Source organism: Charadrius vociferus, unplaced genomic scaffold, assembly GCF_000708025.1.
Source record: "Charadrius vociferus isolate BGI_N301 unplaced genomic scaffold, ASM70802v2 scaffold23, whole genome shotgun sequence".
Taxonomy (NCBI): Eukaryota; Metazoa; Chordata; class Aves; order Charadriiformes; family Charadriidae; genus Charadrius; species Charadrius vociferus.
In genome coordinates, this window is record NW_009647676.1 from 710,764 (window position 1) to 782,852 (window position 72,089).

General features: G+C 40.2%; 2 protein-coding genes across 2 annotated transcripts in view; one reads left to right on the forward strand and one right to left on the reverse strand.

The window, feature by feature from the left end:
- Positions 1–10,101, forward strand: part of MAPRE2 (microtubule-associated protein, RP/EB family, member 2) — a 74,034-nt gene extending 63,933 nt beyond the window's left edge. Inside the window, exons 6-7 of the mRNA XM_009881117.1 lie at positions 3,109–3,267; positions 9,045–10,101. Of these exons, the coding sequence (XP_009879419.1) occupies positions 3,109–3,267; positions 9,045–9,116 (231 nt within the window). The 3' untranslated portion in view covers positions 9,117–10,101. The remainder of the gene's footprint in view (positions 1–3,108; positions 3,268–9,044) is intronic.
- A 5,500-nt stretch (positions 10,102–15,601) lies between these two features.
- LOC104282979 (ethanolaminephosphotransferase 1-like) lies at positions 15,602–55,802 on the reverse strand. Its single transcript, XM_009881118.1, has 9 exons — positions 55,740–55,802; positions 48,823–48,931; positions 46,652–46,726; positions 42,694–42,962; positions 34,424–34,532; positions 23,529–23,577; positions 20,882–21,062; positions 16,830–17,012; positions 15,602–15,667 (listed from the first exon to the last, which is right to left on the reverse strand). The coding sequence occupies exons 1-9, from the start codon at positions 55,767–55,769 to the stop codon at positions 15,602–15,604; spliced, it is 1,071 nt and encodes a 356-aa protein (XP_009879420.1). The 5' UTR covers positions 55,770–55,802.
- Positions 55,803–72,089: the final 16,287 nt, after the last annotated feature.

Consider the following 72,089-nt stretch of genomic DNA (forward strand, 5'->3'; position numbering starts at 1 on the left):
CCTTATATACAAATAACTCTGAGGGAAAACAGATGATTTCCCCGCATCGTGGAACAGGAGAAGAAATTTTTAGGATTTGGAAAGTTGGTGTTTTAATAGCTAGTTTTTTAGAGACTTCTTCTAGCTAGAATGGTCTGGAAGCATTGGCTGAGGTTTTTTTTTTTAATGCTGGCAGCGTTTGGTATTTCATTTCCCACTAATGGTTACTTGTGCACACTGGGCATATAACACAAGCCAAAAAAGCTATGCTGCAAGCAGCTCTGAGCCAGGATTTTCTGACCCCGAGTCTGAACATGCTGGAAGAGCCAAATTGCCCATTTTTTTACCACTCTCCAGCAACCAGGGAGATGAGGGCAGCAGCCACTTTTTACCCCTTTGCTCTCTTGATTATAATTAAGAAAAGTTGAATGGCGTCTGTGGATATCGAATTCCTATGTGACTGTAGCAGATTATTTTTTTTCAGCCTGTTCATGAATAGCAGCTAAGGGAGATTGAGACATCTGAACTTCCATGCAATTTGTAGTGGAAAAATTTTAGTGGGACTGCGCATACACTATATTTTACCACAGCGTTGCTTAATGAGCTATTTGCAATAATCACAAGCCATCTGTAACATTTGCTATATGAATGGCTCCCAACAATCTTAAAGCTTCTCTTGAAATGGTCTTAGTTATTGCCTCGGTCTGTGCTAATAAATTGAACGCTTCCAAGGAATGTCACTGTGCACTGGAACTTGATTACCCATAGCATTAAAATGCTAGAGTGGACTCTGCCGTGTTTATGGTCTGTCTCCCAAAGAGTTTGAGTGCAGTTAAGGAGACAACACAAACCAGGAACCATAAGATATGGAGAATGGTCCCAGGAACTGTTAACTGTATGTTAGCACACATAGTTTCTGAAAACAGCACCATCGTGGCTGCTTGTCTACAATGTATGCTTAATCTTCACCCTGCTTCTGCAGTCCTGTGAGTTTTCATGCTACCAGTAAGTGCCATCAGAGAAAAGATGAGTTAGTAAGAACTGTTGCCTTTGCACCTGTTAACTGGATTGCAAAGGGTTGCTTCTGGTCCAGAGACAGAGCATGGGAGTTAACGCGCACCGTTGCTCAAACAGGATTAGCCTTTTGGCACGTTCATAGCAGGAAAAAGTAGCACATGGATGTGATAATTGCCTGAAGAAAAACAAATTAATGTGTCACAGGCAAGTAGCTGATATGTTACTGAAGAAAAGCATATCTGGTTTGGTTATAACAGTGTTTACTGTATACTGTAGTTAATTAACTGTGCATATATGCATAGTTTAATGATTCTGTTTCTTAAAAAGGAGTGAATGTATAGAATGAAAACAGGAGAATGCCTTCACAGGAAATAGGTCAGAAGGGGAAACAGTCTGAGCTATTAGCTCCCAATGTTTCAGCTGAAGTTTGTTGTCTTCCCAAGCTCTAGCAAGCACAGAGCAAGAGATCTGGAAGCAGTTATGTTCTTGTTCTGTCTGGATGCAGGTATTCCTCTCAAGGAATGTGCTGCTGCACATCCAGAAGACGCGTCTCAAGTGTAAGGTCTTTGCCTTTAGACCAAAATATCATAAACTCCTGTTGCATTTTGCTATTCCTACTTTCATGAATAAATAGTTAATTTTAAGGTGACTGGTCATTGTATCAATCATAAATTCAAACTGTCAAGGGAAGACATGGGTGTTAAACTCAGGCTGCTGGTCAGAAACAGGTTAGTACGTGAACGAGATGCTCTGAGATCTGGCCCTGGTAACAGGTCAGTTCTGCTGTCTGACACCTCTGAGAGTGCAATCAAAGGTCAGAAAAAGGCTTCGCTGGCTCAGCAGTTACGGAAAAATGAACTGATAGGATTTAGTACGCTGTCAAAGCATTGTTTGAACCCTGCTGGTATCTTTACGAGTGGAAGGAATAAATCAAATTGCAGTAGAACTGGCAACACAGAACTTCATTAAATTGTAGCAGTTCCCTGAAATGTAGTCTGCATTTTAATTTATTTAACATATTTTATTTAGAAAATAATTTGTATAATTGCAGACCTTAAAAGATGGATGCTAATTTGGCTGTAATTTGGACATGATTGGGGTCTGTGTTTACTGCAAGCAGCTTCATCCATCATTATTTCTGTTGGTTGTTACACTGCTGTCTTCCGAATTTGGGAGCTGCTTACATGTTATCCTGATTGTGTATACCCCATTGGACAGTAGTTTATGCTCGCACAAAATTATTCTTTTTAAAATATGTATGCATGTGTGTATATCTATGTATGTATGTATAAGAAAATATATTGCAACATCTGTCGTGATTTATATGACGCCTAATCATTAACAGCTATGTTGCCCATAAATGATTTGCAGCAGTCCTGGTGGTGAAATTGAGACTGACAGTATAGTTTGAAGACTCCTGTCAACAAGGTTGCAAAGAGAAAGACGCTTGGCATTTGAGAGAATTTGTTGATAGGAACAGCACATCAATCGGAGCAGAAAGTCCATGGTGCAGCCAGTCACGGCATCAGGGTGCCAAAAGGCAGGTCTCTAACAGTATGGCAAGTGGGGAGGCAGTAAAGAGGAGAGGTGAAAAAACAACACAGCAGTACTCACATTTGCAACTAGAGGACCTTTTAATTTCTTAACCATACCATTTCCCCTTGTGAGCTTTTCTGCTAGATCTACGTGGTTTTAGGCAAGGAGATATTGTAGGTTTCCCAACACATTAATCCAGGCAAAACAATGCAAATACTCAGCTGAAAGATTTATTAATTACTATTACGTGACACTTCTGGCAGCTTTGTTAGAAGCCAAGTCTTAATTAGCCCTGGTTCCTGCACTTTGGTTTTGATATAAAAGAGCACTGAGGAAAATTGACCTTTAAGGATCAAGGTTAGGATGTATCCAAGAGGTGTAATGGGGGACTGTGATTTACTGCTGTTACAGCAGTGTAAGGTTCAATTTAGCACTTCAAAAGAAAAAGGGGACTTCATTTTAAGCTATAAAATTGAATATATATTTAAGATTTTTTAGCATGCGTAATCTTAGACTGAGTTGTTTTGACTGTAGTGCACCTCACAACTGATGCATCACATCTTGGTTTATATGCAGGTACATTCATTAAAACTTGCACTTGAAGGCGTGGAGAAGGAAAGGGATTTCTACTTTGGCAAATTAAGGGAGATTGAACTTCTCTGCCAAGAACACGGGGGAGAGAATAATGACCTTGTCAATCGGCTAATGGAAGTCCTTTATGCTTCAGAAGAACACGTAAGTTGAAGCTTAATTTCTTTTATTTAGACAAAACAGCTTAATTTCATAAAAAATTATTGGCACAGTATTGGATCATGTCCTGTATTTAGGTCAGCAGAACTTGTAGCAGCTAGGATTTCCATCTCTCCTCCCCAAAAAGGGAAGTTTGCATTTGCAAACAACAGATTATTCAGACTGGGGAAGGGATTGAAGAGGCCAGTTGCATTTGCTGCTTTTAGTGTAGGTTTTGTACTCTAAGTTTGCTGAAGTTGATCTGAAAAGGGAGTGTGTCACAATTTTAAATTGATTTCATATGGTTCTGAGCCTTAGTTTTGGTTTTTTCCTCTTCCGCCTTTCTGCATAAAGTCTTTTACTCATGTTCTTTAACATGTTGAGAATCACAGAAATTCTGACAGAGGTGCTGTTCAATGCCTACAGCTGTGCATATTCTCTGGCCCATGTGGCAGCATTGTAATATGTACACAGGTTGCCAAATACATAATTATATCTGGAGAGATAATGCTCTTTAGCATTTTTTTTTTTATCCTGTTGCTATAGGCAATTCTTCCTTGTGCAAACCAAATAATCTTCTGTTACCAAATTTCAGAAATGTATTGTCTGCAAGATTAAGCAAGAATCTCATTGCATGTTAGACTTAGTGCTGAAGACAACAAAGCAAGAAGCTGCAAAGGGTGCTGGTTAAATTCCTCAGATACATTCAGGGATAATGATTCAGTGGAGATTTAGCTGAACTACTCCCATTCATGTCAACTAAATCCCTGTATGCACTGTACTGACGATTGACCCTTCAGTCTCCAGCGGATGATGACTTTGGCTCCAGAGTGTATAAGCGTCAACTTAATCTCTCGGCAGCACTGTGGTTCCGTAGGCTGTCTTAAATCTGTTCCCAGAAGGCTGTTGCGGCACTAGTCAGCTGACTCAAAATTGTCTATCAAAAGTAGTACCGAAGCAACTACTAACTCACATGCTTTTCTAAAAAAGACTAGTAGAGCATAAATGAAGGTTAGGTGCAAGAGGGACACGAGCTTGCCGCTGACAGGGGCTGCTGCTCAGACGAGAAGTGAAAGTGACAGGGGAAAGAGGATTTGTTCAACAGTGCGGAGTGAGTGCTAGAGAGGAAAAGGACGAGGAAACCATTATTTTCACAGGAATAAACAATAAGACAAATTTGCCAGGCACGTGATAACAGGCTAAAAGAATTACATACATATAGTGGTCAAAAAATGTTTTCTGGATTCAAGAACAGTGATTTATTTATAAAGCGAAGCCAGAAAAATCCCTCGTCTTCCCATACCCCTACCACATCTGTCTGTTGGCTTAAATAGCAAGTGATTCCCCGCCAAGGAATGCATTTGTTGCTTTTCTTCCTGCAGTCTTCCTTACTGGCAGAACACATGACGAAATGTTCTACTGCAGTTGGCATCCCAGTGTTTTATCTGCTTCCTCCCTCCAAGCCTTTCTCTGTTGAAAGCATCATACGTGCCTGTGTAGGAACTACATACAATGACCTGCCTTTATTTAAATCGGGTTTGCAGTTGGAGCCTGGGAAAAGCAGGAGAGCACTGCTTCCCCAGAGAAGAATAAAAGCCATTCCCCACGCAGGTTTTTTGGTACCTTTTAGGGTACCAAATTTGATCTTCTGGGGTGCGCTTCCTCCTTATCTTAGCAGATGGACTGTAATTTGCTGAGGAAAGACCCAAATGCATTAGCACCAAACCAAAAACTGCGGTTCCCTTGGTGATGCAGACCTTGCCTGCTTTTTGTCTTTGGACTTTGCTGTCTCATTGCCCTGCTTTGCCTGTCATTTCTGTTTTTTTCTCTCTCTGTAATGAATTTGTCCCAAGTTAAATTCTGTATCTTGCAGCATTTTTCAGGTTAATCCCTTGGTAACAGCAGTTTGGCTTTCCCAATCCCCAGATGGGAAATAGCCCAAATTCCCAAACCACAGGCAACTCCAGCATTCCTAGTTTCTTGCTAATGAGTGCATTGTAAATCCAGCTTAGATTTTTTTTTTTTTTTAGTATCTGTTTCAGAGTGTCTCAAATATACAGAGGCAAAGTGGAAAAAAAGGATTGCGTTAATTTTCAGGATTTATGGCATTTATGAATGATACTGTGGCCATGAGGCTTTTATTCAGGAAGGGGATGGGCAGTGATGCAACTCACACATACTGCACCTGACCAAAGGCTTGTGCTTGAATATCATGACAAACTTGAATTTATTTTCAATTCATACTTCCAAGAACTGTTTTATAGCAATCTTAAACTTTTCCTTCCTAGCTGTAATTTGACAGGCTTCTACTATATTTGACATGGCATAGAGATCACGTCCTACTTTTCATATCAACTGTTCTTATTCAGAAGGGACAAGTCTCCCTTTTACTTAATTTTCTGTTACACTTAGTTTAATCCTCCTAAAAGAAAAAATAAGAAAAAAAAAAAATCTGAACAGCACTTTATTCATTACATATCCCCATAGCTCTTAGGTACCCTTTGAGCATTGTAGGCTGTCAGGTGAATTCTGTGTAGAACGATTCACAATGCAAGTATAGAGTTTAATCCCTATAAAAAGCATTCTCCAGAGGTTTGATTATTGTAGTATTGCATTGAAGAGATTTTTACCAGGTTCATGTCATGGAGGGTGTGTGTGTTTATTTTTTTCAGAATTCCAAGTCATAGCGTAGTTTCAACCATGTTACTTCATATGCTTCTATTTTGTTTAATTCAATAAAGACTGCATTTTTAAGACTGATTTTTTTCATTACTGTTTTATTGGCCTTAATTTTGATGAGTTTGAGTCTTACAGCACAAATATCAATCCATTTGGGTTCCTTGTTATTAGAGATTCTCTTTTCTCTTCCCTTTTATGGTTCTGTTTTAACCCTCATCATTATGTCTCTGCTTAGGCAAGAGGGATGTTGTATCTGCTAGTGTCATTTAAAGTTCGGCCGGTCAGTCTGTAATACTTTGTAATTTTTAATTACAAATTGCTCATTTGTAATCTTACTTCTTCATCAAAAACATCAAAGTTGACAGAAAACAGTGTTAAAGGATACATTTGTGTGGTGGGGAGAAGTGGCCCCTAGCACTCATGCTTTGACTGCTGTAGACAGCATTGAGACCTCGGATAGTGTGTAAAGCTTTTGGTCTTACAGTAGGAGAGTGTCAGACTGATGGACCAGAAGAGGCTATGAGTCTAGTTGTGAAACCTGGAGCCGTGTAGGTCTTGGCATAAAGCAAAAACGTAGGAGAGCTTTTACTGTCCTACATAGGCTGTCCTGGTTCAGTTCATGCAGAAGTTGGGTGGATTGCTGCCGTTTCATCTATCAGTAGCTCAACTCAAGTTTCCAAGGCAATTGCTTGAAATGCAGTTGGTTTTGTATCTTTCTGCTCTAGCAGCTACTACATCTGCTGCTGCTTTTGGAAAAATGCACACACACACACACACACCCAGCAGCTGGTTTTTGTAAAGTAGCTCTTCAGTCTACAGCCACACCTGAATAGTTTGAGGCAGATGGATTGAAGGGAGCACTGTTCCTTGTGGGAGACACAGATGACCATGGTCGTGTGATCCAAGCCAGAAATAAATAGATCTTTCACTACTTTCCTTATTAGGGGATGCTATTCAAGGAGATTCCACAGTCCCAAGGTAACTGGGCATAGTGACTCTTGTCTTTCCCATTTAATGTATTTATACAAGCTGTACATACCGAGAAGCACATGTCCAAATCTCAGAACAACTTCTGAGGTCGTTGCATAAGATTTAACATCTCTATCAAAGGTAAGCCTGGCAAGAGAGGAGCTACCACTCTTCTTCAGAGCTGCAGAGTAGGTTCCCAAGCCACTCCCTGTGGTTAGAGGCTATTCCTATTACATGCGTGAAAGGACAGCATGTATGTGACCTATAAAATCAGCATGAGTGGGCTTTCTAATAGGTGTCTCTCACATACTCTGCATACATAGAGCCTATGGAACAGGTGCATTCCAGAGCAGGTCACCGCAACGCATAAGGAGGGTCGGAATAGACGGGGTTAAGGGAACATGGCTCACAGCAGCTAAACAAGCTCCAGTTTTCTCACCCTGTAAGGCAGGGTCACGTTAGCGCAGCTGTCAGCTTCTTTCTGTGAAAATCCTGTTCTCTGCAAGTCTTGCACTCTTGCAGCCCATCACAGAAGTTGTGATTTTTAGATACTACGCAAAAATGTGCTTTGATGTGATGTACCTACTGTATGTAATAAGGGCATCGTTCCCCTCAAGGGGCCATAAGGTGCTAAACTGCGGTTATCCTGACTGACATGAGTGGCTTCTACCTGAAAATAGCACCTGAGTGATAGAAAGCTTGCTTTCCATTGGAATTTGTCAGTTTCTGTACGTGGTAAATAGCTGGATATTTCCATTTTATCAGCAAATGTTAGGAATCTTATTCTCTTGTTCTTGCCCTTTAGAAATATGAATGTTTTATTGCCGGAAGGGAATTTTCTTATGGCATAAGCTGCTCTGCGGTATTCTGAGAAAACTCAAATTATAGCCTTCCTTTCCTATTAATTTTTGCCTCAAATTTGAAAAGTTAGCAGTATCAAATTGTTAAAGTTTGTTGTTCAAGCCACCTGCTTCGAAGAAAAATTGCCAGGAGCCAGGCAACTTCTGCAGAGGTACCGCATCAACGATGCTCCGTTTTGAATGGCAGCTCAGCGTCTTGGAAAAGCGTTTTCCTCCAGAGCTGCCAACAGCGGAGCACTGCTAACACAGGGCAGCGAGTAGATGTGGGGGATCTTTTCGGTGAACTATGCTCCGGAATGATGGAAGCCACTCGAGAGAAAAGCTGTAAATGCAGCTGTGCTTCATGGGAACACAGAAGTAATGCCCTAAGAGTCAGCCAGCCTTTTTTGAGCTCTGATATATCCAGGCCAACGCAAGATACCAGGTCTGTTGTCTTGAAATTGGAAATTGTTTAAACTGCATGGTATCACCTGCAGTGAGGATCTAGCCTTCCTTTCGGTCAGGGATTCTGCTCGCAATGGCAATGTATATTCAGAGAGACAGCTCTGGAAAATACCGTGCATAATAAGCGTTTGCCAAAGGGAAGCGTTTATTAGCGATCAGTGCTTTTAACAGTAGCTCTATAAATCAGTGAATACTAGACTTTTTTTTTTTTTTTTTTCTCCAAAGAAAACGTGTTTGCAAGTCTTTGGTTGTATTTTGTGGATGCTGCTAAAAATCACTGTTTTGGTAACCTTTCAACTGTGGTCTAGCATGGGTATATTATTTTGGGAAAGTAGTATGCCAGACCTCAAAAAGGAGGCAGAGTTGAATTTTTAAAGCAGGTGGTAGCAAAAGTGTCTTGTCCGGTTAGTGATATACACCTAGAGTGAAGATTGTGTGAAAACTATAGCAGACAGGTTCAGAAATCCTTGGACAAACTGAAAATGAGAAGACATCAGGATGCTATGGTACAGCATCTAACTGCTGAGCATCTTGCTGTCTATCTATTCAAAATGTTCATTTATTGGAACAGTTAACACTCAGTGATGTTGAAAACTGTCGCTTTTTCTGGGAAAGTATCAGTGCTGCATATGCTTTGATTAAAAGCAGAGTAAATACATTTTATTGTATTATTACAAGATGCCGCTTTTCTCAAGTAACAGCTCATTTTGTACTTACATGCATGAAAATTAGAAGTTAAGTTTTAGGCTATGGTGAGTGCTGTGGGGCAGCAAGGTTACATGAGGAATGATTTCTGCTGAAGAATGTTTTGGGATCTCTTTCTCCCTGCAGGAGAGCCACACAGAAGAGCATGAAGGTGAAGAGCAAGTCCATGAACAGCCCCAGCAGCAGGAGGAGTACTGACTCACCCAGCGTCTCTGACAATTTTCGTTTTGTGTGAGAACTTTCTTCTGGAGAATGGAACATGTGTGGCCTCAAACTTGAAATCAGTTCACTCCCAGTCTGCCATTAACGTTTATGTACCATAGTGAGTGCCAGCCAACCACCGCATTCTGTACCCATACTTTGCCAAGATGCATTTGCAGACGTCTTCTTTCAGTGTATCTTCCCAAGAGGTTGTAGGGCTACGTCACCTACTGTACATCACTGCAACTTCACCACTTGGCTGCTTGAGATTTGTTCTGCTCTTTAAAAAAATATATATATTTATTTTTTTTTTCTTTTTAGTCTTAAGTATGATACACTTGTAACTTGTTCTAACATATTTATATTGGCATTTTGTGTGGCAAGAAGTACCGTACCACTAGCTGTGTCTCTCACTTTGTGGTGCTTTCGCGTTTTCTAGTACATCTGCATTGGAGCATAAATTCGGACAAACAATTGGAATAAAGGGATACAGTGGAAGTCATACTCAAGCCATAACGATGAGGTGTGTTGTGGAGGAAAATACTCGTGTTGCTCATGTTTATTCCTTTCCTGCCTTCACAAAATGGAAGGCAGAGCATCTGTTTCACTAGGAGAGATTTAAACCCCTGTGTTAGAAAGCTTGTTAGAAAGCTGCATGGTATGTTTTTTGGCTTATTTCGGGAGGAACAGACATCCACTTAAGTTTTTTGAAAAACCTCCCAGTTTTCTGACTAGTCAATAGACATTTCCCAGCTTTTCTTCCTTCCTGAGGAATCTGGTCCCAGCCTCCAGCTGCAGCTCTGCCTCCGCAGAGCTCAGTGCTGATGGAGGAGAGAAATCTCCTTGACACAAGCATAGCTGCAGGACATGACCTCTGCTGTCATTCTTGGCTTCCCACCCCTCAGAAGAGGACAAAGTAGGCCAGCCATTTCTTTTGCTATCCTTCTCCCCTTGTGCTGCCCAGCCATACAAGTATGGAAGACAGAAAATTTCCTCACTAGTGCAAGGCATGGGGAAAAACCAGCAACAGCAGTAGCCCGGAACCCCCTCAAGCTCCCCTTGAGTGGGCAGTGGACACCTCATGGATGTTGAGGCCACTTCTGAAGTGCGGAGAGGTAGTGAGGAGTCCTTCTGGAGACAGAGCACACATCAGAGGGGCACCAGGTGACTGAGGGGCACAGAGCTGGTTCTGCACTTGGCTGACCTTCCTCTGGCGAGGCTGCCACGGTGCAGAACCACGTCTGCCCTGGAGATGTCTGCAGTGAGAGCGTTCCCTTCCAGTGCAGTCCCATTGCCCTGTTCTAAATGACGGTATTTTATAAACAGAGATATCTTGACATGTATAAAGCATTCCTTATTTTTCTCATAAAACTGCGCATTGTATTCTCTCTGGATAGTTAATGCTTGGTATTCTTGGTCTCTCACTTGATTTTCTTAATTCTGGATTGTTATGCTGATTTAGCAGGTACATGGAAGTCCCATCCCAATCGGCAGACACTGAAAAACTCCAAAGCCTATTGAACAGCTAAATCATCGTAGACCTTCATGTGCTCCTAAAGCATAAGTTCCCAGCTTGCACACACACACGCACGCGCAGTTTTCTGTATTAAATCAATCTTTTGCAGCTAAGTGGCTCTTAATTAAACGTGAGATCCCTGCTGTTGTGTTGCACCAGAGACAATATATAAAATACTCTTAAGCACTAGAACAGGTATCTCCAGTTCCTTGATCACTTCTCCTGCTCGGCAGAAGAGTTTCTGGACCCTGTGGGCTGAAGTTTTCCCAGCCCTGTCCCAGCCCTGCCTCCAGCATTGACCTCACGTCCTACTTCGTGATGAAGTGAAAGTATTGCAACCTGTGGCCCAGTGCTTTCCTTTCCCATTTCAATTGGTTATGAATAAGGTCTTGTTATAAAAGCGTGTATATTCCAAAATGAGTATTTCCAAGAATCACCACAAATAGGGGAATTGTCATTTTTGTTGTATTTGTGTTTATTAGAACATATGTACTTATTACAATTGTCATTGTAATAAACGGTAGTTCTTCATAATACTGTTGAACCGAAGAGCAGTTACTAATTTTTTCCAGTCTCCAGAATGTCCTTTAACCTGTATGGGATTTCTGATGGGGCAAGGAGTTTTGGGATCCAGGCTATAAGCTTAATTTCATCAGCACCAGGCTCTGCTTTCTGCAGTTCGTCCTTCTGCTAATACTTGAGCAGATGCACGGAGAGCACTTCAAGAGAAAATGTTTTTCTAAAGGTGTGCAAATGGTTGGGTTGTGGAGCTCCCCAGAGGGCTCATAGCCAGGCTGTTGTGCCTCTCTACTTTTCTCTCTTTGAAGCACATTTAAAAAAAAAAAAAAAATTAAAAAAAACTGAACTTCATTTCCTGAAAATTCCTTATATCCTATTTCTGGTCTGAGGACCACAGCCCTCTCGCTGCTTGTGTCAAGGGGGAAGTGATTGATGTAGGGAGCCGGGGCAGTAAGGTACCTCTTGGGCACTAGAGCTTTGGCTGTGCTGAGGGGAGAGCGATGCTCTGAAAGGGAAAAAGGAAAGAGTTGTCCTTCTTCCCCCACCCCCTGTGAGTAATCCATTCTTCCGTTATGGTTTTAATATGCATTTGTAATTACCTTTACTAAATAGCACACCATAAAGCTTTGGTTATATATTAAATGTAAACTGAAAGGAATGTAAACATATGTATTGTTAATTATAAATAGATAAGTAATGGCATAATAGATACAAAAAGTCTTATTCAGATGTATCAGTCATTTTACATTATCCACAAATTGTCGCATGGTAGAGTAGATTTTTGTCTGAATATGTGAATAACTTGACTTGCGTTTATCTTTTTACATATTTAATAAAAAAATATATGTTAAAATCTGTCTAGCTCTAGAGACTATTCAAAACATTCTAAAATGATAGTTTTCTGGTTTAAATACATATTTTTGTTTCATTAGTGACTGCATATGGGAGCAGGAAGGAGGCAGCAGCTACTTTAAAAAAAGAAGTTCACTTACTCTGTAGGAGTAGGTAGTATCTGTTTCCCCAAGAGCTCAGCAACTTGTATCAACTTCTACAAATCAAAAAGAAAATGCATGTATGTATCTGCATGTAAACAGATCATTCTTCTTTATGGTAAATGCTTTCCAATTTCAGAGTATTAAATCTCTTGTTGTATCTCAGTTTTGATAACAGCGAGAGTGAAACTCGCAGCAGCCAGGTGAAGAGAGCACTGAAGCTCCCAGTAGCCTTTTCTTGCAATGGCCAAGTACGCAGGGATGAATCTTCAGCACAGTACCTGAAAGCCACCTACACTTTAGATTAAAATACTAGTTTTTTGGAAGAAAAGGGGGAAACTTCATTGTAATTCTCATAGCTCTGATCTTTTGCAGCATGAGCAGTGTTGCTGCAGTAGTTGCTGCTAAATCTCCAGGGCTTCGAGCTGTGCCTGAGGGCTTCTGTCTGCCATGGGTTGAAGCTACCTGGTTGTGTCCCACCACTGAGAGGTCACCACGAGCTTCCACGTATCCCTGGAGCTGAGGCTGAACCACTGCCCAGCCCCACATAGGGAAAGTTTCTGGTAGAGGGAAGGAGGATGAAGCAGGGACCAGAGGAGCCCATTTCCAACCCAGGCACTCAAACCAGGGAGAGCAGTGCTAGTTTAGTTGCTTTTCGTAAGATTAAGGGGAAGGCATGTCTTTGGGCTAGTGCGAATGCTCAACAGCATAAAAACATGGTAATGTATTTTCCAGTTCAAATAGTTGAAAACTTTCCTACTACAATGTTGTGACAAAAAAAAAATAAAAATTGTTAGACAACTCATCTTCATACCACTATCTGACTTGACAAATAAATCTGTGATCATACCGCTCTATGAACAAAAGCATTTTTATTCCCATTCATTGAACCAGTTACCATCTAAGATGGCTAACAATTCAATATATACACTGTGCAACGCATGATCTGTTTTTCTGCTTGCCTTTATAGAGATTGTAGTGACAAGTTGCTTTGAAAAGGGAAAAGAAAGTTATTTGCCATGTCTTCATATAGAATGTGAAAAAGCTGGCCAGAGCTTACTTTCCTTTAAAAGTGACGCTGTATTTCTCTTTAGAAAGGTACAAGTGCAGGCAGATTATGGTAGTTCAAGTTTTATAACTTCATTTAATGAAATATTTCAAAATACTCCATTACAGTGCATCAAATTGTGTCGCTTCTGTGACCCTTGTTTCCAACTGTTTCATAAATAAGTGCAAGACAGAGGAAAAAGGGAAGCCTGTCCACAGAGTTTCTCCAGTACAACCACATTCAATCCATTTTATTCTAATTCTCTTCTTGTTGGGACTCCCTCCAGATACTTTTGATGGATGGGTTAAATACAAGCTGTTGCAATAGGTGAGAGTTCTGTGGCAGTGTATCTCGTATTGGATGTAATATTTAACTTCATCAAACAGTGAGGTTGCTGGGTGCATGCCTACATCAAACTCTCCGTTCCCCTTCAAACACAGGCAAGAATGCTTTTTTTAAATAAACAGCCATCACAGAGTCCCTGGGTGGTTAGGGAGCACCTCCATGGAGACCCCATGCTCCTTGGGCGTCAGGCAGGGCAGGGGCATAGCCACCCCGCCAGCAGGGAGGAAGGCTGGAAGACCCTTCTCATCGCTCCAGCTGCTGCCCTGGAGCTGGACCGCAGCGGTGCCAGAGGGTGCAGGAGACTCTCTTCCCTGCAGGGCTCTCGGCAAAATCTCCAAACCAGCATTGACAGGATGGCCTGTGTCCTCTGCCTAATTCAGGCCTCAAGCTGCTTGAACTGTGACTGCAGCGTCATGTTCATTTGAGGGGGTGGGACCTTTGGCGTGCTTGTTGGGTAAGTGGAACGCGTGTACTTTGAAACCATGAGATACTTTACGAGTTGGTGTGGTACTTCTGCTTTGTGAAGAGGGGAAGCAGATGTGCAGGCTTGTCCCCTGGTACCTACAGTAAGGGCTGCCGGGGGAAATCTGCCCTATTGATGTTGTGGTAGGTCAACTACTGTGACAGGCTCTACAAACTTAAACTGAAGCTGTTCACAATGATATGACTAAGCCGATGCACAGCTGAAAATATTAATAGGAGTTGCTGATGTAAGGGTATGTTAACTGGGGAAAAAAATGATCAGACCAGTGTTAAAGCCAGAGAAATGGTCTAAGAACTGAAAAGGGTGAACTTAAGGCTCAGCAGCTCAACAACGACGCTTCTGCCCTGCTTCTGGCAAGTGAGATGATAGTTAACTAGTTAATAAACATGCCAGTCAGTCCATCACATCCCTCTGTGCAAGAAATGTAATATAAAGCTTATCTTGGGGAGAGCGGACAGATTGTTTCATTAGTGCTTCAAGGCCACAAAGTCCCTCTGGCTAGGGCAGCGTATGAAAAGAGACGAAACTCAAATTCCTACTCCTCCCTCCAAGGCACGCAGAAAACCTACATATATTATAGATGAAGTGAGCAGTTTACATCTGCATGCAAACTTGTAATGTCTAGAAAAAGCTTTTCTTGTCTCAATTCTTTTTCTTTTTTTGGTCATTATCTAAAACCACAAGAATTTGTTTCAAGCACACAGGAAAATACTGATTTGCTTAGCATTTTGCGCTCATAGATGAGGTTTGACTAGTTTTGCACTGAAATATGACAATCTTCAAAGGTTTGTTGGCCAAATTAATTCTCAGCTGGTTACCTTTGTAGGGTATATTGCTTGTTGCTACTGAAATATCAACAATGCACTTGTCACTGCCTAGAAAATAAGTGTAAAGGCCAGTTGCTGCTGTATGGGCCCTGCGTTTCTGAGAGATACAGGTCAGCTGAGACTCATCTTAATGCTGGGGGAAAAAAAAAAATCATAGGTTTTGAAAACACTTCGCTGTGCCCATAGCTTTCTGAGCTCATTCTCTTTTCTTCACACATTCAGTTGAGGTGAGGAAAAGACTGCATGTGCGTAAGCCCTTCAGGAGGTTGCATGGAAGAAATGAGTTGTCAGAAAATAAATATGGAAAATGAAGCAGGCCCAGCTGTCTGAGGGGGAAGGATACGCAGGGAGGGTTTGCATTGCCGGGGTCCCACTGGTGGCTAGGCTGGGTGAAACCAGTACTGATTATAAACCGTCAAGGATGTCATGTAACCCAGCATGGATTTATCCAGGACTTTGGACACAGTGGTGAGGAGGAGGAAGACAAAAGCCTCAGAGAGGCTGGTAACATGGCATTAATGAAGAGAATAAATATTAGCAGCAGAACAACTCAGGAAACACTTCTCTGCTGGACAGGAATCTTCATCTGAGATGAAGCATCTTGCTGCATAGCTCATTGTCGCAGTGGTTCGGCTATCTGGGCTATTCTATTCTTTGGTTATTTAAATCAGATTAATTCCAACTATTTATCACATCAGAAGAGTTGCGAATCTCCATGTCAAGTATAACAGTCTGATCATAGGGCAGATGTTCACTCCTGGACGCGTTTCTTCAGGGAAAAGATGTAAATGTTCAAGTGCTCACTCAACTGCCTCCCCTAAAGAGAAATCACGGAGATTAGGAAACCAGTTTTGTACGTGCTTCACAATTCACCGTCTCTCTTCTCCTGCTCAGAAGGGGAAGGACGCAACCACAGTCCTCATGTACTTGGAGACCTACTAGTACATGGGCACCTACAAGTATTCAAGCAAGAGAGCTGTGGTCCTGCAGCACACTGATGGGAAGTTAAGTTGCTGTATACCACATTCACAGATGACATAAACCGTGATGGAGCTGTGCCCCCTCGGTCAACTGTGAATTTTGACCACATACTTCCATTCTGACCTCCCCTGTCTGGCCCATATTGGCGCTGGGGTAAAATCTACTACAACACCAATGTCTGCTGGCAAAAAGCCTCTTTCAAAGGCAGGAAGAAATATCCTTACATCCCAACGGTGTATCTTAAATAAAAGAATGCTGGCCAATTCCCTGTGAAACGAGATCTTAGCCATGTGAGGTGTTTTGTCTGAAAGCAAATGCCCATTAAGACACTTTCCTGAGGATTGTTTGACAATGCTCTTTAGAAAAGAGGGCATTAACTGAGATAAAATTAATTTAAGCAGTAATTCAGATGACAATAAATGACAAAACTGGTATCTAGCAGACACAAAAATGTGCTGGTAAGACTGAATGAACTGGAAAACCATTTGTGTCTCCAGCTTGAGAAATGTTAATAGAGGGCCAAGACAAGATTAGAAACTGGAACAGCTATTTTGCTTGCAGATTGAAAGCAAAGTTAATCTTATTTTACGAATTCTATTCATTTTACCTTTCTATTTTTTCAGTCAAGTAACCTCAGGAAGAAGAAAGGGAAAAGGGGTTGGAGAATTCATGCCACGTGGATTGACTGCTACATAAAACCAGTCCAAATATACTCTGATTGTGATGGGTTTAAAGCCAGTACCGCTCGGATGCATTGGAATAATTCAAGTCACTGGAGTTGCTGCATGTGCAAAAAGGCATTGCCTGCGATAAACTTTTTTTTTTTTTTTAATTTAGTAAATAAAACAATACACAGAAAAAACCTGCCATAACTAAACAGTCAGCCTCCCAGACACTGCCCCAACTAGATAGCATAGAAACCGTTCCCAGACCCCATCCTTCTCCCTGCCCCAGTGCAGCTTTCCCCTCCCATAGCCGCTTTGGAAGCACTCACTCACCACGCAGACCCCAAAATGCACGTGGGCAGCCGTGACCAGGGCGGTAAGCACGGCGAGAACCGCTTCTTCCGTCCAGCCCAGCAGCCCGGAGATGGCTGCGTAGACCACCAGCGCCAGCGGGAAGAGGAACCAGTGGAAAAGCTCCGGCCGGGTGCTGCTCATCTGGCAGATGATCACCTTGCACTGTCGGAGCAAAAGGTGCCAGGTGAGAAGCGCTGGGTCAGCCCGGGGGTCTAAGCAAAAGTACGTCCATTTTGTCGCGCAAGATGCTTTCAATGAGGGGAAAACAAGGCTGGAGTTCAAAATGAGGCTTGTTTCTGGTGAGAAGGCTGCTACAGATACACCTTTCTGCCTTATTGTCTGTAAGTCTTAAAGGACTTTATTACAAGTAATTTAGATTACACACTTCTTTTCTAGAGACGGTGTTTTGACACCCTCCACTTTATGAGCTGAAGCACATCTTCGCAAAAGGGGAGTGTGTTTGACACTTCATGCTTTCACAACGGCTTGTAAAGTTGTGATCCCAAATCAAATGTGCCACCACTTAATCACTGGGAGAGCGTACTGGTATTTTAATCACATGGTGTGACAGAAATATATTCTGGTTCATTGTATAGAAGTCAAGGAAGGTGCTGTACACCACTTTTAAATCCTGTTTTTCTTTTCTACCACTCCTTTATGTACTAAACCACCATTTTCCTGGCTCGATTATGGCAGTGGACTCCCTGGAGATGTAGCTGGGGGCCCAGGGAAAGGGATCCCACACAGAATGGCAGAAAAAATGAATATATGGTGCATTGTTTAACTGAAAGCAATTAGCTTAATTTTCCTGAGTTCTTGAAATGTAATGAGTTGAAGTTCAGATTTTTAAAACCAGTTAAGTGCACCTAAGTGTTTTACCTTGTTTATATTCCTTAAGAAATGTCTCATATACAGTATTCTCTTTATAAGAAAAGGAATTTAGGCACAGCTGAAATATTTTCTCAATTTAAGTTTCTATCAAAATTTAAATGTGGTTAAAAATAGATTTTATGTATCCTGAGAACAGTAGAAGCATGAAAACTTCATTCCCTGTGCAGTGCCTGAAATCCTATGACAGCAGCAGTAAGAGTCTGACCATAGGGAAAAAATACTGGCTTTACTGCCTGGTATGGAAGCTGAAGAATGCAAAAATAAACCATGAAAAAATAATTAACTTTCAATAATGCAAGAAGTAAGCATTTGTACCTACTGTAAATATTTTTGCTTACAATGCATTATCAGTATTGATTATGAATTTTTTGAGTAACACTAGTTTTATGAGTCCTTTGGGAATCATTCCAGAGGGTATCAGAAATTGCTAAAGCAATCTATATGCTATAATTTTTCTGGCTGAATAATTGCACCTGTCCAGAGGTTGGCTTTCACATTGTTTTAAACCATTATTATACCATGTTAAGTACGGTACTTGATTTTTCATAAAGATTGCTTATTAATGTCTGGAGCAATTCACCTCCAGTGTATCACAGGACTGCAAAATAGACTATGCTCTGCGCTCCTCCCTCAATTCTTCATTCCCCCTGGTCCTGAAGCACTGACTCACACTATAAGCAAGTCAAAAACAGCATTAGGAGATGAAAGCGCTGGAGTATGGAGAGGCAGAGTGGAAAGAAAAGGGGTTATGCCCTGTGCTTTTCCATCCCCCTCGCCCACACCTTGCAATGCAACTCTGGCCCTCCTGAATTTAAACCTCTAGCAGCTGTGGTTTGTCCCCCAGGACAGGTCCTTAGTGTCTTCTCTCTTACAATCTCCCCTGGGAAGTTCCTCATGAAGCATCTCCTGAGTCTGAGCTGCCCCTGCTCGTCAGCCGGCCACCATGTCAGACACTGCGATCCCACAACGGTGATGGATGAAGGTCCCCTCTGCCAGACCTGCACTCTCCACTCAAACACGTGCCTCTGAGGGCTTTCTAAGCGGGACCTGTGATGGTTGTGCTCCGTGGTGATTTGCACAGAACTGGGTATTTCTGAGAGTTACCCTACAAGCAAGGTAACTACCCAGAAAGCAAGGTCTGAGCCTCTTGGCAAGACGGGTGGTCAACCCATAGGCAGTCTTGTTGCTGGCTGTGGGGGCTGGGGAAAGAAGCCCTCTCTCACAGCTAAGCAGCTTTTCTTTTTTAGGCCTTAGAGGCCTTTTTTACTTAGTTTAGCCAAAAATGCTGGAAATGGCCTGTCTTTCTGCCCAGTCCCAGGAGGCCATCGCCTTCCCTACTCATTCTGTCATTGCACAGCCACGAGGCCAGGTTTGAGACCTGGCAGCTAGCCCAAGGGATCTGCTGGGCAACTAAATGTGTTGTCAAAGGCATGAGAAGTTCAAGATACTGGCAGGTAGAGAAATGTGGGCTGCAGTTTGTGGTTTACAGAACAGATAATGAAAATCCAGCATGTCAGACTATCACGGAGAAAAAAGCATTGCCCTGAGAAGCCTTACCCTGATGCTGGAGGAAAATGCGTGTGTGTAAGGCACCAGAGAAGGTGAAGGGAAATACAGGCTTGTTTTTCACTTTTAAAATGTTATAAATTCCAACTAACACCCATACATTTTTAATGCTTGCTTTTAAAATGTTAAAAATTTCAACTAATGTGCATACATTTTTAATTCATGTGGGTATCTAACTCTGCAGTAGATGTTTGGTAAAAGAACAAACAAGGCCTGAAGAATACGCATTGCACTCCATGCCTGATAAACTGCAGTCTAGAAAGAAACTTCTGGTTTGCCATACTATTTTTCTTCTGCAAGCATCCTGCCACAATTACTCTCAGTTGGTTAAGACGTATGTGCAGAACCTGCCATCTGCCAAACTCTGAAAGCAACTTTCCCCACTGGTATGAAATAATTGTATTTCTCATTTAGGAATCTATATCGTTCTCTTAAGAATAAGGGGTAGATTAGCCAATGAAAAAAGCACACAACGAAAATTATACATCTGAAAAGAACATAACTTTTGTGAAATTAAGTCCTTACAGTGGAACTGTTTGACTTGTGACCCTCAGAAACATACATTGATAGGATTCATCTAACAAACACCACAATTACGATTTCTTTTCCATTCCTGAATCCAAATTTCTAGCAGGGTTATGCTTTCTCTTTTAAAATCCTGCATTTTCCAAGATCTCTCTCATAATGCAAGGCACTTCAATACTTCCACTTTTTAAACTGGTTGGACCGTTGCTCAGTGACACAATTTTAGATGGTGTTGGAGACTATCTTCCTAGAATGACACTAGTCGCTATCTTTTAGGGTATTTTAGCATTAACTGGAGGAATGCCTCTCTACTTGGCTGCAGTTCCCCTGCCTCTCTCCTGGCAAAAAGAGAGGCAGAGGGCCTCCTCCAGAGAAGAAAGGCCTGGGTTAGTTGCAGTGCTCAGCGTTACTGTCTGGCTGCCCTTGTTATTACTTCATAGAGGTTTATGTTGCCTCACAGGCATTAAAAGGGGCAAATTCATCATAATGATGTGGTAGAGGAGAAGCTAATCTGTGGGTAGAGAGCCATCACAAGGCCCCTGCTTCTCTTTATGTCTTTTCCTAAGAAATGCTTCTTCTGAACAGGGATGGGAAAATGCGGGATCAGCTGAGATGTAGGATACAGGAATGCATGTACCACGCTAATGGGCACAACAGCAGGTGAAGGCTACAACCCTCCTACTCTTGCTGGTAAATCAATGCTTGTGTTGAGCTTTCTTTTATTTTAGACAAGTCCCCAGTCCTGCCTATGTTTTGGGGAATATCTGTTATCTTTCTAGAAGTAAGGCCTCCCCAGGGCTGTCATAAACTCCCCAGAAAAAAAAAAAAAGAAGCCTCACAAAAATGTGATGCTGTAGTAGAGTAGGTATTGTGGTACTGTAAGCGTCCAGACAAGTGCTGTGGTGTATTTCTATACACAAAAGGGTAACACAGAGGTAGAGGAGCAGTGTGATTCTGCTTTTTTAACTACAGTTTCTGTTCCCTTCTGTTTATTCACATAAAAACAGAAAGCTATCGCTAAATAATACCACCACCGCAAACATACTTACAATAACGTTTGAGAAAGCAACCCCAACCATCCATAAAAACAATCTTGGTTGCTTTGCTAATATGTTGCCTGGAGATAAAACCACCCAGACTGTAAGAAGAATGAACAGCAACAGAGGTGACACAAGAGGTAGAAGTCCTTCATACAAAGAATCATTCTTCAGTGTTTTCTTTAAATGTGCTCTGTAAATAAATACAATAATTTTATGGAGTAAGAAATTTTATTCATTCTATATCTAACTTCAAACTCCAGCCTAAACACAGCACAAGAATTCATCTTGCAACACAACTACCTGTGCAAATGTGCTAGACACCCAGACATTTTATGAGCAATTGTAAGATACCCAAGTAACATTTATTTCTGGGATAAAATTACATAGTTTTATTCACATAGCTTCTGGTCAACTTCACCAGCTCGTCATTACACACAAAGCGAGCTGCAGTAGCTCTGTTGTTGTAGTTCTCATCCAAATGCACACCATGCAGGCTTGTGGTGAATTCAAAATATATATTTTTTAGAGGATGAGACTTCTGGCATGAGGCATGAAATTACTTCAGCCAGTACAGCCCACGTTTTCAGTGGCAACACATGGTTGGCAGGCATTGCTGTTGGTTAGGTCTAGAGGTGATGCTGCTAGACAGTCCTGCACTGTTTCCAAAGCACAGCCTAACGGGGGGGCTTTTTGTGCTAATTAGAGAACAGGAAAATTAATGATGTATTGTGTTTTCTTGGATATTTTAAGCTGTCTTTTAAAGGTAGTACTATTAAAGGTAGTAAATGACTATTTTCTGTCAGCTAGGAAAAACGTAACTGTAAGATCAAGAGTTCTTGCATCTATCTTGCATCTTTCTTACTCGGGCAAAGCTCATTGACAGATTATAAAAGGAGTGGGAGGTTTAATTTACTACGTTCACTATCATTAAACCATTTCTTCATATCAATAGTTCAGAAGAGCAATTCTATGTTTGAAGTGGAATGGGAAATGTCTCTGAACATTTATTTTTATAGAAACAGCTAGACAAAAATCCAATAAATACCTTTCTCATTCAAAAAAATAATATTCTTCTGATAAAATAACAACTGAGAACAGGCAGCAGGATGAAGAAAGAGAGGAGATGATTGGAAAATTCAAATTCCTTATCACCGAATAGCTTGTGTGTGCATCCTTCAAGCAACCCTGACGGGATGTTTAGAATTACTGTGTTCTTCTGTTCAGAGGAATGATAAACCCACCGGAAGGCTTGAGAGAAACTATGTCAAATGGTGACTTGAAAAGGAAAACACTAAACAGAAGTCCTAACATGAGAGAAAAGAAAGCAAAAATATAAACATTCATCGGGGCAAATGATGCTATTGCCAGGGACTGATGTGCCCAAGATGCTGTCCTCCTTCTCCCAGTCTTCCCCCAACCAGAGTCCCTTGCACCACTGGTCCCCAGCCCTCTCCTGCTGCTGCTCCCTGCCCCAAAGCCCAGCCTTTCTACGGGTCTGCTTTTCCAGAGTACATGAATTGTAATAAGGAAATGTTCATTTCTTTGCAAGAAGTGATAGAACAAGAGGAAATAGCCTCAAGCTGCGCCAGGGAAGGTTTAGGGAGGATATTAGGAAAATTTTCTTCACTGAAAGGGTTGTCAAGCATTGGAAAAGGCTGTATGGGGAAGTGGTGGAGTCACCATCCCTGGAGGTATTTGAAAGACAGGTAGATGTAGTGCTGAGGGACATGGTTTAGTGGTGGATGTGGTAGTGTTAGGTTTACAGTTGGACTCAATGATCATAAAGGTCTTTTCCAACCTAAATTATTCATGATTCTGTGATTCCTCAGCCTTTCCTGCCCCACACTTCCTGCCCCTCCGCTCCGCTCTGCCTGCCCCAAACTCAGGGCTATTCATGCTTTTATTAACTATATTGAGTACTGTGGTATGAAAAGGGCTGTGCAGGAGCGATCAGTTATTGTCTTATAGTATCTCCAAAAGTTAAATGTTAATACTGATTTCCACTAATTGCTGAAGACAGGCAGTGACAATCCCTCCTCCAGGACACTTAGTATCTGAGAGACCTGATGTGACAGAAGAGTGAAATGAGCTAGGAAATAGTAGGGGAAGGCAGGCAGCATTTATAAAAATAGGCCATTGGAGTATAAACTAACCATGTATAAAATTCCTAGGTGGAGTAAGCCAACTCTTAGATGTAATCACAGCTTGCCACCTGCCTAGCCTGATCTGCAGACTTCATACAGAGGAGAGTTTTACAGAAGGATCTGGAAGAAATGAAGTACTTCATGGCATGCGGGATGATCAGCTACAGAATTTTACCTCGTGCAGGTAGAAGTTACAAATCACATTTGACTGCAAATAAAATGCGGTGTTTATAACTACAGAGCTTTCATTAATTTGCTATGCAGGACCAGTGTGAGACTGCCTGGAGAATGGCAAGTGAAAGGAAAAGGAGAGGAGTTGTAACCATGGAAAAGGAATCAGTCAGATTCTCAAAACTGACCAGGAAAACCTTTTACTACATTATCAGGACAGCATCTGGCTGAAAGAAGCTAGGCTACTTCAAGCATTACATTTATATCTCAAGTGAGGAAACAGTTAAATATACACAATTAAATGGGAGGTGATAGAATTTATTCAATGTTAATTAACTTACCTGTGAATGTTGTACAGTGTTTGTGGAAATGAAAGAAATAAACTGAAGCCTGGAAGAGAAAAAGATTCATATGTAATGATTTACAGTCCTGCTACACTGATGACGTCAGAGTTTTCTCATATAACAGAGCTAGTGTGCTATTTTAAAAATGACTTGATATTCCTGTACTCATTACAGGATATGAATGGAGTCTGGAGGTTTTAGGCAATAATAAAACCTTCCTTATTCTTCCAAATGTTAGCTGCTAGAAATAGTTGCTGTTACAGACTTTCTTGTGCAATGAGTGAGAAGACCAGGAAGATTTTTAAAAAGGATAATGTAGTTAGTAGGTAGGATGTGTTATTTGTCATACAGGTTCCTCTGCTGGACACAGGAAAGATCACAGCCCCGTTTTGCATGAGCTGCTCTCTGCTCATGTAGAAAAAACCCAAGTCTGACACCAAAAGCTTTGCAATGGAATATATAAAGTCAATTAACCTCAAACAGCGCTGCCCCCGTTACCAGGTAAATAACAGGTTTATAGTTCAAAATACTAAGGTCCAACTAATGATCTGCTTTGCTGATACAACAGCTGAAATGAATTCATTTTCATGCTATGGCCCTCATTTGAATGAGTGAGGGTTTTACTGTTGGGTTTTTTTTTAAATACAGCTGTGATCTTTCTGGAGCTCAGCTTTAACCCACGAAGGACAAGGAATTCGCCTTTGCTAACACTGTGTCTGTCTGCATTGCTGCTGGCATCACCAGCTGCCTGAAGACCCAGTTGTACCCCATCTAACACCCACATCCCAAATACATTGGCCCACCCAAGGGTCAAAGAAGACCTCGAGCAAGAAGTGGAAGTTCAAGGTTTAAGCAAAAAAGCAACAGTATTAGTGAGCCTAACTGGTGAAAATCCTTTTCTAATCTATGACACCCATTTGCCATGCATTTCCCTGCAGAGCTTTTTGGGGTTGGTTTGGGTTTTTCCCTGCTTTCTGTGCATCAAGGGGTTTTTTTTCCCTGGTCTGTTTGCTGCTTGCACATTGCTCTGGGTAGAATATTTCTGCTCAGCTTTTATATTATAAGGCATGAGGATTAGTTTTGATGCACTAAATTAATACATAATTCCTCTTTTGTTATGGGAAAGAAAAGTACTTTGATGTTGTAAACCTTCTGTTTTTACCTTCAAAAAAAATCTCCTTTACAAAACACGGTGTACAGTTTGTACAGAAGAGTAGCAAACTTTAATCTCATTATTAGAAATGAGGAAAAATAAGAACGAGCAGAGGAAAAAAACTTATTTCAGATGACTTTGTACTGGGACTAATATGGCATAGCAGACTCTTAAGAAATTTCAGTGTTTACCCTTCAGTTCTCATCAAAGACATACCCAAGTGTTTAGCATGCTCTGGCCAGAGTGGCAACTCAAAAGAATGAAAACTAAAAAAGCAGAAATAGCGGAGATCAGGATTGTTAGAAAACAGAAGGAAAAAGGAATGCAGTGGATAATCTATTTCTCCAGTCTTTCTGATTATCTTTTAAAGAGGAGGAAACAAAGAACTGGGAAAAAAGAATATTCAGCTTGCAAATAATTTCAGGTATTGCATTTTTACATGTTTACTCCTTGGTTTTGCTTTCTAAAACAAACAAGATAAAGGGCTCTGCTTCTTTACCGTAGCAGAAAATGTGTACCAAACAGCAGAAGGATGTCCAATTGAAGTAATAGCCCAACTATTCTGTAAATATATTTCTAAAATTCGCAAGCTTAGTGCCTTCAGAATGATCTGTGTTTAATGTGTGCTCCGGTTAGCTATGTTTTCTATTAGGCAGGGAGGGCTAGTTCAATAAAATCTTGAGTTACGTACAGCAGTTCCAACATCTGTATCACATTAGAGCAGACATGAGACAAAACATTGACTCTTGAGGTTAAATCTAAATTTCCTGCTGCAATCCTGAAGGTTGATTTGTTAGGAGAAAAGCAACCGAGAGGAACAGAAATAGAGACTAGAACTAGAAATAGAATTCAAAGAGCAATGGTTGCCAACAATTTGTTATTTTTATGAAGTGCCATTTTAGTTAGAAATAACACACTGACCACAAACAATCCCCCAGCTAGCTAAAAGCCACTTTCCGAATGGGGCAGTTACACCAGTGACTCCTCTGTATCTTTATACAGCTTTTTATACAGCTTTAGCAGAGCGAGAGCTGAGGATGCGGTAGGGAAGGCAAAGGGTGTTCCCCTCTTTCTTCTGGGATTTTCAAAATTCCATCATTTCCTACAACATGTTGCTTTCCCATCTTTTTTTAGCTAAGGAGGCCTGGATTAGGGGCTGCTTTTGGTACTCATTAAGTCTGCTTTTTAATTGGCATCAAGAATCCCTTTGTGCCCAGGAGCTAAACTGCTGCTTCCGCATTGCTGCCATTCCCTGCTGGTCCAGGGAACAAAAGGTGCAGCCTGGAAAGCAAAGCCACTGCTGCCTCTCCTCTCTGGTGCTCAGCCACACAGGCACTGCCCAAGTGATGATGATGGAGCTTTTATTTATTTATTTATTTATTTATTTATGTATGTCATAAAAGCACAGATTTTATCTTAAAATCATTAAGAAAACAAGTTTAGTGTACCAGACATTTTTAACACATTGCAGAAAATAGAACTCATCAAGTGTTTTTTAGAAGTATGACTGCTGTTCCAGTGGGTTTTAATTCCTCCTTTAATATTTTCCCCCATTTTCCAGCTCATTTGCATTCTGAGACCCAACTGTAAGAACACAGGCCAGTATTAAAGGCAGAAATACTAAAGCACAGATGGGTGGCACAGATACACACAGGGAATTCTTGTGTCACGCTAGGCTGAAGGTATCAAGCCCAAATCCTCGGATTTAGGTACAATCCTATGGTCAGTCCTCTGCCTTGCACTATCCTGACTCCCTTTTCAGAGAAATAAGCATTTGCAAAGCTCTTTATCAGGAATTATTTTGTCCATATTAAAAAACAAACAACCAAACAAAACCTAATGCATTCAAGAATTCAGGATTAAAGACATGTCAGAAATGAAGGTACACCTTCTTTTCCAAATAGATATATACACACATATATAAACACACAGATACATACACACACAGGCATACATATTTTTACATATACATGTGTGTAAAAGGGATTGAAAAGATAATTCCTATCACTTCGAGTGACAACTTTAGATTTCATTTGGTGCTTTCAAATTCAGCTCCAAAACACTAAGATGTTACTTGTGTCATATTGCTGAATGAATTTAAAAAAAAAAAAAAAAGCTAGCAAGTGATGGATACCACAGTAGATTTGTCCCCTATGTCAGTCTAGACTAACAGCGATGTATTTAGGTTTGTTTACATGAGGGCATTGTAAACTGTGCCCTAGAGACTACTGAAGACCTGCAGACAGCCAGGTTATGTTTCTGTGACACACTGCAGTTACTTATTGTGGCTGCTGTACCTGAGTTAATTTAGGCATTTCTGCAAAATGCAGACTTGCTTGTTGTAGAGAAAGAGAGGTTACAGCCAGAAACGAACTGCTGATGCTACTGTCAGTTCTGGAAAATGCTATTTCAGTAACCAACAGAAGAGCCCCACACTGGTGTGCAGACAGAGTGAAAAAGCCTATCGCAGGTAGCCAGTTTCCTCTATACACCAAACTTCACAGACTGTAAACACCGCTAAATAAAGAAGCAACTCCAGGTAGGTAGCTAAGACACCTAAACCACTATTTTTTAATGAATTATACTGCTTCAGAGGAAGAACAATGTTTATCTTGGCTGTTTAACTTCTCCCCACCTTTGCTATCATAAATCACATTTGTTGGTAAGTTCCCAACAAGTGCACTGTCCTAAGAAAAGCATTGAAATATTACTTGTTAAGAATAAACTCTTCCTGACAGTTAAAAGTTTAAAAATAAGACAGTGCAATACTGCAATACTGAAAGGGATTCAGTTTTAGGTGAATGCTGCACTGGAAACTGTAAGAATATGATCAGGAGAGTATCCTTCCATCTCCCCATGCTTCCCCCCAAACAAGACTCCCCGGGAGCAGTGAAACATCCTCCCACTTGGGAGGCAGTGAGGGAGGTCTGTGCAGACCTTCTCCTGGGCATATGGCAGAAGACGAGCTCTGTAAAAATCAACTCTCTAACAGTAGGCAGTTGTAGTTGCATTTCAGCCTACAAACAAAATATGATCACCCTCCTCTCATTCTTCAATTGCCCACACCGCCACATGGCCTTCTTCAGTGTACTGCTTGGCCTTTTTAGCTCTAGCTTAATAATTCATCATAGTCAATGCTTGCTTTAAAGAAATGGGATGTCAAATACATCATTTACCTTTCTTTGCCACTAGGCGAGAAAACTAGGATTAAAAATATTTAGGCCTCAATATTAGCTTGAAAAAATCTTTAAATACTTTCTCCATGTTGGTTTTTTTTTTTCAAATTTATTCCACATTTAGAGCAGCTAGATACATGAAAATATCTTAATGCAGTGAATGTTTAGCACACCGATCAATGCCTGAAAGCAGGCTTCATCTAAAGGAGAACATGCAGAAGCACTTGTAACTGGAACAGCAGCTTTTTATGGAAGAGTGTGATTTTCTCAGGCATGCCTTGAGAAGACAACTCTTTTAATTGGTTGCGCAAACAGATAATTGCCTACTGAGATGTCCACTAACTATAAATTATGTTTTATTATTACATAAAATGGCAAATTTAGGACCACTTAGTAATGAAAAAAACTTTAGAAAATTAGTATATAATTTTCAGACTTAGTCGAGCCTGTAAAGTCTGAATACATTAAGCAATTTAAGGATGGATGAAAAATACACCCAAACAGATCTACACAGTATGAAACAGGGATTAAGAGCACAATGTAAACATGAGCACTGTCTTCACACACAAAGTTGATGTATGTTTTGGGTGTTCAGCATCTAAGATACTTCTTGAGTACAAAGATGGTAAAGGGATGCATTTATCAGGCTTGTTGATTTTACAGCTTATTTTCAGTGTCTAAGGAAGTACACACTGCATTTATCTCTCTTGAACTGAGCTGTAAGCTAACAATCAGCATTTGGCGGGATTTATTGTAGACTGGGAAATTAGTTTATGGATGTAGATGCTTCTTTCATGTAGTCCTGTTCACACAGCATGTCCTCATCATTCTCTTTTTCTGGGCACGCAAGAATCGAGCACCAGAGAAAAGGTGCCTTTATTTGACTAGCCCAGGCTGGCTCCCAGAAGGACCCTGCCAGGTGAGCTCCCTTGTTCAACTATCTTCTGGGGCTCCCACTACCCATGAAATGACTCCTCACTGCTAACACCACCGAACCCACTCCCACTTGTAATTAGCATCCCATGACACTGCTCTGCCTCTGGCCTTCAGTGCTCTGGTTTTCTGGGTTATTGTTCTGACTGGTTCAGATGAGTTACTCCAAACATGAACTCATCTGCCTCTTATATATATATCTAGTGACAGGTGAGTATTTCACACCCTTTACTTCAACGAAGTCTCGTACAATCTGTCACAACATTGCTCTAATAAATGTTCAATGGGTGACAGACACGTAGAAGCCAACTCACGTTACCCACCCTTTTCAAACAAAGCTAGTCAAGGCCTGTCGGAGTGATAACATTTTGAAAACACATCACTTAACATTTCATCATTCCACTGCCCATCAGCAAGGCAGAACCATCAGCCACTTTGCAATGGGAACTGTAGGAAAGCACCACAGAATTACTTATGAGGCAGAAACAATTTATAAGTAATATATGAAAAATTCCTTCCACTGTCAGAAATGTACTTGAGTTGACTTTGTGATCGCTGTGCTGCTTTGCTTTGCTTTAAAAAGACCCTGTGATCTTGCTACGGAGGCTTACAGGATCACAAGTTTTCCAAGACCAGTATGAGAGAGCAGGCTGCTCGTGCAGCAGCAGCTCCCTGGAGCAGAGGTTGAGGACCACGTTCAGATTGCTCCAGCCAAAAGAAATCTGCCCACCTGCTGTGGTGCAGATATGCCAAATGGATTTATAGGAGATAAATGTCCTGCTAAGGATTAGCTTTAAGGACTTCCAGAGATACTCAGACATCAAATTATGGGTACGTTTCTACTTTAACACTGATAGGGACAAAAAAAAATATCCATTCTTAACCAAAGAAATGTGAGTGTCAGACCATGGCTGTTTCGCCTTCTAAACATTTTGTGGCAGTGAAAAAAGGGCAGACTGTTGTATAATTATGTGCTGCATGGACTTCTTTGTCCTCCTTTGATACATAGGATACAGGACACAGTTTAAGGACAAGGTGCTGTTTTACATGTTTAACTGTTCTTTCCCACTATGACAGAATTAAAATACTTGGTGTGTTTCAAAAGTTGCGGCTTGGTCTCATAATTAGATTTTTGCTGCTGTTATGTTTTCATTTATGTATTTATTCCCTCTTTTATATACTTTAGTAGCTCAGAGAAGGAGTGAACCTTAAGGAACACACACTCTACAAAAGTCAGCACAATCCAATCCAATCCAATACACATCATAGGAAAAAATTCTGAATGCTTTGGCCCCATCTCAAAAAGAAAGTCCGAGTTTCAGATCTCTGACAGATGTTAGTACTCCATTCACATTTCATGTTCAAACCTGTACTTTGAAAATTTGTCTCAGCTTTGACACGGGTTTCAGTAGCCAGATCTGGGCACTCTTCGCCAGATACAATGGACTCCAGTGTGCCACCATGTCTGGATTACAGAACTGTCTGCCCCATGTGCCATACACTGATGAAGTACAACATATCCCCTCCATGCTTTAGAGGTCATTTAACCACAAAGCCTGTTCTTGGGGTTGCAATTAATACTGAGGAGGAGGAGGAACAGGAATCTTTCTGTGCATCCAGAAATCATTTTTTCAACCTGGCTTCCTAAAGAATGAAGCTGATGTGATAACGCTTTGCTTGTTTCTGTGCATCACACCGTAACTTCTGAGCCCTCTGGTCAATTCTGAACAAATAGATTGAAAGACATTTCCTGTATGTTGCATGGAAATGAACAGTCACATAGAGGAAAACAGACATATAAATGTCTCCAGTGAAGAGAGGGTTGCAGCCTGAACTCAAATTTTATTAGACATTACAAAATCCACCTCAGAAAGAGCAAGTATGAATGTCCCAAGAATGGGAAATGCTTCATTCAGAACAGTCACATATTACAGGTCATTTAATTGCAATGTGAGACAGAAACCATCATCAATTAGTAATGCTGCTGAATTACTGATGTTTACCTGTCAGTGAAAATCTTCTTATGAAGTCTACAGCATCATTTGTGGTACTAGACTTTATGTGGGGAACTGACAGTTTTAAAATGCTTATTGTAAATATTTTATATTGTTCTCAACCTGATAGCACAGTGACAGGGAACGCTAGACATTCAGGATACCCTAGAGGGGTGAAAATAAATGATAGCTCTCAGCCCAGTGCTGCCCTTTGAAGGGACTCTAGTTAGCCAGATAAAGCTATGGGACAATTGTGGTTAAATCCCAAGAGAGCTTTGGGACTGTCATTCACAGGAGCCTTGCTGAGAGCAGAAGTAATTAGTTTCAGCTGAGCACACAGGCACATAATTTTAGAAAGGTCTGGCTACTTTTACACCAGGAGAGAAAAGTCATTTCTGCCTAGAAGCCAGGGCAAGACACTCTGGAAATTGGAGAATGGACACCTTCTTTTGGTTAGTGTTCAGCTAGGTGTGTGTTTTAGAGCTGCAGGATGGAATCGCATTCACTGCCTGTGAAAATTGTGGGGGTTTGTTTGCTGGCTGGCTGAAAAAAACCCATAAAATAGCATGCAAAAGTGTCTCTGCTTCACAGGGGAGTCCTCCGAGGTCACTGCTCAGCAGCCCAAGACTTGGCCTGCCTACAGGTGTTCACAGTGTGCTAGACAGTTCCCAGGGACATATGTAAAGCTCTCTCTTTGGAGGTTTTCCTGAAACATCTAATCTAAACACTGGTATTGATGTACTTTTATGTATATCTTTGTGTGTTCTGGCACCTGATAAAAATTCCATTATTTTCAGTGAGTGAATGTCACCTGGTGATACCACAGCTTCCTATGAGGAGGTGCTTTTGCAGAGTTCATCCTTAGGTTATACATGGGCTTTTTTTTTTTCCCCCCAGAAACTGCAGGAAAGACATCTGAAAAACTCCACTCTTCTGCATCTCGTTTGGATTTCTTCCCGCTACAGAAGGTACTAGCGAAAGCCCAGCTGTTCTCAGAGAAGTGACGGCTCAGCAGCTGAACTCCCGTTGTGTACAGAACAGTAAGAGCACAAAACGACATGCAAAACCTCTGCCAAGTACTGATGGAGCAGCTACAGGTTCATTCTTAGAAAGACCACTAGTGACTACTAAATGCCATCAGATGGTTAAGGACAGCCAGTTACAGTTTAATGGCTCCTCTGAGGGTCCTGGGAAACTAACTTGTAAAAAGAATCAGAGGCCCACTACATCCCTTTGTTTTTTAACTAGCCACAAAGGCATTTAACTGAGCATGCCAGAGAGTGGGCTCTCTGATACAAATGGATCTGCTTGAGCAAGACACACTTGCTGCAGCCTCTCTAAGGGAGGGAATAATTTGATCTTCCTGGCTGCTCAGCCCTTGGCGTAGGTTAGACCGATGCTTTTTCTGCAGTCACAGTGGGGTCCTGCAATTTACTGCAAGCTTCTGAAAACTTTATACATCCATATTCAGTGCACGCAGGTTATCCAATGATAACCACCTCAATCACTATTGCTGAGCTGAGATTCAAACCTGTGGTGAAACGGCAGTGCTTTCTGAATCAGCATGATCCTCAGCGGAAGGATTCTGGTTTTTTTTAATATTTAAGTTTGGTGTCTGGTTTTAAGACATTTACTAAGGACTGTGACAACTTTGTAACATAGAGTCAACCAAGATCATTTCTTGAATATTTTAAACCCATATTTAACTATAATTAAGCTGCAAAAGTTGCCCTATTAATGGCATTGTGGATAGTGTGGAAGAGACAATGTTTTAAAGAAATCTTTCGGCTCTTACTTATGCCTACTCTGCTTGCGACAATGATGGAAGAAATACTCAATTCTCTGCTCACAGATCCATTCATGCAAGTGTACCACATGAGGCAGAAGCAGTACTTCTTTCTAATGCTAATGGAATAGTCCATCAAACCTTGCTTTGCAGCTGTTTGTGGTAGAGTATGAAAAAGGATACTCGCTTCTGCAGATTTGATGACATGGACATGCTTCCCTACCACAAACCTGCCCAACGTGTTGAACAGTTTGAATTAAACCTTCATCCATGGCTTCCCAAGCACAAGTGAAGCCATCAGTGCACTCACTGAATGGGCTGTCACGTGCCTTAATGACAGGAACGAAAGCAGCGAGGGGGGTAGCACAGAAGGAGTGTGTTCAATGGACCAGCCCATGCTGGTACTTAAAGCCAACGCAGGCCTAACCTGTCACATCTGGGTGAGCCAGCATCCATCTCTCCTGGACATGCGGTGCTCCTTCCAGTGCACAAGTCACTCCCTATCCCTCAATGCCCTGCCAGCCACCAGAGGGCATGGTATAGCACCTCTGTCACGCTGAATAACTCAGCGACTACTGAAAATGCAACCATTTTTTTTCATCTTCCTTTCTTTCTTTTCCTCAGAATGCCTAAAATGCGTCTGCTAAAAAAAAAACAAAACACACACACACACACAAAAAAAAAAAAAAAAAAAAAAAAACCCCAAACTGTACAACCTTGGTCACATGCAGTCAATTTTATGCTCTGGGTAAAGCACAAAGGACTATCAAAACCATGTCCTTGTACACGCCGCTAATAGAAAGCACAGCCCGGATGCAGGGTCCTTTCCAATGTGGGACTTCTGGGAAGCAGCACTGAGGCTGGAGGTGGTACCTGCTGAAGACCTCCCCATGGGAAAGGGTGGTGAGAGCACATGTCAATGCAGTGGATTCAAAAGTTCGTCGTCCCCCCCCCAAATGCTCAGATAGCTCCTAGTCAGAGTCAACGTTGGGTGAGCACCTATATCCAAGCTCTCCACTTGGCTCAAGGACTGAAGACGTTACTTGGGATGCAAGACCGCCTGAGTCAAACACTTCTTTTGGTGCCCTCTTTTCATTACTTGTATGCTTATAAAAAAATCCCTATAATTTATATGCTGATTTCTTCACCTTCCAAGCAACACATCAAAAGACGTTTCACATAAGCATATTTTTAGCTAAGATTACCATGTTTTTAACTCAGTGAAATATAACTGCTCTTGTTCTCAGTCTAGCTGTAGCAGCTGAAAAATGTTTGATGCTTATTTCAAACTACACTAACAGTATCAAAGAGTGAGCAAATAGACTATTCCTATGTACGAAGAATGCATCACTTCTGTTTGGAAAATAATTCTAAAGAGGAGCTTAGAAACCACCTGGCTCTTTTTCAGATTTACAGTCGTACCTCCGAAGATTATTTAAATAACGCCTTTATTCCTTCTATCCATAATGTTTTGGAGCATAGTGTGCTGCAGGCCAAAACATTAAAGTTACAATATATGTAAATGTGAGCAACATTTTACCTGAGTGATACGAGGAGTTCCTCAGACTTTGAGGGCCAGCCAGCCAGCACACAGCACTGATAACGAATGCTGATAACGAACACTTTCTGTATTATTTGTGTGCAACAGACAGTAATTCAGTGAGGAAAAGTGTTTCCAAAATTATCTACTTTTTTAAAGTTTTCCAGCATTAGCCCTCATCAGCTCTATCCATGTGGGTTCTAGACTAGACAACACTTAGAAAAGGAAAAAAAAATGAAGGAAATATAAGAAATACCTAATCAAAATAATTTAAAAAGCAGTACAGTTTTGCATGGATCTGGACACTTACCTATCAGCAAGATTACTAATGCGTCTGTAATGTAATAACCAAACAGGAAAGGCTTCTGCCAGACTTCCACACCAACAGCACCAGTGAGCAGATATGCTGCTATTAATACCTATATAAAAAGGATAATGTATTTTTAATCCTTTACTTCTAAAAACACAGAATTTCACTTACCATCTTAATACAAATAAAAGAGTAAACAAAATCTGTTATTTTCCTCCTGTCTCCACTTTACAGGACCTTATGCTGCCATCCCCAAACAATTATTATGAAGCAGTGAAGCAGCTTTCAGGGTCATCAACAAAATTATTTATAATGCCTGAAATAAGGTAAGCAAGCAACTTCCCTGCTAACGTGTGCATCTGTTTGCCTGTGGTATTACTGACTTACCTTTTCAAAACACCTATGTTCTAAATCTCTTCTTAAAGCCAGGTGTCCCCACTGCACAAACACTTTCTTGTATTTGTATACAGACTTCAGAACTAGCAATGTGGTTATTTTTTGCAGCTCAGCCCCCTGAACCGATCATATCAGAATAACTGAGTGGGGAAAAAAATCTAAGCTCACCTGAAATAATAAAAAAAAAAATCAATCGAACGTGAAAAAATAAAAAGAAGGGGAGGGAGCTGAAGTCTTCCCTGATTTTTAATTTGTTTGACAGATAACATCATTACAGGACACAAAAAGAAACAAGTAGTCAAACTTCATTAAGAGTGAAAGAACTCAACACTCGTGAGTCACTTGCTGAAGTGCCACCACTGTCAGTAGTGATGCAAATGTCATTTCTACTGTCTTGTCAGAGTTAAATTTGTGACCCAGCTGAGGTCAGAAATCTTAATGCAATCAAAACCCTATAGCTCCTATAGCTATAACCTTCACACCCATCGTATTGCTTGCAGCAGCACTGCCTACTGACAGTTTATGGCACCAATTGTTGAAGTTTTACCATTTTTGGTGTGTAACGTGCAAGTCCAGTACTGAACATGATGCAGCAGTTCCCAAGCCCTTGCACCCTTGATCCCACCTCCTCAAGGGACCCCCTTCTCCTCTGAAACCTGGTTCCTGGCTTAGCACAAGCCACCTGCCCCCTGCACCCCTTCTGCTGCTGGCACCCACCTAGTGGGGCTGCTGCCCCACTCTTTCTCTCGGGTAGTTTGTTCTCAGCTGTTTAGTTTTGCTACAGGACTCATAAGGAGCTGTGTGTTCCATTTTACATGTCTCAACCTCCTGAACTATTCTAGACTTGAATTAACAATGACTAAACAAATGCTTGCTTCACCTCTGAGTTATTAACTATGTTAATTATAATGCCATTCTGAAGACTGTATATTCATATATCTATTTCAGGTAACATTCAGTAACTTTTTTTTTCCCCATTCAATACAGCTTCACATGCTGCGATGACAAATAATTTACAGTTTTACCCACATGATAGATCTTACTATTTTTTGTTTAGGTTTTTAAAATACTCATTTTTCACTATATTTGGGTTTTTCTTAATTTTTAACTTCAACAAACACATTTCCAGTCTTCTAAATTAAATTAATTGCTTTAAAGGTACACTGAAGATCTTTTTCCTAGATACCAGACTGGCTGCTTAAGATGACAGGTTAGTAGCAGAACACTGATGTCCATTAGACTCCCTATTACACTTAAATATCACTATATTTGACTTCACTTAATTCTCTGTATCCAAATTAAAGATTCTTGCCCTATCAGTACATAATTTTTAAAGAGCTTTGCTTGAATGGGGCATTGCAGAACTGGATGGTTGAACTGCCTCTAAGATCAGGCAGCACAACAGATTTGCAATGGAGAAGAGCAGGCACTAGTATGAGAGTTACACCTTGGCCCATTGAAGACAGTGAGTCAAATTTTCATCTAAATGAAGGACAGGTATAATGGGTTTTACAACTGACTACAACAGAGCTAATGTTTGGCTTTCTGAAGAAATTGCATTATGTTATCCATAAGACATGATTGATGGACTCCTGGCCCCATCAAAGTCGATGGCAAAACTCCAACTGGCTTTGAGGGAGCGTGAATTTACCCTCGCACGTTGGATTCTGAACAGGCTTTTTTGTCATGGGATAAAAGAGGAACTTCAGTATTATCCATTAATAGAGTCAGTACTTTTGGCAGTGCAGCATGAGTACGTATCACTGTCAGATGTTAGCACATCTCTAGGAACAGGAGCGTGGGTGCAACGGGCTCCCTCGAGGGAATCCCCTGCCCTGGGATTCAGTGATGCAGCACTCACAGGCTGAGATTGTCTGTCATTTAACAGATGTTTTGTTTGCAAAACACTCTTTGGCTTCAAATTTTTGGTGCATTGTTTTTTAAGGACTCGCAACTGAGATCCTGGTATCACTGAAATCAGTAAGAATAACCTCTTTTGACTACACTGAGGCAGTCTCAAGGACCTCCTTTAGAAATCTGGAAGGACGAGAAAATGTCTGTGTCTCTTAAGCTAAGCTATATTAGAAGAAAATTGAAGATTGTCAAAATTATTAGACAAAAGCTAAGTAGGTCAATCAGCTGTATAAACTTGCAACTGTTTTCAAAGGCACTGCTGGTAAAAAAATAATAATTAAAAGGTACAGCAGGGTTCCTTACTGGAATCGAATAATTCTACTTAAGAAAAGACAGCCAGGTTTTTTATTCATGTCTCTGGCATTGACTGGCTTTAGTACTTTTCAGATATAAATCTAGTCCTTAGCAAGTAAAAATAATTACAACCTTCTGTAAAATGAGAAGTCCAAATTAAATAACACAAGTAAGGATTGTATAGCAAGTTATTGTCAGATGTCTACAATCTTGGATTCCAACTCACTGCAGCATCTGACCAGGAAAACTTTTGGCTTGCCAAGGCCTTATCTATGAGGATTCAATAGTACCCAATGCAGAAAAGAGTCTGACATGGTGTTAATTTGTAGGCAGCCTATTGATATGGCAGCCTTTGATACGGCAACCTATGGCTGAACAGCAGGACAGATGGCTTTTAAGCAGTGGCTCCCTATATTGTCACAGCTTTGTAAATCACAACAGTCACCTTTCTCCCCCTGTAAAATCATGATATTACTTCTTTAACGTGGCATTGGGACAATTCTATGTAGCCATAACGCAGTATATCTCCTCAAAATCTCCTAGCTTTTAGCCTTTTAATTATTCTCTAAAATATTTGATTTTTTAAAATTACCATCTCTTTCATGTCTTTCCACTACTGCAGGTGTAAGTTTTGTGACTAAAATGTTCTAGACTATGTGTGTATGTACATACATTTTTTTTCTCTCTAATGATTTACCATTTTTGTTTTACAAACAGGCACATTGAGTATGCTGTATGATGTACTACACAGGTTCTCATCTTTTTTTTAACTATACCGGCTCTGTTTTTAAATTCTTTATGATTCTACAAAACCACCATTTATTTTACTGTAATATTCAATTTCACTAGCATATTCCAATAGCATTAATTGTTAATGTGTTGAAATACTTTCCATTAACACAATGCTCAAACTGAACATCTAGAGAGCAAAGTAATTTAAAATGCAAGGTCACTTTTTTCCTCTGAAAATAAATCTGACACTTGCCTAAAAAATTAAAAACTGACCATGTCCTACAAGTCATTTCAATAGGAGTTAGCTTTAGTGTGATGTGGAATTCTTCTTTTTCAATTTTTTTCTCAGTATTTTTTTTTCTATAATTAGTTAAAGGTGGCAAATTTAGCCTATAAAAATAGTTTTTCACATGTCTTAAAAAGGTCATTTTGCATTTAGACACACAGTATGTGATACGCAAACAGCTAAAGGCACATGGAAGATTAATTAACCAAGAAAGTTTTGAGTAGAATCATAATCAAGTGGTTAAGAATGAAGCAATCTGCTTCAGAACGAGCCTGTGCACCGCAGGTTCTTCTGTTTAAATTTGACATGGATACATGATGGGGTTTTCCTCAGACAACCGAGTACTGAGTTTGGTTTCCAGCTGTGTTGGGAGGCAGCTGGAAGCAGACACCATGGCCTGGCCAGCACTGCTTCCACACCCCTATCCCTTCCTTTACTTCAACAATTCCAGTGCGCTCCTGCCTTTGGAACTAAACAATAAGCAATATTATTTCTTCACAAGACAGGCTATGCTTTCCACAGGCATCTCAAATTTTCTTAGAAAAACTCTGAAAGTTAATATCTTTTTAACTAAAATAAAAAAGATTCTGAATCCTGGTAACATCACCAAAGAATGACACGTTTGCATCTTCATTTTTCTTTTTAACACACACTTTTTTTTTTTGCCCCTCAGGAGAGACAGAAGTTTTTTAAAGATGTAATGTGCACTTGCATTGCTTGGGATTTCTCTGCTGGTTCCTGAAACACCGGCTGCCACAGTACTTCCCAGGAAAAGGTCATATGAAACATCTTTCAGCATGAGTTTTGTAAACTGATTGTCAAAAGAAAAACTAGTATATGGCATCCAAAAAAAACCCTTTCCCAGTTTTGACCGAAAGGAAGGAGAAAAGTAAGTTCTACAATGTTTCAGTTGCTACTTGTATCGTACACTTCATTTATTCTGAGTTTCAAGGCAGGCAGAGTATTCTTGAGCGCTGAGGTGGGACCCTCCAAAGCCATCGGGCACGACCAGCTGGAAAAGCATCTCGAACCGAAAACCTGGGGCTTACAGTCCAAGCATCCATGCCTTCATCCATGACTGCATATAGGATTTCTGGTCATCCTCTCCTTACAGGGCTAGGGCAGGGCCAGAGAGAGCTGCCTGTTGCCTTTCATATTTGCTGTTTGTGATTTTGTGCTTTTTTGGAGCTTGCCCTCTTGTCTGGGGAGAGCGGGAGGAAGGAGCGTGGAATCATCTGGGTCTCTCTAGCTCTCACGCAGCTCTTATTTTCACTTTTAAACTTTTATTTAAGAATATAAAGGGTACCTCATGTTAAGCTTAAGGCATCACCGATGTAAACAGAGGTATCACTACATCACGTTAAGGAAAAATGAACATTTTGTTCCCCTACTATGAACTCAACTGCAGTGGCTTATGAAAAGCAACAGCAGGATTAAGGGAATATTTCATTAAGGGAATATTAAATGTTTCAGGAGCAAAATAGATTTTTTTTAAATAATCAAGAGAATGTCTGTGGAAATTAACATATGGCAGGAAGCCTGAAATTTTAATTTCTCAGGAAAGCTTTGTCTTTTTGTGCTCCAAGAAACTCAATTGGCAGATATTAGCTTTCTTGATTGGGCTTGTGACAAAAATAAAAGGGTTTGCTTTCACAAGATGCATCCAAGAGAATTTCTCACCGAACACAGCAAAGATTTCTTTTTTAGCCTTCTTTTCAGCCCATGACTTTTGGGGTTTCTAATAGGTATGCTTACCCAAAAATGTATGAAATTGTCTAAGATGCTATGGTGTAAAGAGGCTCCTCTCCCTGCATCTTTTTCTGCCCAGCAGGAGATAGCTCCTTGTGCTGGAGGGAGGAGAGAGGGGAAGAGTTTTCACTGCTGCAGAAGCCTCCCCCTTGATTCTGGATCTACAAACATAAGACTCCTCTGACCAAGCATCTCTCAGACACATTACAGCTATTTTTCAAGTTTACAAACCACAGCTTCCTATAAAAGGCTGTCTGCTGTAATCAAAGCTAATTGGAGTGCCAATTACAGCCCAGCTAGCGTAATTAGGTTACCAATTCTGATGAGTCATCAAGTTGCAGAAAAATGTGATCTGTGTAAGTCCCACAAATTTGTCTATTTATAATGAGGTATTTTTTCACGAGGAACAGCAGCTCTTTTTATACCACAGTTAACAGAGAGGCAGCGAGAGGGCTGTCTGTGTTTCTGTACACCAGAGCTGACTCAGCAGCAGTGTCCTGGGAGCTACGTGCCAGTTCAGTTTTCATTAAGGTCAACAGTTATCTATTTGCACACTTGTACTAATTACTGTATTTCCTGAGCTTTGCAGTGATAATGAAGTCCCAAGTTCCTGGCTACCATAAATTTTAAGAGCAGAAGCAGGGGACTAGACCACCTGAATGTCTGAGATGCCAACGCAATAGCATCATGTTGTTGGTGAAATTATTGAAGACAGAACAGAGGCGCGCATTCCTACAGCAATCCAGCTAGGAATGCCACGGAGAAAATAGTGGACTAAACGCCAGGAACCAGTCTCAAAGCAGCCTGTGAGTGCTTCTGCACTCTCTGCCTCCAGTTGTGACTGCGAATATCAGGCAGAGAAGGGGTGGGGAAAAAAAAGCAAGGGGAGCGTTACCTTTCTTACTCATCATCAGCCACTTGCTAATGTCATCAGTATACTCTCTTTCAAGTAGCTGGAGATGAAAAGCTACCTTTAGTACTGCACAAATCATACAAAATTTGCTGAATGGGCTTACAAAACACAAGCAAGGCAATGTTTGTAGGGGAATTAAGATCTTTTACTAGACTAGCTAGTACAGCTGGAAAAAAATACGTTATATACTTTCTGGTGTGCATGAAATGTAGTTTGCACTAATGGAAAAAATACTACCTTGATCTACAAATCCTGTCTTGTCTTTGTTCACAGGCAATCACAACTACAAAAGCTAATTTTTACAGGTGGGAAAACTGACTTACAGACAGTTCAATAGTACAGTCTTCCACCACTGTTGATAATTAAGCTATATAGCATCAAAAATTCCTTACATTTACATGCTTATCATTTTGACTGTAGGCAAATCATCACAGAAGTTACTCAAAAGCAAGCATGCAGGACAGCCATTCAGTATCAGAAGGGAACAGGAAATAGCACTTGTTAGCACCTTGCATCCAAGTGAATCAAAGTAGTTTACAAACTCTACTGAAATTCAGCTTCACCACATCTGTCAGGCAGGGAAATGTTACTTCCATCAGTTCCCAGATGGGAAAGCAGTGACAGAAGCACAGGTCACTAAAAGGCACTGACAGAGTTAACAGTACTGCTTTGCTAGTTGATACCTACTCCCAGATTTAACCACTAATACTGTTTGGATGCTGTAGCAATCCAAAAGATCTTTCTAAACGTTCACATGGATATCTACAGTGATCATCTGAGCAACAAGTGAAATTGGTTTGAACACAGCTATTCCTCTCCTGCTGGAAGAACTTCACTAAGAAGCCTTACACAGACATGGCTGAAACTTGCAGACCAGCTGGCTGCCTAATGCCTTAGTCCTGAGCCAACTTCATCTCCCAGAATCTATTTTCTAGGGGACAAAACAGATGCACCACAGCTGGACCACCGTCTCTGAGTTGTTCTCAAACCACTGGATTCTGATTATGTTTACAGCAATACATCTGCAGCCATTAATTCAAATACTATATTTCCATTAAAACACATATTTGAATATTTGTCAAACTTCTTTTCAATTATGTATATTTGGCTGTACCTTTCATCTCATGCCTGTGACAGGAAGCTCAAGAAGACTGGGACTCTGCTCTTCAGGCCCCAAGAGCTTGGCTATCTAAGAAATAGATAGGCCAGCCCAGAAATCCCAGCGCTGGGCCCTTGGCAGCGCAATGAGCTTGTTACAGCTGCTGCCCATTTGTGCACTGAGGCCACCACTCACTGTGGTGCCCTGGGCACGTTTCTGAAGAGGTCCACCTCAAGGCAGGACTGTAAGCCGGTCAAGCACTCAGCTGGGGACTGGCTGTTGGCTGATATGTAATTCACATTACTGAATGCCATTCCCAGAGAGGAAACCTCTAATGGTATGACTTTGACTTTTTTTCAAGGGTAAACTCACTTGACAACAGTTAATGCTCACCGTATAGGTACAACGCTATTTCCATGACCACATTTGATATAAGAGGTGGTAGAATTGAGGTCTAGTATGGTATAATTGTATAATTATTGTTAATAAACACTACTTGGAATAATTCACTTTGTGCCTCAGAACCTAGTGTTGGTGGTAAAATTGCTTATGGCTTCAGATAGCATAATAATTTTTGTTAACACCACAAATCAAATGCTGTTAAATGACATTCTTACAGGCACTATCTGACTTCTAGGCATGCTGCAAGCCTTTTTTTTTTTTCCTGCAAGGCAATGAATCTCTGATGCTGACAATTTGCTCAAGAACGTCCCTTCTTTGCAAATGCAGGAAAGATTTTTGAATTACTTTTAGGGTTATGCTATTTCACATTCAAACTCTTGGCAAAATACATTTGCCTTGAGCTCTATTTTTCTATTTCTGCAATATTATGAAAACACTAACATAACTAGAAAAATAAAACCAAAACAGGAATGATAAATACTTACCACTTGGCTTATATCGTATCCCCAGGGAAGAAAAAGGACTCCTGTGTTATATTTTTCCCAGTGTGAACACATAAAGTTAAACAAGACAATGCTTAAATATATATACATTGTATATACAGAAACTCCAGTCTTCCCATTGTCACGGGAACAGACAGAAAAAAAAGAAAGCACAAAAATGGAGGTAGCCCAGCTATCTAGCCCATGGTCAAATAATTCTCCCAGAGGAGTACTGGACTGAGTCCTTCGAGCATGTTTCCCATCTATGGAGTCTAGAAGGATTGGGAGAGGAAAAGAAACAAAGAATTAGAGCCCAACAAAAGGAGCCACTTACCTCACACACAATTCACTACTGCCGTACGCACACTACTGCGATCAGTTTCTCAATGAAAGTGCTGCAAATTGTCTACAGGGCTACTCGCCCATCCAGTGGTGTTGTGGACCCTCTGAGACTTCAGACTCAAAAAGATTGCTTGTGGCATAGATTCATGAAGGCATTTAGGTTGCCTAACACTAACTGCTTCAATGACTAACAGTTAAATGGCAACCTCAAGGAGCAAATTTCACAAAATTTGTGTGTGTGCCAACATAAGATATTTTAAAGTCTTTTGGTTGAAATCTTCGGAGACAAGAATACCTTACTGTTAAGGTGAGTTATGAGTTCATCGCTTTTAACACTGAAGTGCTTGAAAGATATCCAAACACTGCACTGAATCTCACTCTGAGGATGCAGTTGGACAATACAGTTTGAGGCGATCTGAGAGTTCGCTGCTGTTGAACAGGGGAGGACCTGCAGCCTGCTCAGCTGGTGGAAAGACAGCAAACATTATGTTTTCTTCCGGGTCAATGAACAGAATTGGTGCTGTGAATGGTACAAAAAGCAAGGGAGAAGGCACAAGGGAGGGGTGGTGAATGCAGGGAGAAGGAGGAGGAGGAAGGGGGTCTAGCAGCTGTAACCTTTCTTCGTTGTATTGTCAAACCATACCCTCAGTCTTTTCTCTGAGATTGTGCTGGTGAGGCTTTTAGGAATACTTTCCTCTTAAAGTTAAGTGTAAATATACAGGATGAACCTCTCAGGAAAAATACACAGAAAAAAAACCTTACAGATTACTTATTGGTATCCTGATTCTCAAAATAACATGGAGAAGACTTTTTTTTAATGTTACTTGGATGGTACTATAGCTAACAATTATTAGCCATTGATAGCATTAGTAACCCAAAACTGAGTGAAGAGACAATTCAGCAGAGTGAGACCAAAGACTCCACAGCTGCTATAGATCATATGCTACTTACTTCTCCAGATTATTTGGCAGTACTCTGAGTTTTGTTTAATGTAAATATACTTCAGGGATCTAAACCAGGAAAACATGGGATTTCATTTTGTACAGATTTTAGACTATCTCCTTATTGTAATACCTAAACAGCTGTGAGATATCCTCTGCTCAAATACAAACCTCTTGAGACAGTTCTCACAACTCTAAAAAACTAAAGATCTCATAGAGGATTTCAAATATGTCTTGCCCCCTTCTAGAGCCACATTCTCTCCCCAGTAACATTACCATTGAATTGTCAGCCTCTTACAGAAATGTGCAGAAAGAAAACACTGTAACCTTGAGGTTACTTGAATAGGGTTGCTATAAATGTAGAAATTCTTTAGTCTGTGAAAGGATGCTTTTGAAACTTAACTAGCACATAGGTATGAGAACATCCCTAAACAGTTTATGGTCTTCTGTATTTCAAGAACTTCTATCACAAATCAGAGAGAATTCTGTTACGGGGTAATACTTTTTAAAAATTAAAAAGACGAAGATTGGTCTATTCGTAAATTATTTTAGGCTGTCACAAAAGAATATTCACATTGGATACTAAAATATGTACATCACAGTGGGTTTCATTTTGCAGGAACTTTAGTTTTACTAAAAAGAGTTAGGCTTATAATGAGTCATGAAATACAGTACTTATAATTGGCATGGGGAAAAATACAGGAACTGTATAACACATACGTAAAATTGGATTTTCACAAATCTTTACACGCTTTTTCCATGTGGTTTCCCTAGCTTTTTCAGAGATGGAAAATATTTTCTGTTTTAGGTTTCAGTTTGAAATCATTCACATCAACAATGGTGTATGTTCAATAGTGGACATACATTGTCCCACACTTCCATTGTTTTAGAATTCTTATACTATGATTTTGTCTCATGAAGGTTCATAACTCTTCAGTTTTATTAAAGTTTATGTAACTTTTAAATAGTGGAATTCAAAATAACAGCAAAAAGCATTCTGTTTTACAGAAAGGGAAAAGACAGCAAACCACCTTAACAAAGGGGGGGAAAAGAGTAGCATGCTAGGGAATTTGGAGAGAGTAACTGCATCTTTAAAAAGAAGCTGAGAGAGATTAAAGCTGCATATTTGGTCAGTTATTATGGCTCTTTGCAGTCTTCCAAAGGGAAAACTGTGGCCATGCAGAATTAAGTCTGAGACTAAATATTTCATTAAGTGGCTTGGACAGCACACACAAAAATCTACATATACATCAGTTCATTATAGCTTAGCCTGTCAACATCATATCCGTTGTCTTCCAAATGTTAGGAAGTATAGGTCTCACTGGCAAATAACATCTACATTAAGAATCTCAGAAGCTGAATTGCCAATGAGCTTTCTGGGATGTCATACACTAACAGCTCCAATATGTAATTCCTATTTATGAAACAATAGCCACTTCATTAAATTCCATGCAATTACATAAAGAATGGTTTTCACAAAAGAAACTGCTGCTTCTGCTAATGATTATAGAGAGCTATCAGGGAAATCTGACTGGTAGTCAGCTTCAAGGGACGGTTGTCCCAGTGATTTTTATGGTACAAATGCCAAGGCGTTTACAGTGCAGAGGGAGATGTCTGCACAAGGGGATACCTCCAGTTGAATCTAGATGGCTCTACATGCTTGGGTCTGATACCAAAAGTGTCCAGCATCTTTGCACAACGCTGCAGTGTACATGTAGAACACATTTATGTACAGCCTGGGTATCTTAAGTATGGCACACAAATGCATGGCTGCACTCTGCAGTGCAGGGCCTCATAAGAACCAGCTCCAAAGAGAGGGCACATTTACACAGCACCGTGCAGTCCTTGTAAATATACTACCTTGAGTCCCCCCAAAAATTAACTCTGTTGCACCACGTTGTGGAGAGACTGGTTTGGAATGAGTTTGCTTTGGAAGAGAAAGCAAAAAAAAGCCGTGCTAATGTGGATCTCACTCCCAGATCTGCATCAGTTCAGGCCTATGTCTTCACACCACCGCACAGCATGGTGCAAGGTACCTAAAAATACAGTCATGGTGTGACATAAAAAATAAAAATGAAACATGAAACTGAAACTGAGGTGTAAGTATCACAGGAGAAAAACAACAGAAAAGAAAAAAAAAAAGATACTTCATAAGAAGCTCAGGCCTGTCACCATATTCACACCATCTCTCCTGACACGCACCATAAGCACTGAAGTGCCTAACAGTGTAAAACACACTGCTACACTCATTTTCCTTTTTCTCTGCTTTGCCCTTTATTTTGCCTGTCTTTGAAAGCACCCTCTGCTAATGCCCTTGTCAGGGAGCTTCTCAGAATGTCATCACTGGGGGCCAAGGATTTTTATGAAATCCAACAGCAATGACTGCTGCTACATAAGGATTTCCATTGTCCCTCTAAAACAATTTGAACTTTCAAGAGGGATAAGAGCTACAGTCATAGAGCCTCTAATATATAATTTAAAATGCTGCTGTTCGGGTTTTTTTAAGTCTTATGGATGTTTTGGGGTTTTTTTTTGGTTTTTTAATCTCAGAGAACTGTTTTGGCGAGACATCAATAATTTATCCATGATGCCTCTTCATCTCAATATCAGCACTAGTGAACCAGTAGATAAAACTATATGAAGACGTCAGACACATAAATGATTTTATCGGACTTTACCTAAAGCGTAAGCACAAAAGGTGGTAAAAGCACTGAACAGCCACACCCAGGTGGGAACAAGTCCAGGACTGGTACCTGAAATAAATTGGGTAGTGAGTCAGTGTAACAGTGGTTAACATCAAAGGAATCCACCCAGATATGCATATACATATGAACAAGCTGCCACTGATTAGCCCACTACATCAAACGGATTGAAATAGTTGGTTTTGACCTTAAGTCATTAGTGAGCCCTATCAAAGAAGCAATAAGCAGGCTTGAATGTGTTTATACCATAAAGGATAGAAGATAAGGTAAAGGGGGTTTGGTCCTGAAATGACCCTAGCATTGCACAAGATAATGATAGTAACTGGGCAAAAATTTTCACAGGTCATGGGAAGATTGTCCATCAACAAATTAGTTAATGTTTATGTGATGTATAAAGACAAAAAAATGTCGTTTTCAAGCCTGATCATTATTATTAGTGCCAACGTGGGGTTTGTATAGCACTTTTACCATACAGATCCAAAAAGGAATTATTTTTCCTTTGGCTAGGACAAATATTAGCACCCCTTTTTTTTCCTTGAAGAAAAAAGGAAAAGAAAACTGAATTGGGCAGAACCCAGAGTTCTGTTATTGCTCTGCTGGTAGCAATAACCCACAGTTACTGTTGCTTTTTTAAAGAAATCAATCCTTTTTCCAAAGAGCGTCCTATTTAACTTAAAACATGATCCAATAAGGACTACACCGGCACTAAACAACTGTACATGCAAAGCCCTCTCATATTTCTGGCATTTGGCACGGAACACAGGGAAGACCTGCACACAGAGGCATGTCCTCGCTGAGCGGGGAGATGCCAGTACCTAAAGCAGTCCCCTGACCACCTTTGTCTCAATGTCTCATCTTGCCCCTCTGAAAGAAAAGACAGCAATTCCTGACTCCTAGCTGCAAATTTTCAAACTGTAGAATGAAAACCAGCTGTCCAGGAAATTAAGTCTTTTATTTCTGATCCTAGGTATGGGATTGATATACTATACTCAAAAGGCTCGTTAGGTTGCATGAACGTTTTCAATCAATTGAGAAATGATGGGAACTGTTCTTGTGTGAAATCGAGAAGAGGCTTGCAAACTACACATAGGGGTCTCAACTCTAACAGACTTCATCACCATTTCAAATGTCTTCAAGTTCAGTGCCTATCTACTGGGAATGTGTCAAGATAAAATTACCCCATTAAAAGCTCTGTGCTGGATGCTCTTTTATTACAGAACTTAGTAAATATCAGCTGCATTGATAAAAACCAAGTGTTTAAGGATGAGGCCAAATAACCGCATAACATGCTGGTCCTGAAAACTTACATGCTCATACTGGACAACTTTTGAACCAAAACCATGAACAAGTATCCCTGCCTCTAGAACTGTTGTGATAAATGCACAAACAGGTCATGCCAAAGGGTACCTTTTGAATCTAACCACGGGCATAAGAAACTAAAGGCAGCAAAAAACCCCAAACTTAATTGTTTCAGGAAATAAAAGTGTTAAGCCTTCACCAAATTTCCTAGTTTAAAGAAAAGCAAAGTTTTTTATATATTAATCACCTGGGAGATGTTTACTACTTACTCTAGGCTCCAACAGCTAGTCTGAGAAGTCCAGAACAGAATGTGCCCTACGTTGAGGAGCAATCAGCTCCAAAAAGTTTTTGACTTGGTCTGCCATGAGGAGCAAATACGGACTTGGACTTTGAAAGTCATAATTTCAAGAGACATTTATTTAAAAACAATTTCTTCTTTGTCTAGAAGCAGTCTTGAATGTCAGGGGGTATGAAGAAATGAAAGGGGAATTAACTCATTTAGGTACTGGGAAATGTGAAACCGATGAAAATTTTATGGAGAACATTAGGGTCGGTTTTGGCTGTGTATTTAAATCCTGGAATACACTTTAACTAAAATGAGATATTATCATAGAATTCAAGCAGCACATGCTGAAACCCATACTTAGGGATGAAATTAAATAAGGTTTTTCAACAAAATGATCTAAATTTATAATGCCACGTGTGAGGTCAGATCCTCCTATATGTACATGAAGCCTCATTAAGAGAACGAGCAGAAGATTCATGTATCTGATACCTCCCTGCATCATTCAGAAGTATGACATAAGCAGCTCACTAATTCTGAAAAATTACAACATGAGGATATTTACCTGAGGCAGTGTAGTCCCAGTCATAAAAAGATATTAGAAAATAATTAACTAAAATCATGACAAATCCAGAGAATGTTAACAGGTTGGGTGCAATCCACAAAGGCACTATCTGTTAAAAAAGAAAGAAAAAAAAATAAGAAAAATTATATTTCAAATTGTAAGTCTTATTTTAATTAAATAGTTTATATTTCTTATCAGGAAAGTAGAAGTCTGCATATGACATCAGCAATGTTCAGTTTTGTGCGTATTTTCCCATTTTCAAATTAAAATACAGTTTTCATTTCTGAAATTTATTTTCAAATGTAATTTTGTCTGACCTTTGTGACTGCAGTAAAAATGTCATTTAAAAATCTCGTATTTCTTATGTTATACATTATCCTCATTTTCCCAGCCACCAAGGAAAGCTTCTTATGATTGTGTGTATCACAACTGAAAGAAGACTGCAGCACCCCAGTGTGGTAATTCAGCATCCACGTGGCAGGTTCTTTTTAAGAATTCTATTCCCACGCTATAACAAGGAAATTTCCTCTTCTAAAATATGTCTATAATTTCCAACTCAAAATATTAACGAAATCAGACACCAAGTGCATTACACTTATAGATTCAGAAGATCTCCCTGTTACAAGCAGCTCCCTACTTCTCTAGATATTAACTTTCTGCAGGGTCTCCCTCTTCAGACACATATTACAAAGACTCTTCCCAAGTAACACAGTTTCTCCAGAATATTTTCAGAAATAGCATACACAGCTTTCTACATGGTTTTTAGACAGTATATATTTGCAGAAATACTAAGTATCCACCACTACCATCACTCAGACACAGTATCAATATGTTCAAAATATAAAAATATTGGAGGCTTATAATCAAATTCTTTGGAGTGTTTAAGGACTGAAAATGTACATAAAGTACTGTGACACTACAAAATATTACAAAACAATATTAAAGAAAAAGAAGAAAACAATTTCAGATACTAGTAATAGTTTTAAAATCAAGTGTTTGGTTAATTTATTTGGACTAGCTAGATGGACAGACAGATGAATACATATTAATGTAAATACATCCTTACATTTCATCTATTATATTACTACATGAAAAAATTGCATATCAAATTTGAATGCTCAGACTCGTTGATTATCCAGACTAGATCCTCTTTTTCTGCTATAGAACGATTAATAATATTCAGGAGAAACTGAGCAACTGCTGTTGTAGAGTGTACACGGTAAACTTTCAAAAATCAGATGAAAACTCCTGAATACTTTCCAGTTATAACTCTTAGATGTTTTCTTTAATAACATTGGGGAAAATACCTGACAGTTGCTTTCCTTATGACCCGGATTTTATCACTAATGTTAAAATACTGTGTGTCAGCTCTCACAGTGCTTAAAATACATCAGGGAATACACACAGCTACAATAAAAAAATTTTAACATATCTATCATTCTGAATGATACATTCTAAATCCCTGAGAACAAGTGACAGCAAATATTCCCTGAAGCTCCTTTAGGAGAACACCTGAGGAGGAACCCTTCTCTGCATGGTCCCCTCTTGCTAAGTTGACCGCACGCTCAGCATGCAGCGACAGTGGTACATCTCCTAATTTTGCCACCCAGGGATTCAGAAACTCAGTAAGATGGAGGCCTGGTATTAATCGCCTGCTGTGGAATTTGTCTGATGTCTATGACCTTACATGAAAGAAGGAGGACAGAAGCTGAAGAAATTCTAGATTGGTCTCTTTTAATCTAAAACATAGATCAAAATAGTGCATTAAGACAACCTATGGATGGCTTGTTTACATGGATCTACAGGCGCCAACCAACATATTGTTTCAAAATGACTGATTTCTCCTGTCTGATTCATAGTAATTGTTGATTATTAAATAAAGTGGGGTGCAATAAATGTCTGGTTTCTAATTAGGTTCATCATTCTCAATGGTCATAATGTCATTATTAAGTTATTACAGAAAATAATTTATGCTTATACAGTGCAAAAATGAAGACACTATTTTAACTCACTTTCTTGGTAACATGTTTTTCAAGAAGGAAACCATCAAAGCACGTTGCTATACTTGCAATCCCTTTGGCTAGCAGACACACCTTGAAAAATAGTTACAGGAGACCAATCCTCAGGAAAACAGCCTCTCCTGCAGTTAAACCCCGAAGCATACTCTTTTGATCCTGTTAAAGTTTTAGAGACCCATAAGAATTTATTGTCGTTTAGACAATCACCTCCCCACCCAGGAAAGGGAATCGAGAAAAACAAGGAAACCTGGGAGCTGAAGTATGAACAGATTTAACAGAGTAAGATTAGATAATTAACATGAATAGCACTAAAGAACCAATATTGATCCCAATACCAATACAGAATGTGCAAAGATTATGCTCAGCCCATTCTATCAGTAGGAAGCTGTGCACTCCCAGCAGTGGACAGCAAATGTCAGACACTGTGAGCGCTACAGCTTCAGGAGAAAGGAAAGGCCTCAGGAGTCCGGCACCAGGGCACATAGTTCTCAGGATGGCAGCCATCAAAGGAGAGAGAGAACTTTGCAGCAAACTTTCTGATTTATAGTGAATGTGGTGTCGATGGTACGAAATAATCCTGTTGTCCAGCTTGGGTCAAGTGCCCGGGTTTCGCTCCTCCTCATCCCTGCACCTGGTGAGCTCGAAAACACAGACCTTGCTGGCTATAAACTAAATATTTTCACAAATTCAGTCAGCAGGGTCTTCTAAAAGTACAGTCTTCCCAAGTATTAGAAGAGAAATTACTCAAACCAGGACAGATCCTTACCAAACCTGTCTCAGTATTTGGAAAGCATTCCAGTTGCAAAATCCCTTTTGCTATATTTAATGCCCCTTATTCTTTTGGTTGGCATTAGGCTACCATCACCCTATTTCACAATTCAAAAATTACAGGGTGTTAAAGATTAACTTATTACACACATTGGAAAAACACAGCCTGAATTTACTAGTATCCTATAGAAGAATAGATTGCAATCTTTATTATCGAATCAACAGAGAGTAGAAGTCCAATACACCAATGTGCTGCGTGATTAATACAACTGGATGAGACACTGGGGAGAATCACAGAATGGTCAGGGTTGGAAGGGACCTCTGGAGATCATCTAGTCCAAACCCCTGCCAGAGCAGGGTCACCTACAGCAGGTTGCACAGGACGGCGTCCAGGAGGGTTTTGAATGTCTCCAGAGTGGGAGACTCCACAACCTCTCTGGGCAGCCTGTGCCAGTGCTCCACTACCCTCAAAGTAAAGAAGTTCCTCCTCATGTTAAGATGGAACTTCCTATGTTCATGTCTGCTCTCTGGCAAAACCATTGTATGCTTGAACCTTTCAAAAAACTTTTAGTTCCACAAAATACTAACTGATTTCTGTTTTAAGGGGTCTACAGGCATACATGCTAAAAGCCTTAATACAAACAGCCAATGTTTTGATATATCAACTATTTGGATAATAAACAGTAATGTACACATATTTATATAAAGCTCTGTTCAAACTTGAAATGTTCCTAAGTCACTTGAGACCACTAAAATTCTACTCATGTCCAATTCTAGTGATAAAATCAAAGTTCATAAAGGCAGCTAGGGGGGTTAATTGACTTCAATGGGGCTGGCATACACCTGTGTATCCCAGCGGGATTTCCTCCTTTTCCTCTCATTGTCCTGCACAAATGCGATCTCTCATGAATACAAATAGAGAAGGAATATTCAGTTCATGTAGTAGCTAAGTAATACTCTCCATTATTATCTGTCAGAGAGCACATGATTGCGCTTTATTATAAAATACAAATCTTAATTAAAGGCAGAAGGACTGAGCATTGGATTAATTACTTATTTAAGAAGAAATATATAGAGCTGCATAATCAGAATATTTTAAAATAAGATGGAAAGTTAGTTGTTATGGTAACACCAATATGAAACTATAGAGTAGTTACATGCAATGTGGAAAAGTTGCCACAGACAGGAGTATCTTAGGGTACTTCAAGCCCATTATAGATACCAGGCATGAAACTTTACCCTTCTGTTTTAACACCAACTTCAACAGGTTTCTGAAGTACGTACATCCAAAAACCACACACAAATTGACACAGGCACATGATACATACAGTGCATAAGAAATACATTCTTGGAAGAGGAAAGAGAAGAAGGTAATCCTCAGGATTCCCAGGTGAATTTTTAACCTAAATGCACAAATTCTTTGCTTTCCTAACGTTCCCACCACAGGTAAATATGCTGGATTATGACAATATGTTTTCAGTTCTTACGCATGTTGATATCCCAGCTCACAAATTCCCACATATTCTCTAATGTTAGGCTCTCCTTAATTTCTTACAACATAAGAAACACATCTTACAATGAATTCTGTGTTACAGAATACAGAGGAACTTGTGTTGCCATTAGGACTAAATTAACATATGAAAGGTCAGACCTAAATCCCAAGCCTCTGTTCTCATAGGGTTTTTCCATTTGCTTGGCTCTGTGAAAGTGTGTGTTATTTGGAGTTTTTTAAAGTCCTCTAGAATCTGTTAAAAATAGTCCATGTGGAATGCTTATTTTCACCAGATTAGAAACTAAAAAATTATCAATTCATATCTGTCTGCCATTTTATGCAAACTGATGTATTAGGATGTCTGAACTGAGAGAAATTACTTCTGCCTGTCATCAAGAAGCACGCTTGCACTGTTCAATTTTGAATGACCGGGTTATATGCAATATTTCTTCTTCTTAAAAAATTATCCCAGCTTTACTATATCTTCCTATTGCGGTACACTGTTCTATTTAAATAGAAATAAGGTGATCTACTGTAAAATGTAAATTCAATATTATATGCTAGATCACTGAGTTTGATATTCTAGATCACATTCATATCCCAGTTATAATTCATACAACAGGCACAATCTACAAAAAAATCAATTACGAGTAAATGCATTCAAAGCTTCTCCTTCAAACAATAAGACTTGATCACATTTATTATGATAACACTATTTTACTCATAATTCAAGAGAAAAAAAGGTATTTTTTGGTGAAGATACGAGCAGAATTTTCTTGGACTGAGTCTGAGGCAATAGTTAGTGCCACACCTGGATTCAGCACCTAGCCAGGAACACGATTCTAGCAACCTCAGTTCCTACTAATATTTTACAAACAGTTAAATTTTGGCCAAGAATTTTGGTGCTCCCTCAGTTCTCATTTTTACCTCTAGGATCAACCAAGAGGACTCTACTGCAATCTCCCATTACATACATATTGCTTTCTCCTCTGCATTCCCAGCTCCTCTACAGGACTCTGATTTTACCTGGCAGTATCTTTTAACATTAGAATGACCACTTCTACAAAAGCTAAGAGCAATATAACTTCCCTTTAATTCCTTGTGATGCATCACTGAGAATTATCCTGAAATGCTCTTGCACCAGAAGGCAAAGCAGAATATTCGTTGCTCTATCTTCAGGGCTCAAACTGAACAAAATGCTGAAGTACAGACAGCACCCGCTACAGTCTTTGGTTCTGTACTCAGATCTCCCAGTTTTTGGAATAGGTTTTCAATCCTGTGCTATGGTTTGGGTTTTCCTCCAGCAAGGAGTAAACAAAATCATGCTCAGCTAAATGTTAAGGAGGTTTAAAACAGATCATTAATTTAAAGAATCATTAGAAAAAAAATATGGAAAAACTTTCCAAAGGAAGTTTTTTTCCTGATAATACTCTCCCTTCAATGACTGCACATGAACATCCGTGGATCTCCTAAACCAAAGTGCAAGTGCACAGTAAAGCCTCTGCTCATCTCCCACTCAGGACTCCAGAGCGCTGGGGGGGCTTTTCTGCCTCCTTGTTTTTCTCGATGTTGTGATGGGAACCGAAACAGAGTTTCTGAACTGAATTATTGAATTCAGTTTCCCATCTTCAAACTGCTTTTTTTCTCATACCATGTTCAGGTTGTTTTTTAATTCTGAAGTTAAATCTAGTTGAAGATGATCTAGTTGAAGATGTAGGGGGACTAAACTAGATGACCTTTAAGAGTCTCTTCCAACCCAAACTATTCTATGGTTCTATGATAAACACTTTCATGAAATTACATTGAGGTTATGAATGAGAGATTATGATTTTTCTGCTATATCAAGCATAAGCAATACCTGAATTACAGAACACACAGATGGCAGATCCAATAGCACTCTGACCACATTCATCCTCTTTTGTTTGTATAAAGGTCTGTTTCCCAGTCTGCTCCAATCTAAAGATTTCCATTTTCTGCAGATGCAGAAATCATTGCTTCTTTGGAGATCAATAAAATTCAAATTTATTTGACATACAGCCTTTTTTTTTTTTTTTTGCCAACAACAGCAAAACTAATTGTGAGTGGTTTTATTTTTAAAACCTGCAGATCATAATGCATTCAAGAGATGCCATCTTCCAATCGTTATGGTGATCATGGTAACCGCTCTCATTTTCAGCTTCTTAGAGAAATGCCTCGCTCCCTCGAGCAAGTACCCTTGGGAGAAAATGAGACAGCACTTGCATAAAATCATGTGCACAGCACAGAGATAAAGACATGCTGTTGTTAGGCGGCATATGCTGCACAAAAATAATTTGTGCTAAGTAAACCCTTCAATGTCTGCAAAGCTGTTTAATGAAAGATGTAATAATGAAAGATGTAAAAAAGAAATGGATGCCTTTTGTGTAGAGATCAGAAAAAAAACCCAACCCTTGTTTTTCTAAAAAAAACCCCAAACCCTAAAAATCCAACCATACTCATCTTAAATATAGCTATATATCCTGTAACATTTGTTTTCTTTTATACAGATGTCTTAATTTCAACTTTGTTAACCAATACGTATTTTTAAATGAAAATACATGCTGTATTTAAAACAAATTCTTACATTATCATGTGATATTTCTATTAAGTACAATTCTTACCTTAATAATTTTGTTCCAGATGGGTTGCATAATATACACAGATAAAGGATTTGTATCCACAGCACTGTACTGTGAGGAAAAAAGCAAACGTGTTAAACAAAGCACTGAACAATGCGTATTTTTCCATCACTGTACATCCTTCAGCATCTAAGGACAATCACTCTGAGTGTGACTGGTGCAAATTTATTTTATTCTGGTGACCATTTATACAGTTTTAATTTAATTTAAAAGCACTGGCCTGGTTTACAATTACCTCGTTAGCAACTCTATGTACTAACACAAAGGTTTAGGCTGATGAAATAGCAAACAGTTCTGTAGTCACATTTTACTTTTAAATTCTTATTCATTTTACAAGTTATCCTAGAAGACTGAACATTTCTACAGTATTTTGGATTTAACACCTTTATTTGCACTACCAGTAACGCATAGTCTGAGCAGCAGTTCATTGCTAGTATGTAGAATAGATAGTGCATATGGAATATGGTCATAAGTGGAATATTAACTCCCAGAGACACACAGCTTTTGACATAGTAAAAAAGTTGCATTTGCACTATGCTAATTAATTTAAGGTGATGTTATTATAAAAAGAAGTTCTAAAATAGCACAGTTCATTACCACAATAAAATTTCCCTACTGCACAGGCTTGTAAAAATATTTCATGTGTTTCATAAGTTCCAATAAGTATGCATCTGTATCTTTTGCAAACAAAGTATTTCAGAAATCTGAGCCTACCCCAAATTGCTGTTGTCTACTTTCTCCTCAGAAGGCAGTATCAAGTTTTATCCTGTCTTGAGGTTGCAGAACACAGACTCAGAACAATCGGCAGAAGAACGATCTTAACTGATAACGCCACTCACAACTACATTCTTCACCCCTGGCAGGTCCACGGTGAAAGAAGTTAGTCATCATTGGGGTGGTAAACATAATTCTTTCAGAAAATCTTGGATTTTGAAAGTGCATATATGGCTTCTGTTGTTAGTGTGATGCATATGACTCACAAAGATTCAGATATATCTATACACAGCATTGTCCAGACATCATGTGCAGACAATGGGAATAAGATAGGGATGTGTTACACCACAATTTGTCGAAGCTGTTCACGTGCAGAAGAGCTGATGACAGAGAGGCTTTCACTTCACCTAACTTCAGCTAACAGCTAATTGTTCCCTCTGTAGTTAATTTATCAACATCTCTTAGCCAACTACCCCTTGGGTGAGATCGCACTCTGGAAGTACCTGTTTCAAGTCATTAATTATCAGAGGAGCCTAGACACTTGTCTTAAACTTAGGCACCTTTTAGGTGACTGAAGTCTGGCAAGATTAATCTCAGTTTCGGTGTCCCCATTCTCCAAGCTTTTACACACACGCTTAACCTGCACACATCGAACTAAGAGCTTCCAGTGGAGAAATGCAAACGGGACAAAAGATGAATGCGGCATGCCTCAGGTTTTGAATGCACAGTCTATGACTCTTCATCTAATCTTTCTGAGGATATCAGGCTACGGAGCGCTTAAGAACTCTTCCACATGTTTCCTTTTTCTATCTGCATACGAAGGATACATTTTAATTACTTTCTGGACAAAACAAAGCATTTGCTTAGTTATTTTGTAATTTGTGGTTAAGTCTTAATCACAAATAGTATACTTGTAAAATTATTATAACACAGCTACACGTTGTGAATACACATTGGCAAATATCCAAGAAATCACCTGTCAGCTACCGGTCAGACCGGGCAGACTAACTTTCCACAGGGAATAAAATGTACAGTTTAGTGAAGTGGACATCACTGATTTGTTTGTTCTAAAAATATTGGAAGTGTCACTTAAGTGTATAATTTTTCTCTGTCTGCCACCCATACTATTTCAAACATGAGACAATTCCGTCACCAACAGCTTTTCTGCCAGAATATATTAGAATTTTTAAATACATTACCTCAGAAAAAATGAATTGACAGGTAAAATTAGTCTTCACTATTCTGTAGGTATTTGCACCTCCAGATGCTGTATTTTATACTGTATCTTTCAAACAGTGTTACAAATTATTTATCTTTTGATGTTCCAGCTTGCATGTGAATTAACCTAGTCTGAACTGCCCATGGGCTTTGCTTACATTGATGCCAAAAATAACAATACTACTGCGCCATACAATACCTATGCCAACAGAACAGTCAACTAGCACTTAATTCACATGAGAACTATTGAAATGCTCTGAAAATGAAGAAAAGTCAAAGTATCTATTAGCACTATTGGGGTTCCAGGTAATCAGGAATCTGCCCAAAACTTCTCTGTAACTATTGCCCATTTCCTTACCTATGAAATACCGTATTTCATAGACTATGTGAGGTCATAATTTGCTGACCAGCAAATTCAATGAATTCAGCCATACCTGGATAAGAATGCACGAAGGTCAAAATATGTGACCTCTGCTTCTGCTTTGGCTGTCTCATTCTCCCTTCCACACCAAGCCTTCAAAGTCATGAATAAAACCACAAAATCCTAGTTAAACAACAACAGTAAAATGAGGCTTTCTACCCAAAGTACTCACTGGCTGTCCAGAACTATTACTTGCTCCCAGGAGAAAAAAAAAGGAAAAAATATCTCATTTCTTTAAGATTATTTTCTTAATTAGAAAATATGAGAGATTATATAGGGATTAAATAATTTCTACATTTTCTTAAATCGAAAATATAAGAGATTATGCAGTTTTCCAACACATCTTTATATAATAGACTCAAACATAAGACACAGTCAGTTTTTTGTTTGCTTGACGGTTTCCGAAGTCAAGCACCAAAAATCAAAACAGTCCTTATTTAAAAAAAAAAAAAAAGTAGAATTACAGCCAGCTTCTGTTACTTAAAGACATTTCAAGACCCATCACACTTCGTGTTGTTCATTCCTACGTCTGTGGCTGAACCGTAGTCCTCTAGACAGGGAAGGGCCTTCAGCAGATGTGCAGAAGAATGGAAGTTTGCTCTTCCCTCGTCAGTAATCTGTTTTCACCAGACCAAAGGAAACACCCATGGAAAAAGCATTCTGCTAGTTTTCTTCCATGGCAAAAATAAAATTTGACAAATAAAATCTGCTATACAGTTTAACACTCTGCTTTGCTCTGCTCCCAAGAAGCTACTAACCCCAAGGCCATGTAATCCTCAGGAGTTTAATGTTCATGGCTGCTCAGAAAAGCAAATTACTGAGTAACACAAACATGAATGCAAGAGCACACTGAACCTCATGTAAAAAAAAAAAGTACTGTCATTTGCTATTGCTTAATTCTGTCCTTTTCAGGGCACTTACATTAAAAGACAGAAGTGGAGGATAAGCCTGTTGGAGGTTTTTAAGTACAAGTCTGATACAAGTGCTAAGCACTCCCAAGCAAACACTTTCTGTACTAGAAAAGGGATCTTGATTGTCCTTATACAAAGAATAAGGGCTTGGATTAATCAGAAAGCTTCTCTTAATTATTTTTAAAATAAGTCGTAATAATTAGGAGGGAACAGCAATAGTGAGGGAATAGGAAAAATGGCATTAAGCAAGTCCATCTTACTCCCAAGGTCAAAAATGCTTCTGCTGTTTTATTTTTTAATGGCTGCTGTCTCCTTGAAAGCCATCTGCTTTCCCTCTCTGCGTTAATAATGGCTTCTAGCAGAGCTAGAAATGAGAGCAGCAGACACACGTGCACACATACATGTTGATTCGGGTGGCAGATGTAAGATGCACTTTTACTCTGTGTTCCTGTGTCTTAATCTCCATCCAGGGGATCCAGCACAGCACCAAGTCTGTACCAGTCAGCTGTGTTAGAGGGAAGAAGAAAGGTGAGGGGATTAAGGTGTAGGGGAAAAAAGGTACAAAGAGCAAGAAAAGTAAGAGTAAGGATAGAAAAGTAATTGAGAAAAACAAGAGAAAGAAAAATGAGCCAAAGCAAAGGTTTGGCTACACAGAAGAAAGCCAACTGTTGTGGATCAGCAGAGCCGAGCCAATCCACCCATAGGTCAAAAGCACCCACAGCTATCAAGGTCTGCACTGCTAAATACAAGACAAACCGTACCTTCTGGCTCACATCCACACAGCCCAGAAACACCTCCCCGTATTGCAAACTGGTCACATCCACACCTCACAGCACTTGGTAGAGGGGTTTGGGGCCTCATTATCTGGCCCCGCACAGCTAACAAATTATTAGCATCGAGTATATTTCAGTTCAAAGTTTCTAAAACAATCCAGAGATTACCTTGTAACACAACAATAACACATTTTCAGAGCATGGAAGTGAGAGTTGGGTGTTGTGCATGTTCAAAGATCCAAAAACCCATGTCGAGAGAGTGAAGAAGCATGGTGAAAGCCAAAAAATGGTGTGTAATACCTTCAGAATAAACTATTTTCAAAACAAAGCCTAGCTATTGTCTTGGAGAGACCTTCTGGGAAAGAAAAAAAGAACCAGGGAGCGAGCTAACCATTAATCAGAGCAGACAGCTGGATCTTCACTGGGCTCCCTGGCCCTCTCCAGCCTTGCACTGCGGAGGTATCCCAAGAATAAAACCTTGAAACAAAGAGAAGAATATAAAGCATGTCCACACAAACTTCAGAGTCAGGAGATAAAGCAAGTTGCAAGAAATGTAGTTCCATTAACTGCTGGGAGACAGTTATTTTAACTCAAGCCGGTCCTTATGTTAACAGACTATTCCTTTCCTGTAGTTATATTATCTTATTCCAGGTAGCACTGTACTGTGCCATACAGCCACATACATCCAGAGATACAGAGTAAAACTCTTGTGAATCGTTTACACTCAAATTGTTGGCATCAAAATGACTCCGTAGGTTTTAATTTTATATTAGTAACAACAAATTTGCAAAACTTCACATTCCTGCCCAGAAATCAGCCAATTTTAATTTTTCATTAACTTCATGATTCAGCACAAGATTTATTATCTCCATTGTATACACTGGAAGACTGAGGCACAGATGGGCTGTGATTCACCCTAAAAGTATATAGCAAAGGATACAGCCACAATATTGTTAGAGGTGTTATATTTATAGACATAACTGAAGTACAGGCAATACCAGTTTATTCAAATAAACTCTTCCCATATCAGCTCAACTTTATACCTGAGTTCACTTTTACAAAAGGAAATAAAGAACTCTATTAGAAATTTAAAGGCTGAAAAGCTTAATTCCCAGACAAATTAATGTTTAAAACAGCTATATATCAGATAGTACTGCATCTGGCTCTGGAGTCCCCAACATAAGGAGGACATGGACCTACTGGAGCATGTCCAGAGGAAGAACATGAGGATGATCCGAGGGCTGGAGCACCTCACCTATGAGGAGAGGCTGAGAGAGCTGGGGCTGTTCAGCCTGGAGAAGAGAAGGGTCCGGGGAGATCTTATTGTGGCCTTCCAGTACCTAAAGGGGGCCTACAGGAGAGCTGGGGAAGGACTTTTTACTAGGGCATGTAGTGATAGGACGAGGGGAAACGGCTTTAAACTGGAAGAGGGCAAGTTTAGATTAAACATTAGGAAGAAATTTTTCACTTTGAGGGTGGTGAGGCACTGGAACAGGTTGCCCAGAGAGGTTGTTGAGGCCCCATCCCTGAAGGTGTTCAAGGCCAGGCTGGATGTGGCTTTGGGCAACCTGGTCTAGTGGGAGGTGTCCCTGCCCATGGCAGGGAGGCTGGAACTCAATGATCTTCAAGGTCCCTTCCAACCTAAACCATTCTATGATTCTATGGTTTAGGTTGCAGTATATTGAATATATGGTTCTGTGATCCCTCAAATATTTCATGTGAGGTTTGATGCCTGTTATGGAAGAATACACTAGCTGTTCCCACGCAGAAAACATGAGAACCATCTAACGACAACATAAGGACTTGGATGAAGTACATAAATGTTGTGATACCTGCCCTTTTCCTGCAAGTAAACTCAGCCAGGTCAGGCCCGGGTATGGAAGAGCCACAGCTGTACCTATGTGCTGATGTTCTAACAACTCAATGGTCCTGCAGGATTGGGGAACCTCCTCTTAAGTCACTGTATTTGTGTTACCCATGAAAAAAAAATAAATCTCTATCTATTAGTGAGCAATACCTGGCAAAAGAGCAAATGATGGAAAAGGGTGAGAACATGTAAAGAAGTTACTAAGAGATAACCAATTGTTTGCCTCGCAATGCACCACAGCAGCTGTACTTGTGCATGTCGTTACCTCATCATAAGTATTTGATGAATTGAGGTAAGTTTTGCCTAAATGTAAAAGGATAAAGTATTTCATATTTTCTGTGGGGGAAGCACCAAAATGAGAGCAGCTGAAATGCAGTAAGTTTCCCCACATCTTATTCCACATAATTTATCATTCTAAAATTGGTCCAAAGTGTTACCAAACTTTTAAAGTGCTATCAAAGTTATAAAGGACCTTTAACCTGCAGTCATTTACATCTGTTCAAAATTAACGAAAAGAGGAGGGGGAAAACAAATCATTTTCTCCTCCTTCTAAATTAACTTTTCATGAAGATAATTGAAGACAGCCTAAACCAGCGGAGAATTAATACATCAAATTAAAAATATGCAAAATTATGATCTTTAAATTATGATCTACTGAAAATAATAACTCTGCAGAATGGTTTTCCACAATATCTGCATGATGGCATGTTTCCACAATGCCATCTGGACATCTAGTGATCACTTCTCCAGCATACATAAATGTTAGCTTGCCATCATTTGGCCTATACTTACATGTGGGGACCTACAACTTAAGTGGAAAATTTTGAGGGGTCTGCTGATGGAAAAGGATTGGGAAATTGAAGTTCCACAGTATATATTTGAAATAAAATAAAAAAGATTTCAGCAAATGATGAGGTTTTACTGTCTACCATGTAGACAACTCTCCCTCCCAGGGCCAGTGCAGAAAGGGCAGCCCCTTCCTCAGGTACCCATGGGCAGAGGCTCCTGGGTGCTCAGGGCAGAGGCGAGGTCCTGGCCCTGGTTCCCAGGAGCTTTTGGGAGCCTCTGTCAGTGGGATGGGACAGGCTGCCAGGCCCTACCCTGCCATCCCCGGGCCCCCGCTGCCTCGCGGCCACCATGGCACCCTGACAGCTACCAATACCTTCCTACGGCTTCTTTTAGCACATCTCCTCTCTGATTACACCATTTCCCAATACCTCTGTTTTGTAACCTGCAGAAAAGGGGATAGGAGGAATGACGATGGGTCAGGCCAGGAATACGCTCTTTTGCATTAGACAAGGGGGTTTTGTGGTTTTGAAGGCTGCAAAATGACCCTCCCAATCCAGGGCATGAACCAGTTGCTATTTAAGAAAGCTTGGTGGGAACTCTCCCACCAAAGGCAAGTTATTTCACACTTACACAACATGAACTTTCCTTCTGGGGTATCTTACACTTCCGTAACTACACAAAAATTAAAGAAAATACTGAAATAGTGACACATCTGGTAACAATTTTCCATCCACCTTTCAGATTCCTAGAATACATTAAATAAGCAGATTTTAATTCTAATTTATATATGTTTTTACAGGTTTGTAGACTTTATGGGACACAGTCTTGGGTTTTAACAAAAGCTTCACAAAGAAGGAAAGTATGCTATAAAACAACAACAGAGCTATACAACATTGTGTATGCCAAATGAATACCAAATGTTCAGCAGTTTAAAAGTGCTGATGTATTCCAAAACACAATTGTGCTATTTCTAATAATAAAATTACTTTAGGCTGTATCATCATTTAGTTAATTATTCATAAATAATGGCTTGGATTTTGTATTTCCTATTGCTTACATAGTTTGGACTACTCTGCATTTCCCCCTGTCCATATATCTATATTTTGATTACATCATTGATACCTAAGTCCCAGAGTTATAAGCCCCTGAGACATCTGGGGATGAAAAATGTAACATATGAGTAGAAACTGAAGAACAGCATTCGTAATTTAGCCTGGAAAAGAGTAGGTGGTGGGAAGCATGTAATTGCATCCTCAGATGCAATTGCTTGTCTCTTTGGGGGTCTGAGGTTGTGGACTCTATTACCTGAAGGTTGCGCCATCTGTGCCAGGGCTGGAGGTGGCTGGACTGTGAGGGAAGAGGCTGCTCGAGTTGAGCTCCTGAGAAGTTCTCTCCTCCCTGACTTTGCCCTGTTCAATTCCATTAGCCTGTGCATACCTATGGCTAGGAAATATGGTTAAATATTCCTTCCATCCCAAACTATTCCTAGTAAAATATTCAAAACCCAATATGATGGTTTGGACAACTCAACAATTCTGGCTGGTATTACCAAGTCACTAGGAATTGGTTATTAAGTAAATTGCTGTCCTGTTCGTGCTTCTTTGTAGACATAAATTCAGACCTTCTCATTTTCAGGAATTCTGACACATGCATTGAGCCATACGTCACATCCTGTCACTTAATGGAGGTATGTATGAACCCATGTCCATGAGGTCATGGGGCAAGTGGAGATGTGAGTTGGGATAGGCTGCTCTTAGGGAATCATGCCTGCTAGTGGCACATACGTACACCTGAGGTGTCACTGCCTCAAGATCACAGAATCATGGGTTAGGATCACAGAGTAATTCAGGGCAGAAGGGACCTCAGCAGGTCTCTAGTCCTACTTCCCTCTTTACCTATGCTCAGACATGAGCTTAAACCAGGTGCTTGGTGCTTTATCCGGTTGGGTCTTGAAAAGCTCCAAGGATGGTGACTGTACAGCCTCCCTAGGCAGCTTGCGGCACTGCCTCACTGTGTTCCTAGGGAAAATTTTCTCCTTATATCCAGCATGAAGATGTCTTGTGCCTGTTGCCTCTTGTCTTCCCACCATGCACCATTATAAGGAGTCTGGCTCCATCTTCTCAAGGACTTCCCCATAGGTAGTGGGAGCCTGCTGCTAGATGCCCCTGAAGATATCTCATCTCCAGGCCAAACAAGCTCCAGTCCCTCAGCCTTTCCTCACAAGACAAGTGCTCCTGCCCCAACTACCCTGGTGGCCTCCGCTGAACTTGCTCCAGTTTGTTGATGTGTTTCTTGTATTGGGGACCCAAAACTGGACACATTATTCTAGATGTGGCCTAGTAAAGGGGGATAATTACTTCCCCCTTACTTAATGGGCTGTGCTACTGTTAATGCAACCCAGGATGCTGTTGACCTTCTTTGCTGCCAGGGCACACTGAGGGCTGGTGTTCAGCTTCCTGCCTATCACAATCCCATTTGCCAGGAGTAAAGGGCTGAGGGATCACAGATCTGCTGACTAGCTGTGCTTGAAATGTGGGATCTATGAGAGACATCAGAGCCACAGTACAACTGAGAGAGAAGCACGTTTTGGGGCAAGAAGTCCTAATGTGCTGGCCCCAACAGTAAGGTTCTTGCTCACTATGTGAGACTAGATAGATTTGATTCTTTAATCACAGGACTGTAAGAACCCATACCAGAGAGAGGTGTGAGTGGATAACATTGGAAGTCAGCAACCATTTTTTAATCAATAGTAGTTACATTATGGATGCTGCCTAACTTGTCTTCAGGAAAAGGCTTTGTTTAGTGGGACACGTTCAAACACTTAACAACAAAGCCAAAATGATGGAAAAGAGCACGGAAATACAACTAAATATTGAGCAAGGGATAACAGAAGGCAGATGCACATTTCTTGCTGCAAATGGACCAAGGTAGAGGCTGGCCCAGACTGGCAAAAGTACAAATCCTGCTAAAACCCAAAACCTGCACACTCTCAAGGAACAGCACAAAAACATCCTCAACCATCCCTACTCAAAGAAGCTCTAATGTGGCAAAGGAAGTTGATTTCTATTTTTTGTGTAGACTGGTCTTCTGTGGTTGGTAAAGGAAACGACAGCAGGATTCTGTGCTACATCTATTTGTGTGCGTGTACAAACATGTTTTCAGAGGTGCCAGCAGCCCTTTAAAGATCAAACAGTAGACCGAATTCCCACGCAGCTGGAGCTGTGCCAGAGCGTGTACCTAAATCTCTGGGGAACCCAAAGAAACTGCTCTAGGCCTAAAAGGGCAGACAGATTACAAGTGGGTTGCAGGTTTCATGAGGGATGCTCAACAGGGTTTCTGTACCACACACACTAGGCAGTTGTGTTATCTAGTATCCTGACACACAAGAGAGGAGGCATTTCACTGAAAGATGCAAAAACCCTGTTCCTCCCTCTACAAAACAACCCTTATAAGAATGGTTCCCCTAGACTGATAACAAATAATCCACATCCAAATCACAGATACATCTTTGCAACTAGTCTTCTGTTAAAATACAGATGAATAAACGAAAATAAATACATATGAATACATAAATGTGTATATGTGCATATCCTACACCTAGAAATCCAACAGGCATTTCAGAACAGTAACATCTCTTGATAAAGCAATAAAACGAAATGATGTTGTTGGTATTTGCACTTTTATGAGACTCAACAAGGCATACAACTGTTTATATCCAGTGTATTTGTCCCAAAAGTGATCTAATGAAGCTTTGTAAATTCATGGGCTTAATGTGGCACTCAAAACCATGTACAATTAAACTGTCATTGGGAAAAATGTCCTGCAGCAAGTAATATCAAATGCAACATCTCTGTGATGTGATTTCATTACATTCTTGGTTCATTAGCATTAGCATATGATATACAGAAGGAAAATAATGATTACAGAGCTCTTGAAATACTACATTATGTCAGCTACCATTACAACAGGATGAGGAATAAGAGACAGTGTGCATATGAAGACAGTCTTTCTGAATTATGTAATTCAGTTGGCCCACAACTCTTCTACACATGAATACAGTGACAGAAAATGTAAGGGTAATGAACGATTTGTTTTATTTCACATATTATTCAACAACTTTTAATTACAACCCCAGTCTTCCAATCCATCAAAGTAATATGAGGAAGACTGCAAGATTTTATTTGTAGAAGAGTGGGCTGTTGACTCACTGGTTTTATGGAAGGTGGAAAATGTTAGATCTCACTGCCTCAAATATTCAAGGGCTTTATTAAACAGAGATGGTTTGAAAAAACCTAACTGCAGCAGATAAAACTGATGAAAACTGCTTTTAAATAATATTTGGAACTAAAAATTAGGAAAATCCCTTAAAACACCATCTGCAAAACCACTATATAATAAACATGTAATGTATGTACTCAACATACATAAAATTGTCCATGTACAATCATGAACAATATTAACTGTCTCCTAAGAAGTTCCAGATAAATATGCAAATGAAAGTCTCCTGTCCTAAATTTTCAAAATCATGTAAAATCCTTATGCTACCGGAGTTGAAATCAAAAGTGTTAAATAATGTGAGCAGAATCCATTATGTTTCTAAATCTCATAGTTACACAGGTAGCCTGCCTTGGAAATGCATAAAGACTTGAAGGAAATCCAGCATCTGGACCGATCTTGAACTTCCAGAAAGTAATTCGGTAGGTTATACTCAACACACTTTGCTCTTTTGATATAAGTCAGTATGAGAGAAACAATCAATCCTTGAAACATGATCATCATACATCTGATCTTGTTTCTCTAACCCACCAAAATGAGCGCTGGGATGTAACTCGAGAGGTCTTCTAATCCAGCGCATTCACCTAATTCAGGATCACGTTTAATAGACATTCAGGAAGCAGATCAAGTTACCATGAGGTAATGAGCCAATTGCTTGTGATAAATGACCATGTTGGCAGATTAAAATAGAACACATTTTCCAAAACCTTGCTCAAAATGGTGTAAGCAACTGTTTATTAACATTTAATGCTAGATTGTAGAATCTCCCTCAGAGAAATTGAACCATTTCTTAAGACTGATAAAATGATTGCACAATCTCCCTTAATACCTGTTCCAGTGCTTAATTACCCATATCGACACGTGACTGACATAGCATCCACGTTAAATTTCTCTTTGCGCAGCCAAAACTTACGTATTGTCTTTCTTTAAAAGTGGATGCATGAAGACAAACTGGCTGTTAGGCTTTTAGTCCCGTAGTACTCAGACTGTTTCTCACAGTTCATCTTTTCTAAGCCCCTTGATATTCCTAATGCCATTCTGTGGATTGTAAACTGTATGCCAAAGAAAGCGGGACGCATTATTCCAGCTGATACCCGATCAGCACATCAACTACAGCAGTATATGTAACCCTTTGACATATCTATGGCACTTCACGCTTAAGAGCTTTTTTCTCTTTATTATAACAGCCACAATGCTGCTGACACTCCGATAGCCAGGTATCTTTTTTGCAGTATGTTGTCTCTTATTTTATGTTCTAAATGTTGATTTCCTTTCCCCTAAGCATTGTACCTTGTTTACTGAATTTCTTCATATTGATTTCTGGCTATTATATCCCTTTTTCAAGAACATTTTAAATCATAAGCCTATTCTTCAAAGTGCTTTAGTATCACATGAAAATTTTACAAGAGTGTAATCTGCCTTCTGTTAATTAATGGAAGTATTGAACAGCAATGGAGCCGGGACAGAGAGGCAGCTCTGTAGGTAGGATCCCATTTGACAGAACTTACTTCTACTTACTTACTTCTACTACTTTACTTATGAGAATGTGGGATGATATCAGAAGTCTCACTCAAATGAAACCATGTATACCTCATTTGCTGTCCTCTCCCTTCTCTACACAGGGAGAGACCCTCTAAAAAATGGCTTAGAGGATAGAAACAGTGTGGACATACCAAGATGAAAACATGGAACCTTAGACCTTAATTTTTAATGTTATCTCTGTTTTTTTAAAATAATTTTTTCCAAGGCCTGTTCTTTGAGTCTAGCCACTATAGCTTGTCCTTAGATCTCTTGTATTCCGAAAGAGGATAAGGCATCAACGTTTTCTGGCTTGGAAAACCTCTGTGCATATGTGCTGTAGAAAAGCTGATTCAAGGCAGATTTGCAAGGGAAATCCTAAGACCACAGCGATGAGATGAGGTAATGGCAACAAGAGCTCATCATTAACACTATTGCATTCCAGTGAGAAGAGAAAGATAAAAAAAATGAAGAACCAAATTCTGCTTTTATCTGTACTTATCACCTGACTGTCTCTGAGCTGCTAGTTTCCAAGAGAAAAAAAGGTGGAAAAAAGGCAGCTGTGTAATTCCATGGGTGCTCCTCTAGAACCGCAAAATGCTGATAACCGAAAAATAAAAGTAGGAACAACATGACCAAAGTCCTAAAATTGCAGTTGGTTGTAGCATTTTGGCTGTGTCACTCCAGATCCTCGGTAACAGCACAAAATCCAATTATCAGCTGCTTCTGCTCTACAGTTGCAGCAAATCACCTGAGCATGCAACTGGCCTGAAACCAGTACCTGCCCACCTGCCCCACAGGCAAGAAGACGGCAGAATTATCACAGCAGCAATACCCCAGCTTGCATCTGAACTGTCTCATCGACACATCGACCCGTTCTCGGTGTGGTTTTGAGCCAGAAAAAGGAAAACTAAATCTCTGAATCCCCATTAACATGCGACACGAACAGGAAGAGATTTGTAAAGTGAAATAGCTAGCCCTAAGGATCTAATGTCCACGCTATAAGCGTTTCAGGAGGTTTTACATTGAACTGGTCCCAGCATGATACCATGGATGGTACGTATTGGGTGCACTAGTACATCTACTAGTACTATGTATTGTACTAGTACATCTACTAGTACTATGTATTGGGTTCCTAGTACATCTGGTTTAGGTTCCTACAAAGGGAATGCATTTTGTGGGCTCTGGGGTCACTCCATGTCATAAACCAAAGCTCGGTAATTGGGGAAAACTTGCTTCAAAAGCGTAACATACATGCACCTGACGATCCTAGAGAGTGCTGAAGTCTTTGCATTCATTAGGTCTGCCATTCCCTTTGCGCAGAACTGCACTGGTTTTGTTGCCAAGGCCCTCCTCCAACTGTGAACAGGAGACAGACAGTGCCCGAGACATACAATCGCGGCATTCATGGCAGAGAAATGAGTTCAGCTGTGTGAAAATTTTGAAAACTGAGCAGTATTATTTTTTTTCAGGCAAAATTTACCTTTATGAAATGGAGGTTTGAATCCATTGTGAAATAGATTACACAAATTAATCTTTTAAGCTGCGTTACAAACAGCCCCCGGTTCTCTGCAGATAAATTGTGCAAAGTGCGGAGCATATTGAGTTATTGATACTAGTGCAAATATAGTGCCGCAATGTGAAGCACAACGAAGAGATGGAGGCCCCTACCTAGTTTCTTAGGCACACTTCAGGTCTGGAAGCAATACATTGTTTTAGCTCAAGACTGAATGTATGCTCACAAATCCTTCCAGAGATTATCTAGCTTTTCACAAGGCCAACCTATGTATCCCTCCACTGCACTCTAGAGCTGGGTCCACCAGGAAACCTGCTACAAAGGTAGCCAGGAGGGTGTAAAAAGAGGTAACCCATGTCTGCTGGGCACAGTAATCTGAGTTTAGCGCCAGTCCTGTCGACTCGGCAGCAATGGCGGCAGCAATCACCTCAGCAGGGCTGGGAAGCTGGAGGAACAGGATAAGGTAATGCCCTTGGCTGAAGGGGAGAGAAGGAGATGGCAGCCAGAGGGCAATAAGAGGTTGAAGAGCATGTCTTAGGCCTGGGAGGTGGTGAGAACAAAGCTAAGGTTGTGGTAGCAGCCCTGGGCATGGGAGGGTGAGGTGAGGAGGCGGGGAGGAGATGGTGGCAGTGATTAGTGTCTCCTTGCCTCCCCTTATGGCACTCCCTTTGGATTTTTGGAGGACTTTAACCCATTGTGAGCAGCAGTTCAGTAATAGGCAGAGCTGCCATCACCTACCTTGTCTTCGTGCAACCTGGAGCACCAGGAAGATGGTGCAGATACACCACCAGCTTGGCAGCACTGACCTCACACAGCTGTATTTCTCTGGGTGTAACCTGTGTCATTTGGATTTATTTATTTATTCATTTCCAGGATGCCCCAGTCCCAAGTCACCTCAGATAACAGAGAACTGACTATTTGATTTCACCTTTCTAAAACCTGTACTTACCATAGTTTTCCAGAACATAGTTGAACAGATACTTCTCAAGTGTGTTGGCTAATTCCTGTAGTTAAGAAAACTACCTAACATATTTTCTGGCCTTTGTAACGCTCCCAAGAAACCAAAGTAATCTTCATATACTCAATTGAAATGTTTTCATACGTGATTCTGTCTTTTGGTAATAATTTGCCCTGTAATTCATAAGTAGTACACCATGATTGCAAGTTTTAAAAAAAAGCTTATTTTGATTCTTCCCCATCTGCATTTGTTTGCAGCTACTTTCACTCCAGTGATAAGGAAGAATGTAATACAAATGTTCCTTGTATTTGTACTACAAACTCAAATATTTTAGGAAAGTTACCTAAATAATAATGTCCATTTATGCTAAAAATAGCTTTTTATTTTTCCTCTGGTGATCTCAGTCAAGACTGCGGCTCCACCGTTCAAGCACAGACCTGTGCAACTTACGCCCAGTGGCCAGACGCAGCTTGCAGCATATTTTATCCCACTCACACCGGAGATGCACAAACAGGTTGGTACATTTTAACAAGCTGCTGTGCATAACAAGTTCCTGGTAAGCAACCTGGAGAAGGCTCTTGAAACCACAGTTTCTCCACCGTCGTTCACCCTGCAGCAAGCAGGCAGAACCACTGGCCTGGAGAAGGTAAGGGCTTGGTCGGAGCCAGGAGAAGCTGAGTGCCTTGGTTAGAGGCCGGGTGGGGAGAGTGCATGGTAAAAGCAAGAAGGCAAGAAGCATGGGAAGCATGGGGTAGGAGCTGCTTTGGGAAACAGAACGTAAAATTAGAGGTTTGGTGTTGTGCTGGTGGGAGCTGGCATGCCCCCAGTGCGTTTAATAGCAAGCGGAGTGAGGGGGAGTGAACAGGGTGGTACGGCCTATCTCAGCCACCTGCACCTCAACTAAGCAAATCTGGATAACCCCCTGCAGCACACCTGCAACATCCTGGGAACAAAACCCAGGTATCTCATAAGTCTGCAAAATAACGTTGGTAAATCAAAATATCTAATGATCCACCCATTCATTTGAATTCTGCAGGCCTGTTATTTGCAAACATGAGGTTGTGTTCAAATTATTTAAAGTAAGCTTTTTTTTTTCCCTCCTGGCTTTCTTATTTATTTCTCAAAGCCAAAGCATTCCTGTGCACAAACACTTTGCACAGAGCCAGACAAGCACCGTCAACGCACACTTTCTTACCAAAATACTGAATTCCTCCTAACCTGTGTTTCTTTAAAATGTGCAGGGCTTTATGAAAGATGTTGCTACTCACTTAAAACCCTGTTAACTTTGTTTCCATCCAGACCTGCCACTTCCTAAACACCCAGTTCCCCCCCTGCTTTGAGGGAGACCCCCTGGCCAGGTACGGGGCACCCT

What these genes read in the sequence shown, in the direction of transcription:
- LOC104282979 (XM_009881118.1), bottom strand. Translation starts at nt 55,769, where the DNA reads ATGCAACCCATCTGGAACAAAATTATTAAG. An exon ending in CTGGGACTACACTGCCTCAG is followed by an intron (nt 46,727 to 48,822) that starts GTAAATATCCTC and finishes AATTTATTTCAG; the next exon opens with GTACCAGTCCTGGACTTGTT. An exon ending in TGCATTTTGGGGTCTGCGTG is followed by an intron (nt 15,668 to 16,829) that starts GTGAGTGAGTGC and finishes ATTTCTCTTTAG; the next exon opens with GGGAGGCAGTTGAGTGAGCA.